This window comes from Dipodomys ordii, unplaced genomic scaffold (assembly GCF_000151885.1).
Source record: "Dipodomys ordii isolate 6190 unplaced genomic scaffold, Dord_2.0 Scaffold97, whole genome shotgun sequence".
NCBI classification, from domain to species: Eukaryota; Metazoa; Chordata; class Mammalia; order Rodentia; family Heteromyidae; genus Dipodomys; species Dipodomys ordii.
In genome coordinates, this window is record NW_012267313.1 from 7,810,089 (window position 1) to 7,875,668 (window position 65,580).

The 65,580-nt window shown below is 40.9% G+C and overlaps 1 protein-coding gene across 1 annotated transcript; it reads left to right on the top strand.

The window, feature by feature from the left end:
* The first annotated feature begins 4,130 nt into the window (after nucleotides 1-4,130).
* On the top strand, nucleotides 4,131-38,447 carry Myb (v-myb avian myeloblastosis viral oncogene homolog). Its single transcript, XM_013026911.1, has 15 exons — nucleotides 4,131-4,321; nucleotides 8,818-8,935; nucleotides 10,653-10,724; nucleotides 12,605-12,697; nucleotides 12,950-13,170; nucleotides 14,670-14,904; nucleotides 16,093-16,173; nucleotides 16,541-16,645; nucleotides 18,325-18,579; nucleotides 21,750-21,892; nucleotides 23,062-23,176; nucleotides 23,491-23,616; nucleotides 24,436-24,546; nucleotides 25,701-25,808; nucleotides 37,091-38,447. Exons 1-15 carry the CDS (start codon nucleotides 4,299-4,301, stop codon nucleotides 37,205-37,207), a joined length of 1,923 nt encoding a protein of 640 aa, XP_012882365.1. The 5' UTR covers nucleotides 4,131-4,298; the 3' UTR covers nucleotides 37,208-38,447.
* The last annotated feature ends 27,133 nt before the right edge of the window (nucleotides 38,448-65,580 follow it).

A 65,580-nucleotide genomic window follows, 5' to 3' on the forward strand; every position in this document is an offset into this window, starting at 1 on the left:
GCCCCTAAATGTTTGGCTGACTACCATTGACAATAGTCATCTTTAGGATGTGGATTTCTCAACCCTCAGAAACTAAGACGCTAGAATTCATATATTTTATACACCTTCCCCAATGTTTCGAGTATAAGAAATGCTTGCTTTGGGGAGGGGGAATGGTGTCATCATAATCAGCTAGTTATTTTTGTGCTTCAAGTTTCAGATCTAAGGCTGAAGGTTAACAGTAAAGGAAGAAGAGACTGGCACATTCTTCTGGTCCCTAGACCACCTTCCCATGGAGTTGAATAATTTTGAGTTTTACAGAACCCAAATCCTTAGTCCATGAGAGGTAAAAGAGAAAGAGGGAGAGAAAGGCCATGGAAGAAAGCTGGCAATGATAAAAGATATTCAAACAGCTTAGATAATCAAGTGGTCTAGAGTCTTCTTCCATGAAGGCCAATTGATTATATGTTAAGATACAGATTCTTGGGCTCCACTGTAGACCTACTGCATCACGGTCACTAGAGATCCACTTGGACTATGCTTTGTTCCCTGCTATAGCCAGTGACACTGATGCACACTAGAGATCCAGCAGGGGCTGATGGCTTACATGTGTAATTCAGCTATTTAGAAGGCTGAGATCTGAGGATCACAGTTTGAAGTCAACCCAGGCAAGAAAGTCTGTGAGGCTCTTATGTCTAATTAAACACTTGAGCTGTGATTCAAGTGGTTGAATGTCAGCCAGGAGCATAAAAATGACAGCATCTAGGCCTTGAGTTCAAGCCCAGTACCCACACCCCTGACACACACACACACACACATACACACACACAAAGAAAAAAGATCGAGGATCATAATGCTGGCCAACTACATCCTGAAGACTACTACTGCTTTTGAGTTAAAAATGATTTCAAAAGGAGGGCCGTAGCAGGGTGCTGGTGGCTCACATCTATAATCCTAGCTACTCAGGAGGCTGAGATCTGAGGATCATGGTTCAAAGCCACCAAGGGCAGGAAAGTCTATGAGACTCTTATCTCCAATAAACCGCCAGAAAACCAGAAGTGGCGCTGTGGCTCAAATGGTAGAGTGTTTGCCTTGAGCTGAAACACTGAGGGACAGTGCCCAGGCCCAGAGTTCAAGCCCCATGGCCAACCAACAAAAAAAAGAGGAGGGGGCAGTGGCATGATTCAGGTGCACTCAGCTAAGTAAGCAAGCTGAGCAAGTGTGATTCCTGAGTTCAACACCCAGTTCTGCATACACACACAAAAAGATATTTACAGCTGGGCACAGTGTGTCACACCTGTAATCATAGCTATTCAGGAAGTAGAGACTGGGAGAATTGAGATTCCAAGCCAGCCCAAGCCTTGTGAAAATGGAGGAGAACAGACAAGAAAAGAAACATGAAGAATATTCAGGACAGCCTAAAACACTGATTTAGCCCTTCTCAGAAAGCTTTCTGGCCTCCTGTCTAGTGCATCACAAATAAAATGCCACATCTGAATTTAGTCCTATCCCAGCTCTGCCACCACTAAATGAATGTAGCAGATCTTCAAAAAGAGAGAGAGAACCAATGCAATAGTGATATACACAGGCAATATGCTGGAAATGATCTGTACAGCTTGGGGGGAGGGGCTTGAGGGGGGAAGGAAAGTAGGAGGAAAATGAGGGAAGGGGTAACAAGTTGGACAAGAAATGTACGTATTAGCTTACTTATGTAACCCCTCTGTACTTCGCCTTGACAATAAAAAATATAAAAGCAAAAAAGAGAGAGTAATGAAATATATAAAATTGTCATCTAAAAATTCATTGTCAATAACTGTAAGTAGAGGAAGAAAATGTATAATTACAATGAGCATTTTGTAATATCTTTGAAAATATGTTCTCATCCATACAAGAATTTTTATCACTCCCTTTGATCGTTTTTCCTTCCATATTTTATCAGATGACAGCATAACCCAAATTAGCCTAATAAACTGATGGTATGTGTAGTTCTTATGGATTATATATGTCCCCACTATTTATTTTCACATGTATGAAGAAAAATGTAAAGCTGTACTACAAAATGTCTGACAAATAATAATATGAATTCTCAAAACAACTTACATGGGAAATTATGCACAGAGGGAATTTTGACTTGCTATCTTTCTACTTAAGAGTTTAAGAATTAACAAGAGTTTAAGTTTCATGTGCTTTATTTATACTTATTTTAAGAGAGAGACTCTGGACTCACTTTAGGAAGATCCAAGAAGCTCAGTAATTAGGAGTTGTGCCTATTAGCTATACCAAGTCAGATACAATTTTTTTAGGGATAATTCCTAGGTGCTTATAGATAAAATTTCAAATTCTGGTTTCCTTTTCATGTAAAGAAACTTTATTATACAACCTAGAAATAAGCATTGGCTTTAAAAATATATGATCTTACAAATGACCACTCTTACAGCATTGTGAACAGAAATATCTCACAATCTTTTTTTTCTCATGAAGAAAGGAATGTCAAAATCCTAGGAGTAACCAACTTGTTTTGATAAAAATTAAAACAAAGTAACAATTTTTAAGAAACAAAGTTTCAAACAGCAGATAAAGTCTTGAAACCTAGCATGCTTCACCATTTAATAAAATTATGACTCATTTTAGTAAGAACATGCTTTTTTTAGTGAGAAAATGCTTTCTGAGCTAAGTTTGAACTGCTGGGGGGGGGGGTGCTTGGGACACCCACAAACCCAGTCAGCAAACGTCTTAAACTCCTAAAAGATTAAAGGAAAAATAAATTGGTGTGTATAGAGAATGAAAAAAATCCCCAATAGTACAGCTCTGCAAACGGAAGTAAAACCAAAACTCCCCTAAAATCCCCCAATCACCAATCCTTATAAATTCAGCCCTTCTCTCTTACTTGTTCAGGAGTCCCTAGTTAAATGAACAAGATTTGCTTTTTTTCCCCTTTTTCTTTCTTTCTTTTCTTTTCTTTTCTTTTTTGCTAACTTGTAAGCTGGTAAGAACATTGCCTTCAAATGACACTAATAATCATAGTTAACCGGTCAAAGTGTTTTAACTTTTGAAACTGTGCATGCAAGCAAGTCTGGGATTTCCTGAGCTCTGCCATAGGGGTGGGTGTTTGGAACCCTGTGAATTCTTTCTCTTTCTTTCTTTCTTTCTTTCTTTCTTTCTTTCTTTCTTTCTTTCTTTCTTTCTTTCTTTCTTTCTTTCTTTCTTTCTTTCTTTCTTTCTTTCTCCTCCCCCGTCTGTCTGTCTGTCTGTCTCTCCCCCCTTTAGCAGGTGTGTTCCAGGGTACTCTCACTGAGCCCGGAGGAGGAAGGGGTGCGAGGGCGGCACCGCCTGGGCGGGGCAGGGTGGATGGGGCTGGGTGTGTGCCGGGGTGACCCATTCGAAGGTGGCGGGTGGGTTGCTGAGCTGGAAGGGGAGTGAGAACTTGGCGGGGGACCGTACAGCCGCAGGTGTCCTCGGTCACTTACAAGTACTTTAAAGATGTTCTTTTAAAAGAAAGTGAGCACCGTGCTATCCAAGCATCCTTGGAAAACAGTATGCCCCCCGTCCTCGATGCCATCACCCTCCCGCCCGGGCGCCCCAATCTCCCTATCCCCAGGGGGCTGTTTAAAATCCTACCTAAAATCCAGCCCGCAATGCGGACGCCCCCCCCGCCCCCCGCCCGTCACAGTGAGTCAAAGCGCGGCAAGCTGGGGTGCGGGCGCCCGCGGACGGGCAGCGTGGGGCGATGGGGCTGCCGCTGCCTGGGCGCAGAGGTGGCGGCAGCGGGGAGACTTGGCGCGGACCGGCGCCATCACGACCCGGGAGCGGGGTTTGCGCAGGAAAAGGCGCCGCCACTGCGGGCCCCCCTCGGCCACCCCCTCCCAGGTCCGGGCTCTCCGCCCGCGCGCCGTCCGGGCCTCGCGGCGCGCCAGACTCAACGCCGAGGCGCGGGAGACGAATGGGAGCCGCGGCCGCGCCGGCCGGGCCGCCCCGCGGGCTGCAGCCAGGGCGACCGCGGAGGCGGCGGGCAGAGCGCGTGCGCACTGCAGGGGCGCCAGATTTGGCGGGAGGGGGAGTGTCCAAAGCTCTTTGTTTGATGGCATCTCTGTTTACAGAGTTTACACTTTAATATCAACCTGTTTCCTCCTCCTCCTCCTTCTCCTCCTCCTCCGGGACCTCCTCCTCCTCCTCCTCCTCTTTCTCCTGAGAAACTTCGCCCCGGCGGTGCCGAGCGCCCGCTGCGCAGCCGGGAAGAGTCGCCCGCGAGGCGGTGGGCAGCGGGTGGCGGCGGCCGGTTTACCCCACCGCTCTCGGCGGAGCTTCGCGCCCGCCGCGCCATGGCCAGGAGACCCCGGCACAGGTAACGGGGAGCCGGGGCGGGCGGTCTAGGGAGGGGGCGCGCGCGGGGCGCTCAGGGCCTGGGAGCAGGTGGGAATTCATTCCCAGACCTTCTGCGGGGCTGTCAGCCTCTGCCTGGGGCGCTGGGGAGACGGATGAATGGGAAAGTGTGCGGGACGGTCCGGACCTGGCAGAGCGGGGCGGGGTGGGGGGGATACATTTCTGTTTAAGGCTTGGGGGGTAAGGGGAGGAACACGTTCCGGCGCGGGACAGAGCGGCGATGCCCGTAGCCCGGGGGAACTCACCAGGTGCCTGGCTTGATGCCCCGGGTGCCAGCGAGGGAGTCGCAGCCTAATTGCTAGATGCATTGAGATGTGTTTGGACTTGAGATTGCAGAGCATATGGCAGATAGAGGCAAAAGGCTAGGTTTGTTTCGTAGCTGCAGGTAGTTCATTTAAATTTCATTCATTCTTTATGGATGGCAGGAGGAGTGTCAGCTGACAGGCGGCTGCGGAGACGATTTTAGGGAGGGATGGAACAGGTCTGCAAGTTGTTCGCAGCCCTGGTTTGGAAGATTCGAGTCCTGATCGTGTGAAAGGCTTTAATTTAGGTCTATTGCAAATGTCGAGGGCACGCGCGCGCCTCCTCCCCCCGCGTTGCACATGTCACCGCACTTGCAAGGCCGGCCGCGACGGTGGGAGACAGTCCCTCTTGCACGTTGGCCTCACGGATGGGTTGAGGGGACAGAACGAGAGAAAGAGAGAGACAGACAGACTCGTCCGAACTGTCATTCGCTGGCCGTGCAGCTTCTATCGGCCTCAGGATTTCCGGGACTGGACACGCCGGGGCTCCCTGAGCGACCGGTGCGGAGGGGAGGGGAGGGGAGGCTGGCACGGTGGCAGTGCCCGCCGTGGCAAAGGACTAGAGCTCCACAGTCCCCAAGGTCGCTGCAGCGCACCCGGGGGGCAATGACCACAGACTGCCCCCGGGTGGGGGTGGGGAGCGAAAGACCCGGCGGGCGCCGTGCGCCGTGCGCACACGTGGACGCCCGGAGCTGGCCCTGGCTCTCGCTCCTTTTGGTCACCGGCCCCAGGCGGGGCCACTGGAAGGACCTCCGAGAATCCATCCGTGCGGGGGGTCGGGGGGGGGTAGGAATAAAAGTCCTGCAGGCAAAGCATACCTTCCGGCTTCCCATCGCGTGTTTAATTTGCGCCTAACTTAATTGCTTTTCTTTTCTTTTTTTTTCTCTTTTAAGCCGGCAGGCACCAGTCCCCGAGCGTCACCGGGAAGTTGCAAAGAGCCTGGGCGCGGGCCCTGCCTGCGCACCCCAGCCGGCCTGCGCGGGGAGCGGCACCTCGGCTTGGCTGGGTGTCAGGGAAAAAGAGGGGGGCAACTTAGGCGCAGTGGGGGGGACTTTGGCTCCCTAAGGCCTCGCCCAGGGCCCTCCGCGCGCAGGGCTGGGGCGCGGCGTTTCGAGAGGTTTCACCTTTCCCCTTTGGGAGCGCCGGGGTCACCTGTTCGGTTGAGAGCCAAACCTGCAGCTGGGAAGGCGGGGGCTGGCGGAGGGTGAGAGGAGAATGGGGGGGGGTGCTGGGAGGCGGTGCGGCCGAGGCTCTGCGCCCCAAGATCTGTTGCCCCTGCGGGGCGGGGCCGCTCAGGTTCCCCGCCGCTCTCAGGTAGCGGGGAGGGGAGGCTGCGGGGAGGGGCGGGAGCCTTGAACCTGGCCTGGGTGTGTGTTGGGCGGGGTGGGGGGGCGTGAGGGTGGGAGAAGAGAAACCCGGCTGCGGCGGGATCCGAGCCATTTCTTGCAAGGCAAGCGTCAGCTAGGCAAGGGATTATTAACCAGGTCAGCGAAATGCTTAGGAACCCCTTTTCTAGAATCACAGTAGCGGCCGCAAGGCACTTCCTCTCCCGCTCCCCTCCCTTTTCCCAACACCCCTCCCCACACCCCGCTCCCCACACCAGCGCCCCTTTTCTTTTTTCGTTTCTTTGCACGGTTTGGTTCCTTGACAGAATGCAACATTCATACTTGTACCCTGGTAACCACACCGGGTCTAGCAGGTGGAGGAGTCGTGTGCATCAAGCCTGAACGCAGCCTTTGAAAGTCTGTTGACTGTTAGGTCTGAGATCTTGTCAGAGCAGATAAAGGAAAAGTTATTTCAGGTCCTTAGTAGAAATTAATCATGCTACTGAGGTGATCGGGTCACTTTAGAGAGCAAGGAAGTCGCATGCAAAGCTCAAAGAGGAGCCCCCTGCCCAGCCAACTCGGCTGAGAGCAGCCCAGGGCTGGCTGGCTGTCCTCCGGGGCGCCTTCAGCACCTGCAGGAGTCAGTCACAGGCCACGTCCCCCGCCCCCCCGACACACACAGATCTTGGCTTTGCACGTCTCCGCCTCCGGGCTTGGTTTTAAAAGAGGAACGGAAGATACTGGGGCATCATGTACGCGCGCTGGAAAGTACCTTAGAAATAGAATCTAATCCCTCGGTGGAGGGGAGGGACTGGGGAGTTGGTGGGGGAAGAGGGTAGCGAGGGAAAGAGCCCGAGAGGGAAGAGGGGGAGGGAGGGAAGCCAGGAAAGAAAGCAACAAAGCGATTTGCACCAGAGCCCTCGTCCTGGTTGATCCCTGTACGTTTACCTTACCTTGGCTGCCCCCTGTGGACGACTGAATCTGGTGCTTATTCCTAGAACAGATTCTTCTGTTTACCCGGAGGGGCCCAACGACTAGCTTGGAGAATGTCCTCCACAGTTCTGAAAGGGTGATCTCCCAGATCTAGACAAATCCAAAGGCTTAATTTGAGTTAAATATATGGCTCCATTCAAAGGTCTACCTCATTTGAGGGTTTTCCAAAGAGCTCTTCAGTATGTGCCTTCAAAAAGCCACTGCCTTCAAAAAGCCACTGACAGCCCTAGACTTATAATAACTACCCCTCCCCAAATATATGGGAAAATGACTACAGTGTATGAATACAATTTAGTGGATTTTTTTTTGTAATTGTGGTAGTATTTTTTTTGTCAGTTGTGGGGTTTGAACTCAGGGACTGTATGTGGTCCCGACCTTTTGTGCTCAAGGCTAGTACTCTATCACTTTGGGCCACAGCTCTACTTTTGGTTTTCTGGTGGTTAGTTGGAGATGAGACTTTCCTGCCTGGGCTGACTTTGAACCAAGATCTTCAGATCTCAGCCTTTTGAGAATTACTAGTTGGGATTACAAGCTTGAGCCACCAGCACCTAGATAATGGAAGTATTTTGAAGTTAGAACACATCCAGTCACCTTGCAGCCTGAACCATCAGTTGTTGTCCAGAATAATAGTTTTAAATTACAAGAGTCCCAATTCATGATTTTAAACACTTTTGCTTGCTTTGTAGGGAGGTTGGTAACATATACTTGTGAGCTATTTGGGAAGAAAAAACCCATTCTAAATATAGATTTTCTCTTTACCAACTATTTGTATTATGATAGTGCTTTGTAATCATTTTTATTTGTCTGAGCTTAATGTAATTCCCAATATGACAAGGAAAAAATTCAGTATTTTAAGGATATAATTTTTCATCTCTTAAGTTCTAAAAGGAAAATTACAACTAGAAGTAAAATTACCTCCATTTATTCAATAAATGATTAATAAACATTAAGCATGTAATTACTTCAGATATCATCAAAATTCATAGTTTTACTCAAGTAGCAAAAGAAAAAAAACACTTGAAGATAATAATGCTTAGAAAAAAACCATAGATTTCCTTAGGGGGGAAATCCCTTGGTTTTTTAAAATGAGATATATTTTAGGATATTTTAAACACCATTTAGTCAGAGATAGTAGAACAAGAGTTAGTAGAATTCTGCCTAATTATTCACTTGTTACTCTGGAAACCAAGTTTTGTAAACATAGCCACAAGTTAGGTCATACAGACTCAGAGATACAAATAATTTGATATTTATGTTAGTTGCAAAAGAGTTTGATTACTTGATGGGTTTATCTTTTCTTGGGCTAAAACAATCTTTTCCTCTTAAATTCTCCTACTCTTCTAATCTTTAAAGGATGACTGTAATTATATTATTAGAGATTTTCTTTATGGAAGTTGTTAAATTTTAGTTGAACACCCCCTCCATTAGAACATAATTGATTTGTTTATCAAAGTTTTTGAGTATGCACTTATATAAAGGATGTAGACTCTTGTTCCTTTTCTTGTCCTTAACATTAAATTTTAAACTTAAGCCTTTATTGGTTGGATGGTTGCCAAACATGTAATTTGTCACTGGTCTAACAGTAACAGCAGGTTTAAACATGCAGAGCAATAGAAAGTGCCAGGCCCTTTGCTGTATCTGTGGATACCAATAACAGCAGAACCAGTTTATAATACTACAGCAACAGAATTCAGAACACAGTCTTATTGTGCAAGCTCGTGAAGTTTTATCTCCCTTATTTTAAAAAAGCTTATTGAGGAGTTTTTGTGCCGGTTTTATAATCCAGTAATTTAAATCCTCTTGTTTCAGCCCATGTCTGCCCATTCTTCTTTCTGCAGTATATACAGTAGTGATGAAGATGATGAAGACCTTGAGATGTGTGATCATGACTATGATGGGCTGCTTCCTAAGTCTGGAAAGCGTCACTTGGGGAAAACTAGGTGGACCAGGGAAGAGGTAACTAATCACTCTATCAAAACACGGGGAAATATAGCCTCTACAATTTATGAAAAACAACCTGGTAGCTAATGCCACGGGTGCTTGTGAATGGGCTCATCAAGAGCTTATCCCAGCCATCTTGTGTCATGCCCTCAGCTTTACCACTCCCAGACAAGCTCATTCTGCCATCCATTGCCAAACTATTTGTAGTTCTTTGAATCTCTCTCTTCTCCCTTTATGCTACATTCCTTTTTGTCTGTTGAGTTCTCATTCCTGGCTCCCACTACTTCTTGCTACTTTTTCATTACCTGTGAAATCATTGACTCTTCTATAAAACCATCCCTGGCTTCTTGCAATAAGATTGAATGCATCTGCCTATATTCCCATGTCACTAGATGCCTGTTCTGCCTAATTGTTGCAATTGCATAATGTTTCTCCTAGTAGATTACAAGTCTCTTGAAGGTAGAGCTAAATGTTTCTTCATCTTTGTGTACTTTGAACACAGAATTACTTGCTGCAAAGAAGGCCATTCATAAAGACTGAATAAATGAATGAATGGGATTGCTATTTCTAAAACAAAACACTCATAGACTTCATCTTGTTATATTGTCTTCCTTTAAGGTTCTTGACATAAGATATTTCAGAGCCTATGTTTGCTCTAAAAGCATCTAGTAATGGCTAGAGCTGTATCTGCTCCCTATCATTTCTTTTCTGCTAGTTTATCAAAAGCTTGTTTTTGTGGAAATGGAAAATCCTTCAGAAGAAAAATTATTAATGTGTGAAGGAAAGTTACTTTTATGTTAGAACAAATGAAGTTAATTCAAATGAAGTAAATTCCCTTTCATTTCCATTTCTGGTTAAACCAGAATCTCTATTGACAGGCAGATAGAATTCCCAGGGAGGCACATAAGAAATATGGTTCATCTAGAGAGATTATGAAGTAGATGGCCTTTGGGGATAAAGAAGTTCTTATGTCAACACTGGTTTCCTAAGTCCTGTATCTGTATTGTACCAGCAACTTGCATCATATATGAATTTATCTTTTGAAGAAAAAGGAACACATTTAGAAAGACATTTGTGGAACAAATAGGATAATGGGAAAAATATGGAATGATACAAGCAATTGCTGAAGAACATTGTTTTTCATGTTCCATAGTTTTACTTAAATAAGCATTGAATACATTGATACCAAAACTAAATTATTTTATTACATTATACATGCCTTAAAGTTAGGTACAAAATGATTATCTTCTATTTTTTATGAAGGTTGAACAAACTGTAAATATCCTTTCTTAATGTAGATCTTATCTTTGCCCTAATTTAATAGCTACTGAGCCTAACAATTGAAATTCACTTAAAACTCTTACTATACAGTTACTATACATCAGACACCCAATATATGCCAAGCATTCTTGTGAAGTTTTGTATAATTACTTTATGTAATTCCCATATAATTCTGATGATATACATATTAATTTCATTTATAGATGATAATACTAAAGTCTAGAAGGTAAAATGATATACCCTATCTTTATGCAACTAACAATACCATCTGATGCTAAATAAATCTCTTCTTTAAACCAATGGATTAAATTCATATCCTGTGTATTTGGATACTATTGAGGTTGTTTTCCTGAATTGGCTCATGGGCTTGGTTCCCTTGTTCATATAAGTTGAATAGAATTAGGTATTCAGTAAATTTCTGATATTCTAGGATTACCTTTAAATGTTCTAGGATGAAAAACTAAAGAAGCTCGTGGAACAAAATGGAACAGATGACTGGAAAGTTATTGCCAATTATCTCCCGGTAAGTTAATAATTTTCTTCCTTATAAGAAATTGTCCCACAGAATTAATTAAAATATTCTCATAGACATTCCTAGGATATTACATATTTGTGTCTTATTTTCCCTTTGTGCCAGTTCTGGGGCTTGAACTCGGGCCTGAGGATTTTTTTGCTCAAGGCTGACATTCTACCACTTGAGCCACAGCTTCACTTTCGTAGGACATTCCATATTTGTCTCTATATAAGAAGCAGGAGGACGGGGCTGGGAAGGTGGCTCAGTGGTAGAGTGCTTGCCTTGCATGCCTGAGGCCCTGGGTTCGATTCCTCAGCACCACATAAGCAAAAAGAAAAAAGCCGGAAGTGGTGCTGTGGCTCAAGTGGTAGAGCGCTAGCCTTGAGCTGAAGAGCTGAGGAACAGCGCCCAGGCCCAGAGTTCAGGCCCCACTACCGGACCCCCCCCCAAAAAAAAGAAGCAGGAGGAGAGTTCTTCCAACCCCACTTATATTTATATTATAACCCAGAAATGGGCTTCTGAGTCAATTACTAAGAGAATTTTGGCCATATTTCAACAACAATTTCTTCTTGTTTATTAGGACAATATAACTTAGCATTTGTTGATCTGTTACAACGTAGAAGATTAAATTTGCTTTTTTTTCTCCTAGTGAGCTTCTTCTATCTACATCCTCTGCTTTCATCGGTAACCCTATCTTTACTCCCTAGGTTTAAAATTTTGACATGGGTTCTCACTTATCCCACTAGCCCATCCTTACATCCATGTAGGTTACTAAGAAGCCTGGAATTCCTTTGTAGACTATCTTATCTTTTTCATTCCAATGTCAGGCTACAGGTTACACCTATCCTCTTACCTGGGCTGTTAGAGCAGCTTCCTAACTAGCTGCCCCAGTTGTAGCTTTTCATTCTTCCATCAGTCCCAAACACTATTGGTAGATGGAGCTTCCTAAAGTACAATTTGTATGTTATCTTTTCCAAACTAACAAGCCTGGGACTGTAGCTCAGTGGCACAGCTATTGCCTAGCACGTGAAAGGCCCAGGATTTAATCCTCAGCCCTAAAACAATAAAAATAAAAATAAACCACCCATGTGACTTAGAGTCTCACAAATTAAGTAAACAGTCTTGACCTGAAACAAAGGCCCTCCTACTTAGGGCCACCAGGCTTCTATCTACTTCCTCTCCACAGCAGCTTTGGATATTTCTACTTTCCCTCCTCTGGGCTTTGGTTTCTGCTGATTTCATTTCCTAGATTGCTCTCCTTTTGCTTCACCAGTTAGATGTCCTGACCATTGGACTGACCAAGTCCATATCAAGGACTATTTTGGATTCCTCCTAAGGGAATCCTTCTCATCCAGACTCTATTTTACTTTGATCTCTCTTGCATATGAATCAAACTCAGCCTTTTGTAGTAGTTAATTATACATTTGTCTTTTCCCTCTTATAGGATTACCAGTTCCTATAAAGTAGAGCCTATCTTTTATCATCTTTGTTCTTTGTGTAAAATAAATACCTGTGGTCCTAATTGATACACATCTCTTACCTTGGATGGAAAGAAACCTTGAGTATTTGTAGGTGGATTCCCATCATGGCCTGTCACTATAGGATCTCTAGTTGATTGTAGGCCACCCATATTGGTACATCTACATGCAATAGACTGAGGTTAAGGTTGATTTGATATTCCTTTTATTCATGTGGAACCTCTATTCCCTGCGGGACACAGAGATGCAACTTTGATATATTCTTTAGCTTATGAAGTAATGAGCAATAGCTATATTCTCCATACATACCATAAAAATATTCTCTTACTGCTGTATCATTTCTACATATGATTCCTGTGTCTTTACATGGTTATTACATCCTGTCTTTGTGTGGGTGCATACTTTATTTAGAATCGGACAGATGTGCAGTGCCAACATCGCTGGCAGAAAGTTCTAAACCCTGAGCTCATCAAGGGTCCATGGACCAAAGAAGAAGATCAAAGAGTAAGTTTTGTCTTTTATGGCTATGTTATTTATCATTAAGAATATTCCTACAATATCTTTTGTTCTATGTTTTCCAGCCTAAGGAAGAAGGTAAAGTATATAAATGGGAAATAAAGAACTCTGTTCTCATATTTCTGATATTAATGAAAGTTGGTGTTTTAGAAGTTCTAAACATCTTGTTACAGTGAAGCATGATTACACTGACTCATGAAGTAACATTAAAACACAGATTATTTTTGTGTTTATCTGAAGGTGATAGAGCTTGTACAGAAATACGGTCCAAAACGGTGGTCTGTTATTGCCAAGCACTTAAAGGGGAGAATTGGAAAACAATGTAGGGAAAGGTGGCATAACCATTTGAATCCAGAAGTTAAGAAAACCTCCTGGACAGAAGAGGAAGACAGAATTATTTACCAGGCACACAAGAGACTGGGGAACAGATGGGCGGAAATCGCAAAACTACTGCCTGGACGGTAATATTATGTCACAAACATATATTGGTTGGGAAAAACAAGGGAATGGGTATTGAGTATTCTGCTTTAAATGTGTGAATGAATTATATCGCATCCATCCTGCTTCATGAGAGAAAGTAGATTTTGGAACAAGAAGAGATCTTACTGTTTTTCTGTTTGGAACTTCATTTGTCTATCCAATGGTAAGCTGTGGGCCAAACCTTTTAATTTTCCTCAGCCTTTATTTCTCCATTTGTAAGATGACTAATTACCTATTTCATTGAGCTAGTACTAGGAAATGAATGTCTAAGTATTTTGTAAATTAAAAAACTCTAAATATGTGCAAGGAAAATGAGGACAGACAGGCAGTCAGGCTGATTTTTGGTTCTGAATTCATGCAGCCAATGCAATGACCAACTACTAATTTCCTAATATCTACAGCACACGTCATTCTACCATAATGTAATATATTTCTACAATCATTTTTCTGTTTAATGAACAAGGCAAGAAAATGACCTCATTATGAAGGATAACTATAGAAGCTCATTTTTGTCCCACTTGATTAAATAGTAAATCATTTCTTGATTTTGGAAAATACTACTCACTATAAATCTTAAGGTAGAAGCTATTGAAGGTACTTAAATTCTTGGGCTTCTTAATCTAAAAGTGGAGAAATGATCATGTAGTATTTCTTTGTGATGTTTCAGAGCATTTCCTCTCTTGTGGCTTAGTAAGAGGTTCAAAAAAATTCTAGTTTGGTTAATAGAGGCCTTTTCTCCCCTGTAGTCCAAGAATATATGTTCTTGATTCTTCTAAAAATCGAAAGGGCAATTGAACTTCCTCTTTCTTTCGCACATCTTGCCCCACCCCCATGGAACTAGGAAAAGGAGTCTTAAAACTTTTTTCTTTTTTTTTAAGAAACTGTTTTCACAAGAATGGAAAACTTTAGCTGCTTTGTAATTTGAAGATATCCTGGGTTCGTGTCTTTTCTTTTGGAATCCCATTTTCTGATCTCTAGCTGATAATAAGAATATTTGGAGTGGTTTTCAAGAGATGAGTTGTTTTCACTGAACTTTTCTCACTGGTGCTATGAGCGATAGAGTATACATTCTGCCTATCTCATTTCCATTCCTAAACTTTGTCAAGTCTCTGTAGTACTGGGTAGGCCGCCCTGCTCCCCCCCTTCCCCACCTAAGTCAAATCACATGGGGTAACTTGCAATGAAGAGGGTATTCTATTGAAAATATCCCTTACCAGGAGAACAAAATGGTGAAAAGCTATCACACTTTATAGAGAAATTCCTACCTTACAAATCATGTGAATAAGAAAAATCTATGGATTTAAAATAAGTCATCAGGGAACTCCTGGTGATAGGAAAAGACCAAAACAATTTAAAAGGGAAAACAACGATTAGTGGGCCCAAACAACAGATTTCTGTTAGAAACAGTTTTCTGTCCATTAACTGTAATCCGAAGTGCAATTTTTGTTTGTAAAACTTTCTACGGTATATTTCTGTGCAGAACTGATAATGCTATCAAGAACCACTGGAATTCTACAATGCGTCGGAAGGTGGAACAGGAAGGTTACCTGCAGGAGTCTTCAAAAGCCAGTCAACCACCAGCGGCTACCAGTTTCCAGAAGAACAGTCATTTGATGGGTTTTTCCCATGCCTCACCTTCATCTCAACTCCCTCTCGCCGGCCAGCCCTCAGTTAATAATGACTATTCCTATTACCACATTTCTGAAGCACAAAATGTAAGCTATTTTTGAGAATTTGGTTTAACGAGATGGGTATTTTAACTCCAGGTTATAATAAAGATACTTTGCAGTTGTGTACTTTTCATCGAGCTTGCATAAACAAGATCATGTTTTTCACCTGTACTCTTTGCAGTAGATAGGCATAGTTATGACTATCTCTGATTGATATACCCAGAAACAAGAATACTAAGTGATTTGTCCAGGATTTGATATCTCCTAGAAGTAGTGCTGCTTCAGCACTGTGCTGCTTCAGATCTGATTGGAATGTAAATATAAATCTGAAGATAAATTTACAAATGTGCTGTCAAAGAGAAATGGGAAAAAGAAGCTATTTTTCTGGGCTACTAGTTTTCCCTACTAAAAATGAGAAGCGAATGTAATACTACATGTAAAGATTTAAAAAGAAGGTAGCTTAGCACTAAAATACAATGGATGGTTGTAAGCTCAATTCTGACAGTAAGCTAGAAAAGTATCTTAATTCAGTCATTCCATAAATATTTGCCTTCGTCCTCAGAGCCAAGAATAGAGCTTTATGACATTGATTGTCTGAAGTTTCCTTTTATCTTCCTTTGGATTTGTGTCATTCTTTCCTTATTTCTAGATATTTATATCCGTGGAGAGAGGATTTATAGTGGGTAGAAAAGAAAAATAATGAAGAAAACATATCAGGAAAGATGAACAGAATTATCAATAATAAATAACATAAGAATACAGAGATCCTATGAAAATGTTACGCAAACATATTCATAAACGCTTTTTGCTCTTCATTATCTGTTCCATGGATGTGACTATAAACTTTCCAGAAAGGTCTTCAGGTGAATGAATTCTCAGAGGTTTTGTGCTTTTTAAAAATTCTTATTCGAAGAATATTCTGAGTTACAAGCAGCCTGTGCCACTGGTTTTCCATGAAGACTTCTTATATATTTCATGAAATATATTTTACCTTATATTTTCCATTGTGTTTTTCTCTAAAAATGCTCCTTACAAAGTGAACTCTTTAGTTTCTTTTACTATGTGGCTTTAGCTCTTGACTGAATATCACATTCGAGTTTTTAAAACTTGTTTGGTGAATTTTATCAGTAAAGTACTATTTCCTTTAGTGCCAGAACAAAACCTTAGAAAAGCCAATCCCCTGAAGCATAGTATCCAGGAATGACTGGGCCTTTGTTTTGCTTTTTGAACTAGGTCTCCAGCCATGTTCCATATCCTGTAGCGTTACATGTAAATATAGTCAATGTCCCTCAGCCAGCTGCTGCAGCCATTCAGGTAAGATCATCCTGGAAAAGAACTCACTAGCTGGGTAAGGCATTACATTGAAGAAATCCTTTCTTTCTTACAGTTAAATACATATTTTCACCCAGCCACTTAAATAAAGAGGGGAGGGGAGCATTCAGACCAGTAACCTACCCATCTTGATTTCTGGAGACACTTGTCATCATGTTACAAGTTGAAGTAACACATCAATCAATATCCATTCTGGGTCAGATCTCCTATGATTCAGGAGGATTTCGGGTGTTGGTTTTGCATTAAGGCTCTGATCTGGGTTTGGTGGCTCACATTCTAAGCTGCAGTGCAATCATTGTACAGCTTCCAGTCACACGTCTGTCTTTTCCCCTTTAACTTGTAATTCCAGAGACACTATAATGATGAAGACCCTGAGAAAGAGAAGAGAATAAAGGAATTAGAGTTGCTCCTAATGTCTACTGAGAATGAGCTGAAAGGACAACAGGCATTACCAGTAAGGAAGGCACTTGTGTGCTGGGCTAGGGTGGGAGGGGCCAGGCTGTCCCTAGACTTCTTAGTATCATTTTTTTCTTCTCTTCTAAATATTAAACTAGGCTCAAACTCTATATATCCACTCACAGAATGTAAGCACAAGACATTGTTTCTAATAAAAATACTGTGGTTTATCAGAATGTACATTCAGTTGGAAGCAATCCCCCCAATTTTGCTAAATTTTAATGTAAGCAAATATTATTTTTTGTGGGTTTTTTTTTTGCCATATAATGTAGGCTTCATCACAAGGACTTCTGTTACTGGGGCTTGAATTTAGGGCCTCTGGGAAGTATTCTGATTGTTATTGTAATAGAAATACAGTACCCCTTTGTGACTATACTTCTTTTTCCTATGAAAGACTAATGAATTCGAAGACTAACAAAGATAAACTGAATGTAAAGTTTGCATTGCTTTACAAAGCTCTGTATCCATCAGTGTCTATTTATCTGATTTTCTTTTCTTTTTCTGTTATTTTCTTACCCTGTATATTTTCATATTGTGAAATGTCAAACATGATTTGATGCATATTCAGTATATATGCTATATATATGAATATATGCATGTGTGCATAGATATGCACATATAAAATATAGAAATCTATAATACGTGAAATGTGAACTATATAAAATATAAAATACATAAACTATAGGTAAGCTTATATAGATGTATATGTCTCCTCAGAAGTAACTTTAACTGCATTCTTTCACTGGCACGCCTGTGTTTGGGCCTTTATTGAATTCTGACATCTTTTTTGTGATAGGGCAGCAACCTGGGAAAACAGCATGTACTTTGTAAAATATGTAGTTAACCAACACAGTACATGAAAAAGAAGTGATACACAGTAGGTATCCTTGGGGGTCCATTTCTTTTCCTTAAAAAATAAAATGATTATGTGCACATGCCAGTTCCACTACTTTTTCACTTTAGTTACCGTTTTGCAATTTCTCCTGTTGTGTGGTCATGCTGTAAGGAGACTTCTGTTAATTTGCTCTTCTGCTTTTCTAACCACGTTGATTTGGCAGGCCTTCCCTGCTCCAGTGCAATCTGTAGCCTTAGAAAAGGGTAGAGGCAACGGAATCTGCACAGTGTGTACAACTGTGTTTTCTCTCAGGTGTACTTCCTTATAGATCAACACTTTAGTGTCTTTTACTATGTAGCTTTAGCTAGTTAGCCATGTTTAAAGGCTTGGCTAACTTTCAAGTCAGAGTTTTAAAAATGCGGTGCATTTTATCAGTAAAGTATTACCTTTCCATAGATAAGCTTGCAAATAGCACAGGTACTAACCCTAGCAGTCATTGCCTTTTGCAAATCATACTTAAGTAGATTTTCTAAGAGATTCAATATGAGAATCTCATACTCTTTGACATAGTCCCATGAGTTGAAGCTTTAGCAAAAATGGCAGCAATTAGGGCAATTATATAGGTACAAACTAGTGCGCTACTAAAAAGCGAGGGGCTTCACCCTGACAAGAAGGAAACATCTTGACAACTGTCTCATAGGCTTAAGTTGTGGATGATGCAACTAGTTTTATCTTTCCTCCAACAGCATCTGATACCTTGTGCAATATCATTGCTAAGTTCCTTCTTCCTTTCTTCTCCCCGCTCTTTTCTTTATTTCTACACCCCTCCTCCCCTTCCTCAGACACAGAACCACACATGCAGCTACCCCGGGTGGCAGAGCACCTCCATTGCCGACCACAGCAGACCTCATGGAGACAGTGCACCTGTTTCCTGTTTGGGAGAACACCACTCCACTCCATCTCTGCCAGTGGATCCTGGTTCCCTGCCTGAAGAAAGTGCCTCACCTGCAAGGTGCATGATCGTCCACCAGGGCACCATTCTGGATAATGTTAAGAACCTCTTAGAATTTGCAGAAACACTCCAATTTATAGATTCTGTAAGTAGAATTGTCCAGGCAAGTACATGTTTCTGGAAGAGGAATTAGAAAACGCACTTTAAAGATAATTGCCATGATTTTATCGCACATATATAATTGGCCTAGAGTCATATAAAAGTAAAAGTATGATTTTAGTCTTAGTTCATATATTTTTTTGAGATCCAATTTCCTTAGCTACCCAGACAAAAAGTAGCTTTCTGCACATTTCCTTTAAATGCATGTATCTTTAAAAATAATGATTTCGACTTGTAAGGCAGAACAACTCACTGAGGTTATGGGATGATGTTTGAGTTACCTTTAACTGAGTTTTAGTTTTGCCTCTTGGTACTTCTCTAGAATTTGCCTTTGCCTTTGTATAGCTTATTAAAAATTATGGGGCTTAAAGCATTCCTTCAGTGTATGTGAAGCAATAATCAGTTTGTGGGTGGGTAGGACTTGCCAAAATGGTGCTCATTGATTCGGGGCCCGATGGTTCATTGAGATACATGAATCTTGGTGAGATCAATTTGAGCTCAGCACTCACTTTGTTTCCTTGATTTCCAATTGGTTAAAAAGCATTCATTGAATACTCATTAGATGGGGACTGGATATTGCCATAGCATGTGTGTTTTTGATTGCATATGAGTGAGAGTGTCACAGCTTCCCACAGAATAGGCACAAAATCCAGCCATGAGGCAGCATAGACCCCGCCAATGCAGGGCAACAGAATAACTTTTGCCTCTGGCTAGGAGAAATGCAGCAAAGGGACCCAGTGTTTTCTTGCACTTCTCATCTCTGGCTCAGGGTTCTGCTTCAGGTGACAATGGCATACATTGTGCACACACTGTCTCAAAGCTCTGTGCCTCCCACATTGTTTCAGGATTCTTCAGCATGGTGTGATCTCAGCAGTTTTGAGTTCTTTGAAGAAGCAGCTTTTTCACCTAGCCAACATCACACAGGCAGAGCACGCCAACTTCAGCAAAGAGAGGGCCCTGGGACTAGACCTGCAGGAGGGCCTAGCCCAAGAGTGAACAGACGCATGTTGAGCGAGGGTTCCTTTGGCTCACCCAAGTCCTTACCTCCAGCAAGGCACGGCACAATTCCACTGGTCATCCTTCGCAAAAAATGGGGCCAGGGCAGCCCCTTAGCTGCTGGAGAATCTAGCTCCTTCCTCTTTGCTGATGGTAGCAGCTCAACTCCCAAGCCTTCCCCTGTCAAAAGCCTGCCCTTCTCCCCCTCGCAGGTAGAGCCTGATTTCGGCACAGCTGTTACTAATTTTCAGCAGACACCTGAGCCTTAATAATCTAGAAACTAATCCTTTGGAACAAATGACTAATTACTGCTGTCCTTGCTCATCTCATCCCTTGCTTCTGAGTCTAGTTGGGGCTAACTAAGCCCTACTGCTTCTTGAAGATGAGGCTGGCTGCATGCTGACTGATGACGGTCACACCTTCTCTCTTACTTTTTTTTTTTTGTAATTTGGAAGGTAGTTGCATGAGATATACTTTTATTTTCACATTAGAGTTTAACATTTCTGTCTCTCTTTTCCCATGTGACTTCCTCCTTCTACAAAAAAAAAATTCTAACACTTCTTCCATTTCTGTTCATTTTTTTTATGGTGTGATTCATTGACCCCAAAGAAACTATGATTATATAACATTTGGGTTGCAATGAGAAGATTTATAAAAAAATTCATATCCATCTTTAAGTGGAAATGTTTAGAGAGAGGATGAGAAACAAATGTTTAAGGAAAATGATCTAAATGTGAGTTCAATGTGAGTTCTTTTGAATTTTGCCATGGTATTTATAACACTGGTCAGACTTGTGCTCTTTAATTATTAAAGATAATTTAAATTATTTGCTAATTTGGCACTTTCAAAATATTTTCACAATATATTCACTGAAGATTTTTTGGTTTTGATGGGGAAGTGCTAAGAATCAAACCCAGGATCTTATGCAAGCTAGGCCAGCATACTACCTCATGGCCAAATTTGTTTTTAAAAATAAGGGTTTTTTTGGTCTGCATTTTTCAAATTATGATCTACAGAATATTTGTTCTGTAAAACTTTGATATTCTTGCACAAAAATTCTAAATATACAGATATGAAATTTTGTGAAAACTTGTTTCTTTATTGGAGTGCCCTTCAAGTTTATTTGTTGCCATTGTTTTGTTTTCCTGGTCTTTTGTTTCATTTCGTACTTTATTTGAGATGGGAGTCTCACTCTGTTGTCTACACTGACCTGGAACTCCTAGGCTCAAGCAATCCTTCTGCTTCAGCCTCCTAAATAAATAGGTCTAGAGGTACATACCACCAGGACTGACTTTCCTGAAAGTTTGTTTTCATTTGTATATGTTGAATTCAGGGACTCCAGTTATTTCCTAAGCAAACACTTGAATCACTTGAACCACAACTACAGTCCTTTTACTTTTTTGGTTTATTTCTCATGCTTTTTGCCTAGAGCTGGCCTTGGACTTGGGTTCCTCCTACCTCAGCCTCCAGAGTAGGTGGTATTATAGGCATGGACCACTATGGCCATCCACCTCAGAGTTATTAAGATGCTTACATGTCTTGTGAATTTCTAGGAGAATATTATGATACATTATGTTTCCCGAGCTCACTTTACCTTGGAATCATTTTAGGAATACCTATTTTCCCCCAGGACTTTTTCTGTTCGGACAGCTATATAATATTATTCAATATTTTTTCACATAATTATGTGGAAATAAAATTAGTAAGCAAATCTTATATAACATGTTTATAGATTCTTAAAGAGAGAACAATGTGAAAGAAAATAAACCTTTAATCTTTTTTCCAGTACCACAGTTGTTTATTATCATTATCAAGTATTATGTACTATACATAATCTTTTTAATGCTAATAAAAAAACTGCCTCATTCTCATTAATGGCAAGTATCATTCATTGACACTATTTTCTTAGGATTTTTACCAACTTTTCAGCATTGACTCTAGATGTTATTTCTTAAACATGAAATTCCAAATTTTGCATGCTCAATTTAGGTAAAACAGTTCCCGCTCCACAATCATGTTCACATGACCGTGAACATGTTTATTATTTTGTGTAATGGGTCAGTAAAAAACATGCTAGTTGTCTAGGTGTGACTTTAACTTTTGCTGAATACAGAACCAGTGTTCAATCTAAGTAATTTTGTTCTTTCTTCTCATGTTTAGTTCTTAAACACTCCCAGCACCCATGAAAACTTAGACATGGAAATGCCTTCTTTAACCTCCACCCCTCTCAATGGTCACAAATTGACTGTTACAACACCATTTCATAGAGACCAGACTGTGAAAACTCACAAGGAAAATACCATGTAAGTCCTTAATTCATGAAGAAAAGTCTTTATCTTATTTACCTGTACTAATGAAAATATAGTCCTCAAATGTCTGACCTGCTTGTATGCTTACAATTTTACTGCTTCACCTGTATGTATAATCTACATTCCCACATTGAATATGTGTCTTGAGTACATTACAACGAAACTACAGGTAGGAGATGGATGGGGATAAACTAAATAATCATTTGTAGTCCACTCCAAAATTTTCCTGTACACAAACAGCATAGTTACATGTTTCTGTCCGGTTTGTTCATTGAATAAAGGCTGTTTTTTCTCACAGAAAAGATTTTTAACTTCCTTCTCCAATTCTAACCTTCAAAATGAGATCAAGTATAATTCTTTACTGGATTAATATTTTCAATCTTAGTTATTTTCTTTTAAAAATTCAAGTAGAAGCCAGGTGCTGGTGGCTCACCCCTGTAATCCTAGCTACTCAGAAGGCTGAGATCTGAGGATCACAGTTCAAAGCCAGCCTGGGCAGGAAAGACCATGAGACTCCTATCTCCAATAAACCACTAGAAAACCGGAAGTGGAGCTGTAGCTTAAGTGGTAGAGCGCTCGCCTTGAGCTGAAGAGCTGAGGGACAGTGCCCAGGCCCAGAGTTCAAGCCCACATCCAAAAAAAAAAAAAGTAGAAAAATGGACCTCTGTTGACACCCCATATGGTTAAAACCCAAGATTGATAAAGACTACAACTATTCAAGGAAATAGCAGAGAAAATAAAGGTGTAAATTATAAGAGACCTGAGAAGAGTACATTCATACTAAGTAAGGTTAACACAGGTTTTCTAGTATGGTCTCAGTTTTAGTGAGTAGAAAAAAATCAGATGCAAATGGCATCAGATATCACAATGTATGTCGTCATTATACAGACCTAGGAACATTACTTGTGTCTTCAGATCCGTATAGGAAAGATGAAACAATATTTCAGTGCTCTTAGTCTTTGGGGTATAATATTTTGAAATATTTGTAAATATATGGTATGCATGTTATCTTTTCCTTAATGTATACATATGGTTGATTAGCAATCCAATTTCATACTAGTAACAGACCTTAGTATACTTTTTGGAAAAATTGTTTGATCAGTAGAGCAATGTAATGGATACCTGTCTTTCCTATTCAACTATTGTTTGTTCTCTTTTTAAAGTTTCAGAACTCCAACTATCAAAAGGTCAATCCTAGAAAGCTCTCCAAGAACTCCTACACCATTTAAACATGCTCTCGCAGCTCAAGAAATTAAATATGGTCCCTTGAAGATGCTAGTAAGTTCTAGAAAAGTCATTGGGCTTAGTCAGTTTATTAGGACAGTCAAAAATTATCCTTTATGGGGCTGGGAAGGTGGCTCAGTGGTAGAGCGCTTGCCTTGCATGCCTGAGGTGGGTTCGATTCCTCAGCACCACATAAGCAAAAAGAAAAAAGCCGGAAGTGGCACTGTAGCTCAAGTGGTAGAGTGCTAGCCTTGAGCTGAAGAGCTGAGGGACAGTGCCCAGGCCCAGAGTTCAGGCCCCACGTCCAGACCCCCCCCCCAAAAAAAAGAATTATCCTTTAATAACAGAATATCCATTCTTGCCTTTAGCCTCAGACACCCTCTCATCTAGTGGAAGATCTACAGGATGTGATCAAACAGGAATCCGACGAATCTGGAATTGTTACTGAATTTCCAGAGAATGGACCACCCTTACTTAAGAAGATCAAACAAGAGGTAAGTTCAAGATCCTTGGAAAGGACAACCCCAAAGCCTGTTCGTTCTTTTGTGCAACTTGTCATACTATGTGAAAGCACTAGGATACACAATGTAAAAGCTTTTTGTCTAAGATCTATGCAAGATTCAATCGGAAACTCTTGTTCCACTGTAGTCACCACCGTTTCCAGATGGGAAGCCACATTGACATCATGGTTAGACAGAAAACAGAAAAGAGGGCAGCAGGATTTTTAAAAAATCATACTTCTGGGCTGGGAAGGTGGCTCAGTGGTAAAGTGCTTGCCTTGCTTGCATGAGGACCTGGGTCCAATTCTTTAGCATCACATAAGCAGAAAAAGCCAGGAGTGGTGCTGTGGCTCAAGTGGTAGAGCACTAGCGTTGAGCTGAAGAGCTGAGGGACAGCACCCAGACCCAGAGTTCAAGCTCCATGAAGGACAAAACAAACAAACAAACTTCTAAAAAATCCTAGGTTATAAAGAGATAAATATTTAATTTTCATGTTTTTACATATCAAAAAGAGTGACCATAGCCTGGGAACACAAATTCCATTGATGGTGAATATTGTATTCCTTCACTTTCTCATCCCATGGAAAACTGGAATTTACATTGAAAAATAATAGTGTCTTTAAGTCCATGGTTGAGAAAAGAAACTCCAAAATTGAATTGTTGGTCAGGAACCTTCCCAACATGTGGAGTTCAATGCCTCTTGGACTTATTTTCATGTAACGTGGCCTGTTTGAGACACAGGAAGGTACTCCTGAGAAGAAATGTTTGATAGAAGATGTAGCTTAGAAATGACAAAGTACTTCCTACTTTTAGGTGGAATCGCCAACTGATAAAGTGGGCAATTTCTTCTGCTCAAACCACTGGGAAGGGGACAGTCTACACACTCAGCTGTTTACCCAGGCGACACCTGTGGAAGATGCCCCAGTAAGTGTGTGCAAACGAGCCTCCAGCTGCTCTGTGAAGCCGGGCCCCACAAAACCCTGCATATGGGTGGCAAGGCTCAGATCGTTGCAGCAACAACTCTTTAATGCCTCTGGTTTCTATTTATTCTCTACTGCATGATTTTTAAATAGTGATTGTTCATGGAGATATAAAGTTGAGAGTTTTGCTTAGGTATTAGAAATAGATTCTATTCCATTGGTGATTTTTTTTGATTTTAAAAAATGTTTTCAAAGTTCTTGCCATTTCTGTGGATATTTCCTTGAAAATATAATGCCAAGTTTCCCATTTTTTTAATTTACTTGTTTTCTAAAGGCAGTATTTCCTTGTAGTTAGATTGTCTGTGATTGGTTTTACAAAGTGTCTAGCATGGAGCCAACCTTGATATAGAGTAGAGGCGTAGCCTTGTACAGCTGTCTCACCCCATCACAGAAGAATTCATGGCATTTAGGACCCACCTCAAGTACCAAACTCTGAAGATGCTCAAGTCCCTTACAGGAAGTGTCTTGATATTTCCATAGAACATACACACTTATAACTTATATACATGCTTATAACCCCTGAGACAAGGTAAAGGGCTGTTACACTGTGTTGGTTAGGGAATTATGGCGAGAAAAGTAGTCTGTACATCCTTGGCAGATGCCAAGTTTTCTTTCTGAATATTTTTGGTTGGCAAATCCATGGGTGCCAAGGACCAGCTGTATGGCATTACTTCGGTCACCACCACTTAATGATTGGGAAGTTGGAAATAGTTCCCTTTATATCTTTCAAGCATCAGAGCAAGTAATAATTGCTAATGTTTTATTCAGTGTGCACTAAGTGGTAAGAACTAATCTAAGGGCTTTAGATGGATTAATTCATGCAATCCTCACAATAACCCTGAAGAGTTGATAACATTTTTTTCTTCCACTATAATAACAGGGACACTGAGCAGATTGGCCATTTGTTTAAGATTATGCAGGGCTGGTACCAGACTAGAACTCTGACTAGAACTCTGATTCTAAATGCTATATTTTCACCACTGTGCTGTTGTTAATTTGTAGCTTTAAAATATTTCTGCTCTCTACAATGTTAGAATGAGGTTGACTCTCATTTTATCCAAGCTTAATTTAAATTTTAAATGATTCCTTTCCCTTTAGAATATTCTTACAAGCTCTGTTTTAATGACACCAGTATCAGAAGATGAAGACAATGTTCTCAAAGCATTCACAGTACCTAAAAACAGGTCTCTGTTGAGTCCTTTGCAGGTAATGACTGTTTTAACCTTGGTGACTTAAGCTTGATCCACTGAAAAACTGCTACCTATTATACATGACTATATGTGGTCTTTATTATTTCAGACATAAAGAAGTAGTCCCTTAAAATTCTTTTGTGTGTGTGCTCCTGGAGATCCAACCCAGAGTATAGGTGCATGCCAGGCAAGTGCTCTGCCACTGGGCTACATCTCCAGTGCTAAACAATTTCTTTGTATCTAAAAAACAACTTACAAGTTTTTGATGCTCCTTATGTGAAACATGCTGGAATGTTTTATAAGAGCAGGTCCTCCAAGCATGATGAAGTGACACATTTTTTTTTACAATGACTAATACAGTATGTAACACTTACATCATCATCTTGCTTTTGTGTATTGGTGGCACTAGGAATTAAATCCAGGCAGGTGGTTCTATGACTTGAGCTATGCCTTCAGCATTCTCCTTCTGCTTTTAATCCCTCGTTAGATGTGTCTGTATAGTTCACCTTTTTTTTTTTTTTGGTCCAGTGGGGCCTGAACTCTGGGCCTGGGCAATGTCCCTCAGCTCTTCAGTTCAATGCTAACACTCTACCACTTGAGCCACAGCACCACTTCTGGCTTTTTTTTCTCCTTCTTATGTGGTACTGAGGAATCGAACTCAGGGCCTCATGCATGCAAGGCAAGCGTTCTACCACTGAGCCACATTCCCAGTCAGTTCACTTTTTTTTTCTAGATATTTATTTGTTTTCTAGATATTTATTTATTTATTTTTATTTTTGTGCAGGCACTAAGGCTTGAAATCAGAGCCACATGCTATTGGTTGGCTTTTTTGCTCAAGTCTGGCACTCTACCACTTGAGACACACCTCCACTTCTAGCTTTTTGCTGGTTTATTAGAGATAAGCGTCTCACAGACTTTTATGCCCAAGCTATTTTCAAACCAGGATCCCCAGAGCTCAGCCTCCTAAGTAGCTGGTGGTACAACCAGCGCCCAGCCAGATTTGTATTCTTTATGTTCTATTACTAAACAATCAAAGCACAGAAACTGTTAAATCTTAAGTAAAATTGGAAATTAATAGACAGAAAACATTTTCAATGTATCTGAATAAAGAAGGTAGGTGTCAATGTTATGGCTGATCTTTAGTAGGCCATTTTTCGGTCAGGTTTTAATATCAAAAGAGATAACTATGAAGTATATAATGTGTTGATAAAATGCAACAAATTCCAACCCAAATTCCTGAGCCCAATGTATATTACCAAGGTGGCTTTGTACCTCCAGTCCAATGTATATTACCAAGGTGGCTTTGTACCTCCAGATTAACTATCCTAACATCCAGCAGGCTGCAGGCCCCTCTGTTCCACTCACAGGAAAGTTTCAGAAAAACATTCTGATCAGTAGCAGGAAGTCATTTTTGGCGCTATAAATTAAAGGGCTCTGTAACAGGTGGACTTGAGAGCTGACTCATTCTCCTTCTAGAGCTTTCCCACCATTGAGATATGTTTTCTCAGGCCAAGTTGTGAGAATCTTAAAAATTCCCATTTTAGTGTTTGTGATACTATTATTTATATTTTTAGATTGTGTGTGTGTGTGTGTGTGTGTGTGTGTGTGTGTGTGTGTGTGTGTGCCAACACTAGGGCTTAAACTCAGCTTCACAACCTCACTTGACTTTTTCACTGCAAGCCAAGCCTCTTCTTCTATTTTGTTTTGTTTTGCGGATTCATTGAAGATAAGGGTCTCAAGATTTGTCTGCTTGAGTCATCTTAGAACAGGGATCCTCAGTTCAGCCTCCTGAGTAGCTAGGATTACAGGTATAAACCACTGGCACCCAGCTTCAGTATCATTTTTAAAAATTACTAAGTACAAATCAGGAAGAGATGTACGCACATTGGCTTATTAATTAAATGAGATCATTTCCCGGTAGCTTTCCAATTGCTTTGGTAAAAGATGGCCGTGGGCTAGTGTGGGAGAGGGAGCATCTGTAGTTGTGGACAAGCAGAAGTCCCTGAGACAGTCAAGCTCAATTAAGACCCACCTGGAAAAGAATCTCAGCATCACTAAGACATAGGAGATGAGAAAGGATAATCTTTACTCAGGCCTTAGAGAGGCACAGAAAACAGATTAGCAAGATGTAAATGCAAGAGACAACCATTTCACAATTTTACTTATAACTGATCCTTGATCCAGAAAGGAAAACCATTTTATTTTATTTTATTTTTCAACCTGCAGTTCCTAGAGCATAGAATTTTTTTTTTTATCCAGAAGATGGGACTGCCAGACATCCTTCAAGCCAGAGCATAGAATTTGAATAATGCTAATAGCATATTAAGCTCAATTAAGTTCTATGGATACTTTGTAACTTTAGCCTAGTATTCAACCTATAGTTATAATAGTATAGAAGAAGTACAGTCTGAATTTCAAAGGGTGAAACATAAATATATTTAGGGAGGGAATCATTACTTGATTATTTTTCTAGACTTGAATCCTAATAATTTTTCTTTTTTTTTCTTTTTTCTGTTTTTTGATTGTTTGTCAGTTGTGGAGCGTGAACTTAGGGCCTGGGTACTGTCTCTGAGCTCTTTTGCTCAAGGCTAGTGCTCTACCACTTTGAGCCACAGTTCCACTTCAGGTTTTTGGGTAGTTAATTGGAGATAAGAGTCTCATGGAGACTTTACTGCCAAAGCTGGCTTTGAACCATGATCCTCAGATTTTAGCCTCCTGAGTAGCTAGGATTACAGGGATGAGCCACAAGTGCACAGTTTCCTAATAACTTTTAAATTAACCAAACAGTGTGTAGGTAAAACCACTCACTCAGAGATAAAATATGTAGTATATAAAAGTTGACAAACAAGCTGAGTGAGAATGGAAGGCCCTGAGTTCAAACCATTATGCTAGCACAATAAAAGAAAAAGTTGAGAGAGAGAGAGAACGAAAGAAAGAGAGAGAATATACTGGGGCTTAAACTCAAAGCTTGGGCGCTGTCATTTAGCTTTTTTATTCAAGGCTGGTACTCTGTCATTTGAACCACAAGTCCACATCTGGTTTTAGGAGGTTAACTTGAGTAAGAGTCTCATGGACTTTTCTGCTCTGTCTAGCCTCTAACATGGATGCTCAACCCCATGGGTAGCTAGGATTTCTAGCATGAACCACCCAGTGCTAGGATACCACATATTAGGTATGCTACTAAATTAAGAAAGAAATTAGTATAGAACTGTATTAACACATTTTTTATTTAGTAAGAATATTGCTTATCTTTGAAATTCAAAATTAAATAATAGCTTTATGTTAACTTGTGCTTTCTTTTGTATCAATGAGTTGTGGATGGTACGGATCCTTATGCATATGCTCTTTCATATATATATATATATGGGAGAAAGTTTAATTTCTAAATTAAGCACAGTAATAAATTAATAATAACTAACCATACCCTAGAATCATATTTAAAACTTTTGAATGGTTCATTTCCTGAATTTTCCATTTCATGTTTTCAGACCATGATTGGCCTTGGGTAACTGAAACTGCAGAAAGCAAAACAAGGATATGGGTCTGTGTTCCTACACAGTTTGATAATTTTGCTTGCTTAAAACAATGCTATTTCATGTATGTCCATTGGTAACTCAATCTGACCCAATTAGGCAGATTTCTCACAGGCAATATTATTGAACATCTTAGCATTTACTAAATGATTTGACTATAGGGCTTAAGAGTACCTAAAATGACTACAAAGAAGTAATGAGAATGCTCAGCCTAGAGAGGTTGCTGCTTGGATCAGGAAAGATGGATTCATTATGCACAGCTACTTGGACTCTACCATTCAGAAATTACCCTGAGAGACAGCAAAGCAGTCCATACACAGAGCGCTCTCCTGAGAGCATGGCGGGGGGGGGGGGAGAGAAGGGGAGGGTGGAGAATTACCTGTTTTCCTCAGTATACTTTTAATTTGCTTTCTGTGTTGAATTAAATACATTATGCTAATTAACATTTCTTCAGGTAGACATTTTGACTGATAGATCCCAAACATTACTTAAGTTATAAACCATCTCAACTTATGTATTTTTCTCTTAAGTTATAATTTCCTCTTATTCCTATTTAAAACTCAAGGGTAAAAGATGTGTTTATATGCTTCTTACCCACTCACTTTCCCCTTTTTTTTCCTAACCACAGAATGACAGCCTTAAATTTTAATTTCCTGACTTGGCTTGTCATAGTTTAACTTTTTAAAAAAAAACACAATGAGTCTAAGTAAATTTCTCAAGTCATTATTACTGAAACATATTCACAAAACATAAAATAAAATTTCAATATAAGTATTAACTTGCAGTTGATATTCTTCTTCTTAGCTTTTGACTCTGTAATTTAGATTGCTCCTATCTTTATGTCATTTGTTTATGAAGCTTTATATTTCCAAAACAATAAGGCAAACCTTTTTGTATAAGTATAGCTGACAAGGTAATGAACTCACTTGGTAACAGAAACAAGGTTCTGGTCTAGACTCAACTATTTTCTACTACTTGTATGACTTTAATTCAATAAGTGACAAAATTAATGAAATGGTTCTTGTCTGTTAACTGGGAACTGTGGGCTATTACATAAGGTTGCTGAGATGGTCAAATGGATATACTTGTGTTTTCAAGATGGCAGCACTGGGCATATGTGTGCCAGTGGTATTTGTTATTAGGCAAAGACTATTCAACTCTCTGTCCTTAAAATGACAGGACAAAGAGCCCTCAATAACACACTATGATGTGTTATTTCCTGTAGCATACTATATTCCCTGTTCTAGTTTTGCAGAACAATGTCAGTGGGTCACTAAAAGAGCTAGGTAATTCAACCAATTCAGAAAACATAGGTACTGTGAAGATGAAAGAACGGATTTCCTAGTTTTCTCTATTTTTCTACTGTTTGTGTGTGCATGGAAACAGTCTCCATGGGATAGAGATTGTTCTGAACATCTGTTGATACAGTGTGCTGTTGCTGACCTGGTCTCCTGGATGTCTGCACACTCACTTTTTTCCACTTACCCTGGCAAAACTTCATGTAGCTGTCAGTAATACTTCTATTGACCTGCTTTCAATCAATGTTATACATCAAGTAAGTTTTCTGTGTGCAGCTTTGGGGTTGAACAAGGAAAGCCTAAATGAGGCAGAGAGCTCTGTTCAGCTGAGGGTCAGGTATCCTGCCCCAGAGATTATAGGACATGGGTTTTTTTTTTCATTTGTTTTGTTTGCTTACACATAGAATACACACTGAGCTCGAATCTTTCTTGGAGAGATCAGCAAAAGCTAAATTGCTTTAGAACAATTCAGCATTTGTCTCAGTCTTCACGGTCGGGATCCAACCTGCTGGCAATCAGAGATATTCTTCCAAACTGTGGCCCGTTAGGCTATGTGATACAAACTATTGGGAAGTGTATAAATGTGCAAGATCAAAGACTGTGCAGACATTTGAAACAAACTGTATTTTTGGGATTGGTCCATTTGCATGGACAATTGTTCATTTAGGCTTGGGAAGTAAGGAATGAGTAGATGGGAGAACCTCCAGAATCCATCTATATCTTTTCTATCCTGACTTTTAAGGTTCTTTTATCTGAAAAAATATTAACAACCCTGATGTTGGAGACATTTAATTGATCTGGGGGAACATAGAACAGTGTTTACCAGCAAAGAAGCTTGGTGTCCATTAACCTAACAATAACATTTCTACTCTAGTTCATCTTTTACCTTTATGATACAACTTACATATAAGATTTGTTTTGTTTTGTTTTGTTTTGCCAATCCTGGGACTTCAACTCTGGGCTTGGACATGGTCCCTGAGCTTTTCTGCTCATGACTAGGTCTGTACTCCTTGAGATACAGCTCCACTTCTGGGTTTGGGTATTTTTTCTTTTTTGGTAGTTTTTAATGGCAACTAAGAGTCTCATAGACTTTCCTGCCTGGACTGGCTTTGAGCCACGATCCTCAGATCTTAGCCTCCTGAGTAGCTAGGATTACAGCTGTGAGCCACTGGTGCCCAGCCCACCTAAGATATATCCTTTCAAAAGATGTCCCTCTGAGAAGAAATTTTGCCTTTTAGAATTTTCATCCAATGCAATTATTTTCTTCAGACAAGTTAAAAAGGGATAATGAGATGATTCTTGTTTCTCGTTCTTTTCAACACAGTTCATTTCTGCTTTATTATTTTTAAAGAAAACAAAATAAAAACTTACACCATCTCACCATCTTTCCTTTGGTTTTACAACATATCTTTTAGATGTATGCACATTTCTTATTAAGTCTTTGCATTGCAGAACACAGATTTGCTCCTCCGCAGATACTATGCAAGTTGCTATTTGAATTTAATAAAAGCACTTGTTGTTCAGTATGATTTAAAAAAACCAATATCTATTTAGATTCAAAATGAAAATGTGAGGATAGTCTGATACTGACAGAAAACTACCTGAATACATAGACTTGTCTCATTTCTTCTATTTTCTACAAAAGAATCTGAGTATTTATTCAGAAGGTTTTAACCAGATATCTCAGTTAAAACTTTGACAGTTATACTTCACATGTGCGCAGGAGCAATGAAAAGTGTATTATAGGATAAATGCAGTGACTCTGGATAGCACCAGGAGGATGTGTGGACAGAATTATCAGCAGTGACATGAATTAGGCCAGAATCACATGTCAGCGACAGCACCGAGGCATTGTAATCTAACAAGAATGTATGCACAGAAATCCACAATGCTTATTAATTCCTCAGTGTACATGAAACTAAAATTTAAGGAGAGGGACCAAGGAGGATATACAAAATTTGGATGACAGTCGTTTTTAATTCAAAGGCATTCAATAGAGCTCTTCTGTCTGTTTGAAAAGTTGGCATAGGGCTCTTGGTTCCAAGAACAGAGGAGAAAAAAAGGAAACAGTTCTCTTTTGACCCAAGTACCTGAGCATTTGATCCTGCTTTGTGTTTATGTTCAGGCCATGGGTATGTTTGTTACATTGTTTGTACAGTGTTCTGGCTTTTGCTCTCCCATTGAAAGGGAGAGCTTTGGAGCACACTGTCTGGCCTTTTCATTCTGGCACACATTAGCTGCTTCATCCCAGCGTTTGTTATTCCTGGGAGAATTAGATGTTTCAAGCTGTCCTGCCTGGCCTAACCCTAGCTACTGACATTCCAGGTTTATATGCTGAGGCATTTGAACATGTAAGTCATTTTGAGTGATCGCTTTGTAAATTTTCCTGTGTCTTAAAAGATGCGGATTGCCTGAAAAGTTCTCCCAACATAATAATGAAAAATATATGGTCCCTGCGTCATAAATAACTGGTCTTGAAGAAAAGTCAAGTATGAATCAATGATGAATCAGGTGATGTATCAAAGTCGCAATCACATTGAAGCGGCAAGTAGGTGAAGTTGCTAATACTTAGTCTGACATTCTCCTGAACAGACTTGGGAAATTCTATGTCAACCTAAATGCTGTGTTCAAGAGATTAGAACTTGACTCTCATTAGGAGGCATATGAATCTAGTATTTTATTAAGATACTTAATTTACCTATTTAGGAAACTTATTAGTTGAATCCCAGCTAGGTAGTGTGTATACTTATTTACGTGTGTGTGTGTGTGTGTGTGTGTGTGTGTGTGTGTGTACTAGGAACTGAACCAAGGACCTTATGCATGCTACACAAGTGCTCTATCACTTGAACCATGCAATTTGGCCTTTAGCTTGTATTTGTTTTTCAAATAGCTCTCTCTGTCTTAGCTAGGACTAGCTATAATTCAAGATCCTCCAAGTAGCTGACACCTGGCTGAAAAATTCTTAATCAGAGTAAATAGAAGTAATCCCTTATTTCTTGTTGCTTACATCTATTTCTAGTCTCACTCTTATTCCCTTTTCCCCTTCTACTTCTTTTCAAGATATATGTTTTCTCTATGCATATTTTAAATCTGCATACAAGGTTTTTGTATATTAGGAGATTCAGATTTGACATATGCTCTTTAGGACCCATACCTTGGCCTATATTCATCTAATAATCATTTCTCAGCACTGTGTAGCATTTTGAGGTAGATGACACACCATACTGAATTCTTCCCTCTGAAATAGTAGTTAGCATGCATCATAGTTTTCTACAATGACTACAAAGACTAGCTCAGGAATTGAAAAGATAAAAATAAATATTGGCAAAGTAACTTTCTAAAAAAGGATTCACCCGTTTTATAACTGGACAAATATCATTTTAACTAGACCTCATGTCTGTTTTTGTGTCGGCTCTGTGGTATAATTTGAAGTCTGGTATTGTAGTACCCGTTCTATTTGCTCAGGATTTCTTTTGCTGTGTAGAGTCTTTTACACTTCATATGAACTTTTGGATTGATTGTTCTATTTCTGTGATGAAGGACATTGGGACATGGATAGGAATTGTATTGAACCTGTAGATCACAGAACCTGCAGAAAATGGCAGTATGACCATTTTCACAGTATTAGCTCCATGAATATGAGAGGTCTTCCTATGAAAAACAAAAAAGATCATACTAAATCTTAATATTTTTTGGTCGGTTGTGGGGCTTGAACTCTGGGCTTGGGCACTGTCCCTCAGCTCTTCAGCTCAAGGCTAGCACCCTACCACTTGAGCTACAGCACCATTTCCTGCCCAGGCTGACTTTGAACCTCAATCCTCAGATCTCAGCCTCCTGAGTAGTTAAGATTACAGGCATGAGCAACCAGCACCCAGCTAAATCTTAATTTTTTAACCACCAATTTAGTGTTTCAGTTTTGTGCCCAAAATTTAAGCAACAACATCAAAGCAATGAAGAAAGCTAAAATTGAATGTACAGAATCATGCCACAGACAGATGCATATTGAGTCCACATGTTTGAGTCTAGGGCAGTAGTTATTCAGAACTATTTCAAAGAATGCTATATTCACCATGGTGATTTTGTTTAAGAAAATATTAAATAGGACCTACTGTCAGTAGTCACCCAGAGTATCTAGCTGTCCTGTTTGTCTTGCCATTTCTCTGTTACAATGTTCCTAGGAAAAGAGTAGGCTAAGCCATTTGCCATGTGGTATATTGAGCTACACATTAAGCTCCTGAGCTTTTAGAGTAAACCATACTTGACTTTACCACTTACATTGGTGAGGAGTGGGGAGATAGCTCAAGCTAAGAAACTCGGTTTGCATCCTAGGAAAGTCAGAACATGGCACTAAAAGCTTATGTCACTGGAACTGTGTTCCAGCCATGAGGCAAGGAGACCTCACCACCTTGCAACTATAATGCTCTTAAAAATTATCAGACCTTTTTAAAAAATTACTTCATTGTTATTATAGAGGTGACATACAGAGGGATTACAATCACATAAGTCAGGTAATGAGTCCATTTCCGTTGGTACAGTGTCTTCTGTTCCCTCATTCTCTCCCAGTCCCTTCCTTCCATCTACAAGCCTATGATCCTTCTCTGAATCACAAGAATTTCCTGGTGAATTTCCCTTGAATTCCTATTGAGCTGCTTGTGTGGTTCTTGACAAAAAGTCTACTAAAGGCAACACTTTGCCCTCATTAGAATTGTTGACTCATGTATCGTACCTGAGTTCAGATTCTTGCTCCATCAGTTCTTACCCAGGTGACCATGAGTGCATTGCCCCAATTCTCTCCTCCTTTTAAATTGTCTTTTCCACAGGCTACACAGTGTACCAATACCTATGCTGGGGGGTGTCTTGTGTGAGAGTTAAATGGAATGAGGCCCGTGAAAACTCTTAGAGCATACACAGTGCTCAGGAGGGCCATGTTAAATGTTGCTATAGCATCACTGTGTCAGTGTTTCTCTCCTCCTCAGTCCTCCCCACTGGCAATATATAAATTGCTGCTTCTTGACTCTTTCCTGCTCTTCCTCTTCCTGTATGAGACTCTTGCTTTTCCACCTGTCTACCGTAATGATGCCCATTCCTGTTCTTTCCATGAAGCAATACCCCACAATGCACGTCTCTTCCCCTCTTCCTTTGCATGTGGCCCCACGAACCCCCAAACATTGCTATTTTTCCCCTGTTGTGAATCATGTGTGCATGTTGTCCCTTAAAGGGCACATGAGACATTGAAGAGCAAAGGCCTTGTCTATTCTTCATTCCTCTTAGATGTCAATACCTGAAGTAGCACTTGTCCTGAACAAGTGGTTTCATCTTGAATTAGGGGTACATGTTCTCATGTTGGCCTGTTGGTTTTCTTCTATATGTTGGCTGCTGGAGAGCCCTATCAAGATGGTGGTTAACACAGATTTGGGGCTTTCTCTCATGACATTTTGGGTATACATCTTGCCCCTTCTTTGTATTATTTATTTTCTGATATTCATTTCCCTGTGCTTTCTGCATTTTTGCAACCCTTTTGTAATTCTGTAATCTTATTAAATCCTTTGGAAACTCAGCGAGGCACCAATATCCCATATTTCATTTGGAGGCACGGCAGGAATTGTCTGTGCAGCAGACCAATCAATGTCCATAGCTACTCTACCACTTAGCTGTGGGAGAGACCTCAGCCAGTTACCTCCCATCTTCACCTCTGCAATTTTATTCTGACTGAATGGAGAATGAAACTATCTTTATGGGGTGGGTGCTTGTACTATTTAAATGAAATAATATGTGTGAGGGTCTACATACAGTCTTACCCTGGCATCTAGATACAGTTACTAGGATATTAGTTCTATCTTGTATCTTTTCATGGGCCTGTACAAATTAGACTATACAAGAAGCTGGTGTTGTCACTCAGTGGTAGAGCCCTTGCTCCTATTGTATGTGAGGCCCTGGTTCTGATCTCAGCACCAGAAAAAGACACAAACAACAAAAAAGACATACTGCCAAGCACATATTTCTAAGCCAATTGTTTGAAAATAGATACCATGCTTAGCAGGCTGATCAGTCCTTCACCTAAGTAAGTTATTGGCTCAAACATTCACTGGTTTGCCTAGTGAGTACTTTCTGAAACTCACTTTAGGTCTCTGGAGAACTATGTCCCTCCCTGTCTCCATCTAGGTAAAATCACTAAGAGGCAAGAGGCATTGTGGGTATGCAAAAGATGTGGTAGCTTCTGAAACCATTTGGGGAGGGTGTTCCCCTTTAACAATAAGCAGTTTCCGGTTATTATGTCACCTAAGAATGGTGAGTGGTTGTCAGGGAGTTAGTTGGGAGTCTTTCCCACAAAGGCTTACTGGTGTTGGCCAGTTTCCATCTGAAGGCCCAAATGGCCCAGTTAAGCCTCCTGGGATTGGAAACCCCCGTTGGACCTCAGTCTGTGCTTCCTAGTCTGACCCTGACATCGCTTTTCTTTCCTCCCTTAGCCTTGCAGTGGTTCCTGGGAACCTGCATCTTGTGGGAAGACAGAGGACCAAATGACTGCTTCCGGTCAGGCTCGCAAATATGTGAATGCGTTCTCAGCCCGGACTCTGGTCATGTGAGATGTTTCCAGAAAAAGCATTATGGTTTTCAGAACACTTCAAGTTGACTTTGCATTCCTCGACATGAAACTTTTCATGATTGGGAGAAGAACCTATTTTTGTTGTGGTACAACAGTTGCGAGCAGCACCAAGTGCGTCTAGTTGGATGGAATCCTACTGCATTTCACTCAACTAAAGGGATTTAAAAATAAATGAATAACAATCTTACCTAAATTATTAGGTAATGAATTGTAACCAGTTGTTAATATCTTAATGCAGATTTTTTAAAACATAAAATGATTTATCTGTATTTTAGAGAATTCAATAGATCAGTATTTTTACCTGTGATGAGTTTTTAAAATTTTAAACAGAAAGGTACTCCAGTATTTCACTTTTCTCAATCACTAACCATACTTGTAGAAGTTTTTTTAAAAAAAAATCAGTAAAAGCATTACTATAAATGTTGGCTAAATACCATGAGACAATTAATGGAGATGGTAAATGTTCATTTGTGGTTAATTACATTTGGAGGTACATTTATTGTACTAAACCATTTTATGAGGGTTTTTTATAGCTTGCTTTAAAATTATTACTGTATGAAATAGTTTTATACAAAAATATATTTTTATTCAGTAATTTAATTTTGTAAATGCCAAATGAAAAAAAAATGTGTTTTGCTGCTATGGTTCTTAGCCTGTAGACATGCTGCTAGTATCAAAGGGGTAGTAGAGCTTGATTGGAAAGAAAAGACACTTGGTGTTAGGTAATTGACTATGCACTAGTATTCAGACTTCAGACTTTTCTATTTATATATATACATATATACACATATATATGTATATATATATATATATGCTTTTTTCCTTTTGTAATACATTTGGAAAACTTGTTTGGGAGATTTTGAATTTTTGTTACTTGTTTTTTTTTATTTTTGTTATTGTTGGTTTATGAAAGCATGCATTGCACTTCTTTTTTTTTCCTTGGGAGATCTATGTTGTTAATGTCCTATGTGTTGTTTTGAGTTCAGCCTCATTGTTCAGGGGCTCTGAGTTCCATCAGCTTCCCCTACAGCTTCTACATGTACGGTCATAGAACTGCCTCACGGATTCTGTGTTCTCAGCTGTGGAGACAATGACAGAGGTCAATAGCCAGTTGCTGCCTTAAGAACATTTGTGGAAGATGACTGGCTCTGAACTTTTGATATGACAGTGTATTTACTACTTACTGCCTTGTCGCAAAATAAAGCTGTGCCCTTATTTTACTTAACTTGTGACTTCTCTCATGCTTGTGATTGTTGGTGACAGTTGGACTCTTAAGAAGATGGAACAAACTGAAACCACTCTTCTCTCTCAAAAATTTGCATAGACCAGCCTGGTCCGTAATCACAGCTACTCAGGGAGCTGGAGACCTGAGGTTCATGTGACTTTTTTTTTTTTGTCGGTTGTGGGGCTTGAACTCCGGGCCTGGGCTCTGTCCCTCAGCTCTTCAGCTCAAGGCAAGAGCTCAACTGCTTGAGCTACAGCGCCACTTCCGGTTTTCTAGTGATTTATTGGAGATAAGTGTCTCACAGACTTTCCTGCCTGGGCTGGCCTTCAATCATGATCCTCACATCTCAGGCTCCTGAGTAACTAGGATTACAGGCATGAGCCACCGGCTCCCAGCCTCTGTGTGACTCTTATCGCCAATAAACTACTCAGAAAAGACCAGAAGTGCCACTGTGGCTTAAGTGGTAGAGCACTAGCCTTGAGCAAAAGGAGCTCAAGGACAGTGCCCACACATACACACAATTTGCATACACACATACACACACACACACACAATTTGCCTATACCATCTGAATTTCATGTGAAAAAAACAATGAATCATTTCTATGGAGAAAGATGGACAAGCAAACCAAGATAAAACATTGATAAAATAAATCATAATGAGAACTGGGAAGAATCTTCCAGAATGTATCAGTCTGGAGTCCAGCAGCTTTTTTTTTTTTTTTGGCCAGTCCTAGGGCTTGAACTCAGGGCCTGAGCACTGTCACTGAGCTTCTTTTGCTCAAGGCTAGCACTCTACCACTTGAGCCACAGCACCACTTCTGGCTTTTTCTGTACATGTGGTACTGAAGGATCGAACCCAGGGCTTCATGCATGCTAGGCAAGCACTCTACTGCTAAGCCACATTCCCAGTCTTCCAGCAGCTTTTGAGTTGAGATACCCTGGATGTCACAGGGTGGTTCATGCATGTAGCTATTGAAGGATATTGCTGTCTAAAAGGGAAGAGATAGGGAAATCTGAGCCCTGGAGAGGTACAGTGACCTCTGGCAAAGTCCTGGCCACCTAAAGCACATCACAGGGAGTAAGTACATCCCTTGTTTTTTGCATCTCCACCCAGGTGTCCTCACCATGAGAATCTACCAGAAAACAGAGTGTAAAGGAGCATCTGGATGGATGTAAGACAGAAGATCAGGCTTCTAGGGTATCTCCTCTGTGGGCACAGCCCTGTGCCAGTCCTGGGTCTTAAACTCAGGGCATAGGTGTGGTGCCTGAGCTTTTGTATTCAAGACTAGCACACATATCCCTTAAGCCACAGATCTGCTTCTAGCCTTTTGGTAGCTTATTTGGGAAAAGAGTTTCATCGAACTTACTGTTTGGGCTGGCTTTAAACTGTGATCCTTAGATCTCAGCCTCCTGAATAGCTAGGCATGAGCCAGCACTGGACTGAAGTCCTCCTTTCTTACAGATGAATCACCACTGACTCCATCTCTCAACTTAGTGTTCTTTCCATTATGTTGCCCTATCCTTGAACATACATTCCTTTTCTTCTCCTTATGTCCCAATTCACACTTTGAATTTTCATATGCATGATACAGTTGGTGTTCATAAAGCTGAGGGTCTGTTACATTTAATTGTTAGTATGACTGTTTGGCATTTTGTGATTCCTAGCTCTTAGTATATTCATGCCCTCTCAGAGTCATTTTCCAGGTGCCAACTCTGCCATCTACTAGCAATTTAAGCTTGGGCAAGTTATTAAGCTCTTTGAGCCTTTTTCCCCCTTTGTCTAGGAAATGAGTTCATCCCTACTGTGGATCTTGCAATACGTAAAGCACTATACAAATGTGTGCATTGCCAATACTCTCCACACTTAAGTGATATGATCATCTAGTATGTTACATGATCATCTGGTTGTTATGTACATTGCCAATTACAGAGGTAAATGTAGAGGCCACATTATAATTACTAAAATAAGCCAATGGTAATATAAACCTCAGGTTCATGCAGGACTGAAATAAGGAGTAACTTTCCTGACAAATGGCTCTCTTTCACTACTGTCAGTAATGCTACTAGTAATATTACAATATTTGTTAGCTGCTTGGAAAGAAAGTGCTTAGGAATGAAAGGAATGGGAGAGAAGATTGTTGGCAGGGAAAAGAATAATGGTGGGGGTCTCAGAAACTGGGAAAGTGAAAGGGAAAGGTGGGGAAAAGGAAAAGATATGGAGCTGGAGAGCCATATACCCTATACTTGAACTTTGTTCTAAGAGATATTGGAAGTCATTGAGTGGTTTTAGGCAGGGAAATAAAACAATTAATTTATATCTGATTTATATAAATATAAAGAATCCTACTCAAATCCTTGATTCATAGATAGTAGAAAATTACTCCTTAGGTCAGTGGGAACAGATGAATTCAATCTATCAGATACAGGTCATTGTAGTATACTTTCTACTGCTGCTTTATTCTGACAGAATGTGCTTTAATTTGAGGAAAATCCTCTGCAATATATACATATATATATCTTTTGATCTGAAGTCTATAAAAGTTGCTTTCACTTTTACAGTTCATAAAGTAATTTATTTGGGAGGAATTCATTGCATAAGACACTTTTCTCCTAGAAGAATATTTCCAACAAATAATTTATCTGAAACTTTCCCTGTCATTTTTCAAAGTCCTCTGAGTTTTTTTAATGGGATATAATTCTTGATTATGTGTTGATGCATTTTGTTATTTCGTCCATTAAGAAATCATCTAACACCTGTCCTTGAAAATGTTTGCAGCTTAATTTTATATTTTATTTTACTCTTTAATCTAGAATTTTTATAGCCAGTGATTCTCAGACTTTATTGGACTCAGAAATACTTGTTTAAAGTAGAGATCCTTGACCGCACCCCTCAGGGATTCTGATGCAAGATTCAGGTGTAAGCTTAGGCATTTACAAGTTTCCAGATGGTTCCAACACAGGTGAGCTGAGGGCACCATACTTAAAAAAAAAAAAACAACTAACAAAATCCTGCCCTTAGGAACAAATGTCACTTCCTCAATGCTGTGTTTTCTAAGTATTTTTAATAGCTTTCAAATTCAGTATAATCCATGAATTTTATTAAAATATCCACTGGTCTATAGAATCCTAGAGAGAAAAAAAATTGTTTCTGGTCCTGGGGCTTGAACTCAGAACTTGGGCTCTGTCCCTGCCTGAGCCTCTCTGTGATCAAGGCTAGTGCTCTACCATTTACAGCTTTTTCTGAATAGTTTATTGGACATGAGTCTCATGGACTTTCCTGCCCAGACATGCTTCAAACCATTATCCTTAGATCTCAGCCTCCTGAGTAGCTAGGATTACACGAGTGAGCCACAATTGCCTGGCTAGATTTTTTTTTTGCCTTTCCTGGGACTTAAACTCAGTTTCTGGGCTCTGTCCCTGAGCCTCTCTGTGCAAGAAATATTAAGACTCTAAATTTTCTCAAACCTAGAGTCATTATGTTACCAGTATTGGTTGAAGCTAACGTTGGTCTCTAGATCCATGTTTTGTGTGATTCTTTTACAATATATGAAGAAACAAAATTCTGTTCACAGTACATGTGCACCTCTTTTATTACACAATTCTGTTGCATATTTTCTATCTCAAAGACTCTAACATGGAAGCCAAACAAAAACATTGTTGTACAGAAGTCTTTGGTTCTAAACCAGTCTCTAATCCAATTGCCAAAAAACCTTGTTCAAGTCACTCTATACCTCAGTGATTTGGGATTTATTTCTACTTAAATGAAGGAAGTATTTAACCTGGTATATAATTACAAAGCATACAAATGTCCTCAGATCAAAGACAAACAAAATTCAAAGAAAGCTTCAATAGCCCACAGACATTGGAAGACTCGAGGCAGAATTGTGTTTCCTACCAGCAAACATCCTCTGAAACAAATATATAAATCAACCTGGGTTTGAGGGAGAGATGTTAAGGATGGAGTTTGGATTTGTTTCTATTGGACCACTTTTCTATGAAAAAGAAAAGTAAATTTATTAACCTATTCTTCAGTAGTCCCAAATATCTAGCCATGGACAAAACTAATTCATTTATTCAGGGTAGAACCTAAATCATTCACTTCTTCAGCCAATATTAGTTAAGCATGTCCTGAACAAAACAGAATTTAAAAAAACAATGAAGTGGGCTGAGAAGGTGGCTCAGTGATAGAGCACTTGCCTTGTATTCATGAGGCCCTGGGTTCGATTCCTCAGCACCACATAAGCAGAAAAAAAAGCCAGAAGTGGCACTGTGGCTCAAGTGGTAGAGCGCTAGTATTGAGCTGAAGAGTTGAGGGGCAGCGCCCAGGCTCAGAGTTCAGGCCCACGACTGGACCCCCCCCAAAAAAAAACAAAAACAAAAAAACCCACAATGAAGTGTATTTATATTACATATACATTTTATACATAAGCAATATACATAATTACAAAGTAATATTTTCTTGGATAACCCCCAAAGGATTAAGAATAAAATATGTTTGCTTTTTATTAAAGTAACTTCTATTTCTTTAAGTCTAAAAATGTCCCTTCTCATGTTTTAGCAGTTGTGACATCAGGCTATGATTTTTAACACTTTCTTTGAGAATAGTTATAAAATCCACAAACAATTAATGATGCTATAAAGCAAGGGGAAATCCTGGAGCTCTGCAGCAGAGAATTCAGAAAGGATCTTCTACCATTCTATTAGGAATGACCCCAATAAGTGTTCCATGCACTTTGACCAGATGTCCCCAAGTCACCTGCTTGATGTGATTTACAAGTTAATGCATTTTAGAACCCAAAGCCCAAGAGGCAGGGACACAATAAGTATTCAGAAAATCCATGGCTAAAGGTAGATTAAGTAAATAAAGGTAGGTAAATCTGCATCAGTTCTCTCCTACCTGTGCCATGATGGTTGCCTACTTCATTCTCTGAGTGTGTTTACTTTACTATGAATGAGTTTGGACCAGCTCAGCCATGGATGTCTAGTTCTTACTATAAAATAAGTAAAATCAAATAGGAAACTACTGTGGTTTTAAAAGACTTGTTGAAGTATGCATTGTCCATGATGGGACATTTACATTCTTTCAATCTCCCACCATCTCTCCTTGGAGGCCAACAAACTTAGTACTTGATTGTGTCATGTGAAACCTACTCAGCATCTGTGAATTCTCTGTGTATCCTACAACTAACTCATTTCATAAGTGAATTAACCAGCTATTTAATCACACATAGATCTAAGACAACCTACATCTACTTTCTAACACTCTTCTGGGAAATTATAGACCCTAGCAAAATTTGGCCCACTGCCCTTTTTGGTAAATGCATTTCACTGGAACATAGCCCTACCCTTTCATGCCCTTGCTGTCTGTGGCTGGTTTCTTACCTACTACAATGGCAGAATTGAGTAGTTACAAAATACTAAAAATAAAAAAGATCATGTGGTCTGCAAAGTCTACAACATTTGGCTCTTTTAAATATCTGGCTCTAAAGGTATTTGCCTCTTTCTGGGAAAATTTTGTGACCCCATTCCTAGAAGAAGAAGAAGAAGAATTAAAAATCACATTAGCAACATGAATGGTAAAGATAATTCTGCTTCAGTTGAACAGACCAATGAGTCTGTGGTTGCTCCATTTCCTGGGCCTTTTATTTGGTTATACACCATGACTGCTCCTAATTGGAGGTTGAGAACATCTAGCAGGTTAAACTTATGAAATTACTAGTCTGTGATGGATTTGACCTACAAATACAGCAATATGGTGTGACTCAAGCTAATGTGTTGGTTTCCTTCAGTGGGTTCAGTTTGATTTCTCATCTACTTTGTACTCTTCCCTATTACCTCCAATGTTAGCAAGCTTAGCTACATATTCCAGTCACCTGAAGAGCTTTAACACATCCAGATCACACCCAGGAACAACTGCAACAACTTCTGGGAGGGGCAGGGAGGAACTAGCTGCCTAGAGTTTTTGGAAAGCACCCCAGTGATTCAAAATGTAGTCAGTGTGTTCAATCCTCAGCACCACAAGAAGTGGTAAGACCCACCAAGCTACTAGGAGATTTTGGCAAACCCCATAAATGAGGTGGTGTAGATTCCTCATTGGTGGATGAAAGAACATAAGTAATTGTATCCAGCAACTGGGGACATCGCGAGTATGGGGATTCTCACACTTCAGCAACCCCTGGAGGACTGTGATGGAGGACATGGACTTCTAAGTCCCACCCACAGAGTTTTTGATTCTGTAGGTCTGGGGCTGAGAAATGATAGTTTCCTCAGCTCTCTGGCCCAGGATCCACACTTTGAGAACCAGCATACTATTACTCTTGTCTGTGGGCACAGTGACTAGCCTCTAGTAAGTCCAGTCATGTGTATATGTTTGTGGAGAAGATAATGGGAGAAGTGGCAGAGGATAAAGCTAGTGGACGTTCTATATTAGATGCTATGAAAGTGAACAGAGCAAAGGTCTCTGTCCTTACGTAGCTTAACCTTGAGAGAAAAATACATAGCTTCAAAGGTGATTATGAACCTATGAAAGGGAAGCATGAAATACTGTAGCAGCACAGAGGAATCACTGGGCCCAGTGTGTCCTTGTCTTTTGACCCTCTCTAAATCCCATGATGCTGAAGTCTGTCATTCCTAAGGCAGCAGAAATCCAAGGAAAATAGAGGGCAAAGGTAGAGGAGATAGAAAAAAGAGAAAAAGGGAGAGAGGAAGAGTGAGTCTGACCAAGAGTGAGAGTTTCCTTTCAGCCTATTACTGCAGATAATAAACTTATAGATCTATTTGATCTATCTTAACATTAGCTTGTCTCTGTTATATATAATGAGACTCTCATCTTAATATACAAATTGGGCATGGTAGTATAGATCTGCAATCCTAGCTACTTGAGAGGTAGAGGTAAGAGGATCATGACTCAAGACCAGCCCTGGGGGGAAAAATAAATAAGACCCTATCTGAAAAATAATTAAAGCATAGAAGGGCAAGAATGTTGCTCATATGGTGGAGTACAAGAAAAAAGGCCCCGAGTTCAAACCTCAGTGCTACAAAAGGAAGAGGAAGAAAAGACAAGGAAGAAGAACATTTTTGGTCATTCATCTCCCTATGTGAACGACACAGCTGGAGTTCTCAGAAAGGCTTCAGGTCCCAGAGATCCTCAATTCCACCCTTCCTTTTGGTCAAAGCACCTACTATTTAACTTACATATAATTATTTTCATTCTTGAAAAAAATGGAAATATAATATTGTGCCTTTTAACTAAGTCCTTAAATTGCATACAACCTATTTTTCTGTATCAATCACAGAAATATAACTTGCATGTCACTGAAACAAATGGATTTATATGTGGCTTGCTAAGTTCCTGTGGGAAGCCTTTGTTTAGGGTTACTATTTAACACTGCTCCTGAAAACAGGGTGGAACTTGCCCTTGAACCTACATGGGAAGAGAAAAGGAGCTCTGAAAATCTAACAAAATATCCCCAAATTGAGCTGCTCATCATAGTAGCAGTTAGAGGTTTCTGCTGATTCAGTCAGGTTCCCTCAAGGATCTACACTTAACTCTGCTTCTAGATTTGGTTGAATGAGGATTCAACGGCTCAGCAGAGTTCCCAGGGGACAGGCAGACTGGTGGCTGCAGCTCAGAGCAAGCATTCACTTCTTTTGCCTTCTATTGGTCAAAGCAAACGACAAGATCAGCTGAGTGTCGGGAGAGCCCCGGGCTCCACCTCTTGATGGGAGAGCTAGGGAGACACACCACAGAGGGAAATAAATGATGGTTGCCATTTTTAAAAATGCAAACAATCCAACAAAGCTATCAGCATATCAACCATTCTTACTGGGAAAGATGCCACCAAAAGGATCAACACATCTTCTCTTTTAAGGCAGGTGTGCAATTCTGTCTCAGATGGTCCTCAGAAGTAACAGGCATGAAACAAAGAAATCTCAAAAGCTGATGATAAGATCTGACTGTCTTATACTATTACTTTGGATAGATAAGAACATAGTGATAGATTGTTAGCTGGTCTCAGCGTCTTTCAATGTCATTAAACTGTTTTCTTCATGTCATGACTATTTTAAAGGATCAGAATTAGATCTGACTCAGAAAACAAAGCTACTCCTGCATTAGAGTGAGTTTGCCAGTACGTGAATGTGTGGAGGTAGCTACAGAATGATTTTGATATCTGGCTCTTCTTCGGTTGAAGCTGTGGAAGGCCTGGAGTCCTCGCAGGCCTCACCTCATTGTGCTGCAGCTCAGTGAACCTTCTGGATTCCTTGTGGAAAATACCCTTTCTTCTCTCTGACCTCACAAACCTCACAACGAATTTTATAGGTATTTCTCTCTCTCTTTTGCATAAAGGTATGAGAGTTCTTTTTTTTTCTCTCTTTCCTTCCCACTCTTTCTTTTCTCCTTTGAAACAGATAAACAGTAGTTTACTCTCAAGAAAAGGAAATAGAGGATGGGAAAGTAGGAGAAGCCAAAGAAGGTGAGGTTTCCTGTCCCAACTTGATTCTGAGGTGTAATGGTGCTCTGAGTTTGCCTAGATACAAGGCAAGTTTGCTAGTATTTCATTTTATTTATTTTGCTATATTTTAATACTTATTTTGTTTTGTTCTCCTTAAGTAGTTGTACAAAGGGGTTTCAATTAGACATGTCAGTTTGTGAGTGCAACGCATTTGATAAGGGTTACCCCTTTCATCCTTCTCCTCCATCTCTCCCAACTTTTATCTGGGCTTTTACATTTTGGCATCATTAGTTAGTCAATTGCTAAAGGTCACCCTGAGAAGCACAAATTCCCAGCACTTTTGACTCTTAGCATGTGTTTGCAGGTAATGTGTTAAGGCATGAAGCCCAAAACAGGCTTCAGGAGTCACAGATGAGAGTTCTTAGATGCAAAGACTTCCAGAGCTAGAGGCACATGCCCTCAGACACAGCTACCTCAGGGGATTGGAGTACAGCGCCAAAAGAGTTGGAAACATACAACTTTTCCAAGATCAAGGGCTGTGATCTGCGATGTGGGATAGGGTGTATCTTTGGTTGAATCAGGAACACTCCTCTTAATTAATATCCTGTGGCCAAAGGGCATGGGATTATATAAATGATGGCCCCTATTGTTCAGATCACAGAGCAGAGCAAGGGGAAGGACTTTCTCCAAATGAATGTGACCATGACGGAGAAAATGTAATTGTGTACTTTAGCAATTCCCCAAAGACGAAGAGCAGTGGGCAAGTAGAAATGAAAATAAAACACAGAAGGATGAAAGGAAGAAAGAAAGGAAGGAAGGAAGAAAGGAAGAAAGAAAGAAAGAAAGAAAGGAAGAAAGAAAGGGAAAGAAAGGAAGGAAGGAAGAAAGAAAAAAGAAAGAGAGAGAGACAGAGAGAGAGAGAGAGAGAGAGAGAGAGAGAGGGCTGGGAAGGTGGCTCAGTGGTAGAGCACTTGCCTTGCATGCCTGAGGCCCTGGGTTCGATTCCTCAGCACCACATAAGCAAAAAGAAAAAAGCCAGAAGTGGCACTGTGGCTCAAGTGCTGGAGCTCTAGCCTTGAGCTGAAGAGCTGAGGGACAGGCCTAGGCCCAGAGTTCAGGCCCCATGACCGGACCCTCTCCCCAACAAAAGAAAGAAAGAAAGAAAGAAAGTTTTCCTGGTGAATAGCAACATGATGGAATTTTCCTATTGTTCTGCTGACATTTCTAAGCCCTACATCACTGTCAGCATGGCAGAAAGACACAGAGAGAGGTGGGGGAGGATGGGAGGAAGGATGGGAGGAAGGAAGGGAGGAAGGAAGGAAGGGAGGGAGGGAGGGAGGAAGGGAGGAGCAGGGAGACATGCAGAAAGAGAAAGTGAGAAAGTGGGCTTGAAACCCAACCTCAGAAGCAAGAAGGAAAGGAAGGAAATCTGTTCAACGTGAATGAAAAGACAACACAATGCAGTCATTTGAAATACTATGTAGCCTACAGAATCAGGAAAAATGCTCACTACAAAATGTTCAGTTAAAAAGAAAAATCAGAATAAAAACTTTCGTGTGTATTAAATGAGCTACATTTGGCTCAAGTGGGAGGGGGGAGTGCCTGCCCAGCAAACAGGCCATAAATGCAAACCCTAATATGCCAATAAAACCAAGTAAATAAATGGGCTCCCAAGCCAAACAACTAGTCATCATATGAAACAACATTAGGAAAGAGTTTTCAAAAGAAAAAAATAGCTGAAATTTATTCAATCATGTGTGTGTATGTGTGTGTGTGTGTGTGTGTGTGTGTGTGTGTGTGTGTGTATGTCTGTATGCTTGAACTGGGGCTTGAACTCAGAGACTAGGCACTGTTTCTGAGCTTTCTTTTGCCCAGCCCTTTGTGCCACAGCTCCAATTCTGGTTTTTTGGCTATTAAATAGAGAGAAGAGTCTCATGGACTTTCCTGCCCGGGCTGGCTTCGAACCACGATCCTCAGATCTCAGCCTCCTGAGTTGCTAGGATTACAAGTGTGAGCCACCAGAATCAACTCAATCCATCTTTCCAGTTCTTTACTGCTACGTCTTCTGTGGCTCATCATAGCCAAAGAACCAGGTGGTGCTGAAGAGGGAGCTCACAGACTCCAGACACCTCGTCTCTTCAGGTGGCAGACAGCCCCTGCTTCTTTGCTCATAGAGACACAAGCCGCTTTGGGTTGGCTCTAGGGATGACTGAAACAAGAGATTAGCCAATTAAAAGAAAATAGAAAAACAGAAGGAAATAAATTGCTTTGTGTATTTATTCAAGAGATGCCTGAAAGCCTTGACTTCCTGCATACACCTGGGAGTAATTGTTCAGAAAAATGAGTATGAGTGCTTATCTTTCTGTGTATGCTGTTTAAAAAGCACCAGATATAAGACCTTCTGAATAGGAATTGAAGAAGGATGCTGCACCGTACTAATTATAATCATCAATGTTTTGTTATTACGAGCTGTTGATCACTCCGTGATAAAACACAGTGAATTCCACCTCGTTATGAAGGCACTTTCTCTACCGGTACCAGGGGCCAATGGTGGTCTTTGGGAAGGTTTTCTTCTTCTTCCTCCCCACCCTCCACTTGTCTGATGGCTTGGTCAGAAGGGAGAGAGCGAAGGGTGGAAACTAGGTTTTTCACTACCATTGGGAACAAGGTTTCCTGTTTTCATGGTGAATAACAACGTGATGGAATTTTCCTATTGTTCTGCTGTCATTTCTAAGCCCTAGATCACTGTCAGCCTGGCAGTCAACCCCCCTACTCTAACAACCCCAGGAACCACTACTCTGGCTGGGGATCAATGGCTTGCAGTGTTCCTCAGCTGACAGCTTGCGAGGAAGAGATGTCAACCTTTCAGCTATACCTGCTCTTGTCTTAACTGTATAAAGCTACAAGTGCCCGTTTCCTTTCAGTATCTAAGTCCAAGTCTCCAACAGAAGAAAAGAGTTCTACTTCCTGCCTCCTTTTGCAAAACTGCCCTTTTGACAGGTTTATAAAAAACCTTTAAAGTTGAGATTGCAGTTTTGTTTTCTTTTTTTTTTTAAGTGTGTAACACAATGACCATTGTAATACATCTTGAAAGGTAAGTACAGCTTAATTTTCTGAGGACAGCGTTCAGTTATATGTCCCCCACCCTGTCTGGCAGATGTGCTGGGCCTTGTGGTGGAAAGGGAGCAAGTCACAATTGGTAGTTTGCAAAGACTCAGTACGATATGAATGCCATAGAAATAACTATGGACCTTAATACCACCTCTAGTGTAGTTCTGGGCCAGGATTATTCTACGATGTATAGTTAACATGATTTTGTCCTTAGTAAAGAGTTACTCCCTGCCCATTGCAGTGGTATACATCAGCAGTCCCTGCCACGTGGGAGGCTGAGGCAGGAAGATCACTTAGCCCAGCAGTTTGAAGATGGCTTGGGTAACATAGTGATGCCCTGCTTCGAGCAAACAATAGGAAAAAACTGGCATTTCCTCCCTTATAGCAAGTGATATGAACAATAAGCTGGGCTGAGACCACGAGTCATTGAAAATCAATGAAGCATGATGGGGTTCCAGACACACGATCCTAAACACCTTGGCATCAGAGAAAACAACAGAACAAGCACATCTCTCACCCTTCTTCCTTATGCCAGGGGACAACTTCCTTCCAGAGGTGCCATCTTTCACCCAGAGGAAGAGCTCATGCTTATCTTCAGAGAAGGCGGTGCACACACAGGCCTGGTTTGGTTTTCCCAGGTTATTACCATCAGGCTAAATGCCTTTATTTCCAATCACATTTCTGCATGACGGACACTTTATCAAACTTGGCTTAAAAGTACAGAAATACTCTGGGACCATCATTAGGACTCTCATTTCTGATACCCCTCATGTCACACAAAACTTATCACATGCATTTACACACTTTTTTTTTTGTCCATCTGTCTTCTGTGATAGGGCCAAAGTTTGAACATAAACTTGGAAGAAAAAATGTTGATTTTTTTCTCCCCTATAGTTTCTGGGGTCCAGAGTAAGATTACTAAGAAGACCCTCTTATGGTGGATACTGCAGAGGAGATCCTATGAGAATAAAACAGGAATTCTTGTCAAGGTCTGCTCCCCTGGGGTCCACTCTGTGCTCACTTTAGGGAAAAAGGTAGAAATTTCTTTTTGTATTTACATGTATACAATGCCATGAACTGATACATTATATGCAAGCAAATCTCCCCTCTTAGAGCACCTACCGTGCCTGGTCTGGCTCATCTGAAAGCTTGTTTACAGTCACTTAATGTTTTTCCTTCTGTATAAATGCTTACTCTCATGCCTTCACTGGCAAATTGTGCATGCTTTACAGAGCCTCTGAGATTTAAAGTATGTCATTCTCTGAGGATCATCTTGAGTTAAAGTAAATGAGTTTCCTAATGGATGGTTGCGTGTTTGACTTCCTTTGGATATTTTTACTTCAGAATGTAGTTGGCTCACTGTCATTATGTTATACTGTCCATTTGAAACCTAGTCATTTAAGCAATACCTAGCTAAGAGTACAAGTCCCATACTGCTGAGAAGTATTATTGGTAAATTATGCAGATAATAATAAAAACATTTTGATCTCCCTAAGCTAGTTCAAGGTAGTAAACAGGTTAAAGTAACCTTTAACTAAAAGTTTGTTTCCTCGTGTTTATTCAGAGCCTTGAGTAGGTGTTATTCTATTTTGATAGCTATGGGAAATAACCAGAAAATATAGAAAAAAATGACCCCAAGATACTGATTCATGTAAATTAAAGGAGGTGAGGACATTTAGGAACTTTTTTTTTTAACCAGGTCTAATTATGCCTATGACTGTCAATAAATAGTGTAGGCCAATGTTCTTACATCTGTGGGGGACAATTGTTATTATTCAGTAGAGATAGGGTAGCATAGCTATCCTGTTCTGGAGTAGAGGGAGAGGAGTAATTGTGTGTGTGTGTGTGTGTGTGTGTGTGTGTGTGTGTGAACACTTGACCATGTAACCATGTGTCTATATAACTTCCAGGGTTTGCAGTGAAGGAGCCTCATCTTATCCCACCTCTTTTACCTCTGGCCTCAAAATGACGTGTGTAGAATTATGTGGTGTAGGAGGTGAGGCAAGAGGATGTTGAATTGGAGGCCAGCCAGGGCTGTAGAGCAAGACCCTGTCTCAAAAAGCAAACAAAGGAGTGTGGGATCCTGCCTTGAATCAAGCCAGATGCCACCTGAGGCTAAGAATGAAGGGTGTGTGCCCACATGGGACAGTTGTTGGCTGGAAGAAAGGCTTCAGTCTTCTCTGGAGGTCCTGAGTGGGCCTAGTAGGTCTCTGGGCTGCAGAGCCAGCAGCCGCTTCTCTCTGGGGACCAGGCCTGAGGATGTGGGTGGGGAGAACACTCCCAGCGAACAAGTGAGGCCTTGGGTAATGCAATGTGACAGTGTACCCAAGGCTGAGGGGTCCAGAGAGACTGTAGTTAGGAAGAATTTGCATAATTACATTCACCTGAGGGACTCCATTTACCCAACAATGCAGCTCATTGTGGTAAAGCCAGCAGCTGGCCATACTGTTGGAACAATGTGAGCTTTGGCCTTGTTCTTTCAAAACAAATTCTGGGACTGTGAAAAAAAGAAAAAAAGACAATTAGAATTTGGAGTGGTGTAGAGTTATAAATAATAGACATGTGAGCATCATGAGTGATAATCCATATAGTGAAGCATGATTGATTTTATTTTCTCTTTTATCTTTCAATTCACCATGTCAGTTTATAAGTCCAATGCATGTTGATCAATGCCATCGCTTTTTCAAAATATAATTTTCCCATTTCTCTTTACTCTTCTGCCCCATTCTTTAGTTTTCCTAGTTCCTAGTTCTAAGCATGGATTTATATTAGTGCCTCTCCGACTTCACACTAGAGTAGGAATTTACTGTTTGTCTGTACACTGTGTATGCTGTACAGTTTGTATAATAACTGTCCATGGGAAAAGCCCATGAGCAATTGAGATGTCCCTGAAGTACAAGTTTTCTCTTGATTGCTTGGTAAAGAATTGCAAATTAAAGGTTTCTCTGTGTAAGGCTCTTGCTGTTTGAAGTGCCCATGCCGTGTCTTGCTTTCTGACTATAGAAGAGGACATTAAATTTGAATTTGAGAGATGCTAATCAGAAGGCAGAGGGGATTGGAGAGGTTGTGGTGCTCACACAGCACCATGCTCTGTGGCTGGGGCTTATTTACCCAAGACTCCAAATAGACAGAGTGGACATATGTAGACCTGGGGCAAATACCGTGCCTGGTTCATTTCCTGGTAGTGCCCACCTTTGTATCATAGCTGCAGGGTAGAGCAGAGGCTCCACAGGCTCACAGGCTCTTCCTTTCATTGTGCCCAGAAATCCTTACATTTCATTCCTCAAACTTAGAATGCGGGATTCATTTCTCTCCTTTTTAAAAATTTTATTGTAAGGGTGACGTACAGAGCGATTACAGTTATGTACGTAAGGTAATGAGTGAACACATTTCTTGTCATAGAGTGTTATCTCCTCTCTCTTTTTCTCCCACTTCCCGAACCCTCACTCCCTTGACCCCCAACTTGTAACGTTCATTTCCAACATAGAGTCTTGTATCGCTGATGCATTGGTTCACCCTTTGTCCTTTGTCTCACCATTTTGTTGTTCCCCTTCCCTTCAGATCAGACAAGCATATATACAAGACACAGGGTACCAGAATCAAAACCAGTGACAACAGGGGATAAACCAAAGGGGTGGGGGAATGAAAGAACAAAGAAATAACTTCACACAGTACATTAAAAACAAACCAAAAAAACCTCTTGTTTCCATATCTTGGTGTTCATTTCGATTAGCATCATTTTATATGGTCATATGTACCTAGCTATTGAGCTATTGTGATCCTCTGCTAGGACTATCCTAGGCATATACGAATGATTACAAATGAGGGAAACCATGGAGCCTATGTTTCTTTGTATCTGGCTTACTTCGCTTAATGTATTTTTAAATTTTATTTTATTGTGAAGATGCTGTACAGAGAGGTTACGGTTACATGAGTAATGTACATTTCTCGTTGAACATTGTTACCTACTCCATTGCATTTCTTTTATGGCCAGAGATGTTGAACATTTCTTCATGTGTCTATTGGCCATTCTTATTTCTTCTCCAGAGAAGTCTCCTTTTAATTCTTTAGCTCACTTAATTGGGTGGTTGTTTCTTTGAGGATTTCTAATTGGAGGGTTTAAATTTTTGAACTCTAGGTATATTTTTGATATGAGGCCCTTATCTTTTGTATAGCTAGTGAAGATGTTCTGTGGGCTTCTATTGATCTTGCTAGCTACGTCCTTTGCCACGCAGAAGCTCTGCAGTTTAATATGATCCCATTTGTCCAGCCTTTTTTTTTTATTTGTTGTGTTTCTGGATCTTTATTTAGGAAGTTTCCACATGTGCCAAGGAGCCCTAGTGTATCTGCTCTTGCCTCAAGGTCTTCAATCCATATGGAGTTGAGTCTGGTGCAGGGTGATATATAAGGATCTAACTTCAGTTTTCTACATGTGTATAGCCAGTTCTGCCAGCACCATTTGTTAAAGAGGTTGTCTTTCTTCCATCTGATAATTTTGGCTCCCTCATCCCAGATTAGGTGGCCATATGACAGTGGAATCGTGTCTATTCTATTCCATTGGTCCTCAGGGCTGTTCCTGTGACAGTACCGAGCTGTTTTTATAACTACAGCTTTATAATAGAGTTTGAAGTTTGGTATTGACATTCCTCCAGCACTGTTTTGTAGGACTCATTTCTAAGGGGAGGAAACCTCCTGAAGAGTTTTCCCCCTCAAGTCTCAGCATACGTTGAAATATTACTTTTGTAAGCATAGTGGCATAGGAAATCCCTTTTGTATTTTGCTGAGAAGTCGAGAAATGTAAGGACATTTCCACAGGGCAGGCGACTTCTCTCCTTCTCTGAAGAGGAGGACAGGGGACTGGCGTTAGCCATTTCCTGACTTTCTGATAAGATAGGAAAGCTGGAAGCAAGCAGGATTTCAGAGCTGGAAACCAAACAGCAGGTCCGCGTGCCCCTGACACTGCCCCTGGCTTCCAGAGATGATGCTGATTCCAGCCAAGCCAGTCCAAGTCATCTTCCTCCCAACAGACACCTCGTTTTCATGGAGATTGAGCAGCCACGGGAAGAGCAGACCAAGACTGAAGGGGCTGCAATATTCAGTTCATGCAAGAAGATCTGGGAGGGCCCAGATCTCAGACCCCCTCACATCTCAAGACCCAGCCTCTGCTCTATCAACCTACCACCATACAGACACAAAGGGAGCTTTTTCTCCCCAAATAACAATAACAACAACAATATCTTTCGTTGAAACTCTTAGAGCTCATGGTTTTTAGGGCAGTAGTCCCCACTGAGAGCCATCTGAACACCATCCTATCCAAACCTTCAGAATGATCAGGGACAGAGCAAATATGGAAAAGAAATCTGTGGGCGTCCACTAGCCCTTGTTTACTTTCAAGGTACATGTTCTACGACTCCCCCGTGGATACCTGCTGAGTTTAATAATAACTATATTTCTCTGCACATGTGATAAGGTTCAATGTGTTAACTAGGGACAACAAGTGGTGAACAACCATAACCAATAATAAAACAGTACAATCATCGCAATGTTCTGTCATAAAAGTCATTCAGTGTGGTCTGTCTCAAAATAACTTATATTGTAGATCTTGGCAATTTCAGTAACAGAGACAAATGTGAATTTTCTTTCCTTACTAAGATAAGATTGTTTACCTTTTCACCTAGATGAAGCACTTTACCCTGTTCTCTTTGGCATATCCCAATCAGTGGCATGACTATTATTGCACCTGGTGGCCATTATTGAGTAAAATAAGGCTTTCTTGAACAGAAATACCATGGTACCATGGTCGGCTGCATAGTGATGGGCAGCTGGGTGGGGTATCAAGCATGGAGACACTGAACAAAGATATGACACATCCAAGACATGACAAGGGCAGAAGATGGCATGAAATTGCACCATGATACTCAAAAAGGCATGCACTTTAAACATATGAATTATTTATTTCTGAAATTTTCCATTTCACATTTTGGACTACAGTTGATTGTGAGTAACTGGAACCACAGAAAGTAAAAAAGAAGATTTTGTGACTTATTCTTCAAGCCCTCGAGCATATGCTGCTAATAACATGAAGGATCATCATGTCTATATCTATATCTAAATATAGACATAGATATACACATACACACAATATACATATATAATTTTCTTGTAAGGGTGATATACAGAGAAGATACAGTCACATAAGGTAATGAGTACATTTCTTTTTGAAGAGTGTTACCCCCCTTCCTCATTTTCTCTTGAACCCTGCCCCTATTTCCCTCCCCTCTGCCTCTATTCCCCTCCCCCTCAAGTTGTAAAGTTCATTTCCAACATGGCATCCAGTGAGTATCACTGTTACATGAGTTCACTTTGTGTCCTATCGTTTCTGTGAACAGCATGAAGGATCTTTAAACTTCTCAATTGCATATTGCCAAAGGAACTCCATTTCTCTCCTAAATGCATTTGAGGATTCCTGGGTTAAAGGGAAGAAGGCATCCTTAAATTCTCCTCCATCTTCTCCCTTGATTCTATTACCCCAGTCAGAACTCTGTCCTGGACTTTGCCCTTCATCCATTTGGCAACCTCAACATTCCACCATGATATCACTTTACCCACTTTGCCCGCTCCTTCCCCTGGACATTGCTATCACCATCAGTAGTCAATAAGGTTCAACTCGTGACCTGGGGAAGGCTATAGATGGTAAAGAATAGGAAACAAGGTGATTTTCATGATCAGATACCACAGCTCCTTAAAAACAAAAAACAAAATACAGTAAAAACAAACATACTTGGGGGCTGGGACAGTGGCTCAGTGGTGGAGTGCATGCCTTACATGCATGAGGCCCTGGGTTCCATTCCTCAGCACCACATAAGCAGAAAAAAAAAAGCTGGAAGTGGTGCTGAGGCTCAAATGGTAGGCTCAAGCGCTAGCCTTGAGCTGAAGAGCTGAAGGATAGCACCCAGACCCCAGAGTTCAGGATCCCGGAAATGACAAAAAAAAAAAAAAGCAAACATACTTGGGCCTACCCATTAGCAGTAGCAGTTGATGGTTGCCATTCTTAAACCATGATCTTATTTGGTCCGGTCCTTGTCCCAGAAGCCTTTCTGGTCATCTACTCCCCAGACCATACCCAGTTTCAAGTTCCTTTTCCTGCTCTCCAACCCCGCTCCCTCCCCAAGTCATCTCCTCAAGGGCAGGGGCAGGGCAGAGGGCTTCTTCCAGTATCAGCCTAGAAGACCCTGACTGGAGGCATCTGTTCCAGCCTCTCCGAGGCAGCCCTACATCTGCACAGCAGCTTTGCCTTTTTTGCTTCAGTCAAGCCCTTTAGGCCTTGTATTTCAAAAGCAGCATTAGTGTTTGTTCCCAAAAGTAGGAGTAGCATTCTCCAAGGATAGATTCTGTCATTTTCTCTATACAGTCAGATATTTTTAAATGCTAATTATGGCCCTTGTCTGGAACCTTAGAAAGCATTCTTGGCAATTCAAATGTGATAAAACCTTGGTTGGGAAACTGTGACTTCTCTTAGGGAAGTCCCTTCGGGAGACCTTATCTCTGCTTATCCAATATCCTCTTTGCCTGGCCCTCAGAGAATCTTTCCTCTGTCACACCCCATACTCTGGAAGGATCCCCTAAGGAGACTTGTCATTTTCAGTCTCTCTAACCCGTCTGGTTTATGGTGGTGTCTTAGGCAGCTCCATGTTCTGGGCACAGAGTGGAATGTTTCCTAATGATTGCTGGGTAGACTAAGATGTGGGATGGTAACTATCTATTGGATGAGGAAACTAGGAGGTCATAGGTGACTCTGGTCATCCGAGAAGAAGCATTCACTAAGGACATGTGACTCTCAGAGCTGTGTCTATGGCCCTAAAGATGGGGCACACAAGTACTTCGGACAAAGTCATACCCACTCATCCACCCCAGGCTGCCTCCCTAGATGCTCATAATTGCAAGGAAGGGTACTATTTACTCATAATGGCAGAGAGTGGATGGTTTTCCTGTCATAGGCGATCTAGCAGGGGGAGTGGCTTTGAATTGTCTGCTGGAGAAGCCCCTTTGTGAGCTCATCCCAAGGCACAACCATGGCTCTGTGCAGCTCTCTCCTCCTGAGGTAGGAGTCCGTGATTGGGTCTTCTTGAGTCATTTCATTCCCTTCTACTCAGTTACATGAAGCCACCGAGGAGGGCCACCATCACCATGTATTTGTATGATGTCCCAAAAGCCTGATAGGTTCCACATGCATTTCAAGCTCCACATGTGCAAAACAGAACCGTCACTTCTCACGGGCCAGTCTTGCGTCCTCCAGTGGCTGCCTACGCCCAGAGACCACTTGTACCACCGGCCCTGCAATCTGCCCACAGTCTTTCTGGACAGAGCTCAGAATGGTCATCTCCACCACTCCCCCATTCCTCTATCACTGCTCGTCTCAGCCCCTCACCTGTCCTGATGATACCAATGGCCTATCCTTCCGATGTCTTCTAGATCTTTCTAGAAACAGATGTGGAGTCTCCTTCTTCAACATGTGCATGTCCCCCCGCCCCTTTACTCTCAGTCCACTGGATGAGTCCAGCTGCTCTTGCTTGTTGTACAAGTCCACACCCATCTGTGCCCACCTGCTACCCTGCCCTTTCCAGCAGCACCCAGGCAGGCACAGCGCTTACCCATGCTCTTTCAAACGTCCTTGGCTTTGCACCTTCCATTCCGTATGCCTGCACTTCCCTTCCCCCCCACCCCCCCGTCTGTTGGACCCAGCGCCACTTGAATGTGGATCTCCCCCTGCACGTTCTGCACCCCTTCTCTCCCACAAACCCTTCTCTGCACAGTTGTTCACACTTTATTGCCACATGCAATGTCCATATGCTATCATTCTTTCCATCAGAGGCAATACGTTGCTCATTTTTGTCTCTCTATCTTCTAACTGTTTAGTGCTTATTTTGTGCAATGTAAATCTTTTGAAAGTCTGTCACCCCTGTCTATGGAATGACATCCAACTATGAAGACAAATGTGATAGATCCATAATGCCTGATGGCAGTTTTACGTGATATATATGCTGCATGACACCCCCATTTCTATAAAAGACAAATCAGTAACTCTCCCTTTGTCTTGGCCTATCTGAATGCGGAGACATGTTGTGGCATCCTAAAATCATTTCTAATTCACCCAGCAAGCGAGCCTGGGGGAAGGAGGTGTGTGAGGTTTTCTGTGTAACTCTATTGTTTGACTTGTCACAAAGAGCTTACGTGTGTTTGCAAAATCAATTATGAAAAAAAGTAAATGGTGCTCAATGAGTAAATAGGCTTCAAGAAAGACATTTTTCAGAAAAGGAGGAACTGTGTGCACCTAGGAATATCTGAAGAAGAAAATCCAAATCCCCAGAATGCATAATTAGGGTATTATTACTCACTTAGTAAAGGACTTTCTCTCCTCTAAAGGAATCTTTCCAGCGTTTTTTTTTGTTTGTTTTTAATAAAAGGCAATTCTGTAGAAGCCCTTATGAGTTAGTTCACAGAGCGGAGGGCTGAGAGAACGTTCAAAGAGTTGGTGTCAAATGATATCGGATCTGACAGAAATGAACAACTCTTCTCAGCTTAGAGCAAACTCCTACTGAACAAATTCAAAGTTTACATGTCTTTTCATTTGGGATAATAACAGGTTCCATAACAGGTCTTTGCACTCACTAGGCAAATGCTCTACTTTTTGGTCCATTCCATCTCTAGTGCTTTTGCTTTGAGTTTATTTTTAAGATAGGGTCTTGAGTTTTTGCCTTGGGCCATGATTCTCCTATCTCTCTTTCTTGATTAGCTAGAATTGCAGACATAAACTGATGTTCTGGCTCCAGCACAGCTCCTATAGGGACAAAGGAATGAAATGGGATTACTGGGTGGTTCAGAGGGAAGAGGAGTTACTGGGCATTTCAGGAAGACGAGGAAGGAAACTGCCATACTTTGAGGATAGTGGCTAAACAGCATTTTACCAAGATGACAAATATTATATCCAAATCCTGAAAAGAAAATCATTTTCAGGCGTCTGCAGTTAGTCAGAGATGGGTAGTGGTGGGCAGAGAAGTAATTTTTTTAGTAAAAAAATGAGATAGAACAGAAAAATGAGATAGAACAGAATTTAGCAGTAACCTCAAATATTACAGAAACATTAAGAATTTTTTGTGTCATGAGAACAAATGTGTTCCTCCCTTATACTTTAATTACCTAAGCAGGAGACAATCAGAGCTACTTACTCATTTTCAGTACTTGATAAAAGAAGAGAAAATCAGACATGCATTATTTACTTACTAATGCTCTTCTTGCTAAGGGTTCTTTTTTAATAAGAATTTTCAATGAAAAGAAAGGAAACCAAACCATAGGCCCCTTAGATTCCCACCCACAATTTTCATATGGCGAAATTAAATTAGAAACAGTAGGTCTGAGGATAAGAGGTAGAAGGCACAGTGTGGCATGCCATCTGATACCTGGTGATGACCTAATTTAGGCTTTTTCTGTGAAAGGCCAGGTAGCAAATATTTCAGGTTGCAAGGTGCTGATGGCTCATGCCTATAATCCTAGCTACTCAGGAGGCTGAGATCTGAGGATGTTGGTTCAAAGCCAGCCCAGGCAGGAAAGTCTGCAAGACTCATCTCCAATTAACCACCAGAAAACCGGAAGTGGAACTGTGGCTCAAAGTGGTAGAGTGCTAACCTTGAGCGAAAAACTGCAGGAACAACACCCAGGCCCTGAGTTCAAGCCCGATGATTGACCAAACAACAACAACAACAAAATCCAAAAAACCAACAAGCAACAACAACAACAAAAAAAAAAACCTTAATGTTTTCTGAGCCTAGAGACAAAAATCTAGAATACTATTTAAATACATACATAACAACATAAGCAAAATGTTTTTCCACAATGCTGTTTAACTTTATGGGTATTGCAATTTAACTTCATATTACTTTCATGTGTCACAAAATACTGTCCTTTTAAAATGTTTTCTTCAATCATTTGAAAATGTGAGAAGCATACTTAGCCTAAAATCATACAAAAACAAGTTGTAGTCTGGATTTGTAGACCGCTGTCACAAAGCACTTCTATTTCTTGTAAGAGAATCAGTTAATGCCAGAAGCCAAGGAGATGCTGGTGCTCAGCCTCTAGAACCGTGTGAAAAAAATAAACTTCTTTCCTTTATAAGTTATCCAGTCTCAAGTATTATATTACAGTAATAGAAACAGACCAAACACCTTCTAAGCTGGACAGGCTGAGGCATGATTTCAGATCCGCCACAGAGCGCTGCTCTCAGGATCCACCTGTCAGATGCAGTGGTCATCTTGCTAATGATGACCCCGAGGACCATAGATTCACATGGCAGCTGAGTTGGTCCTGCTCATTCCGATCTAGGTGCCATCAGCTCTGTCCTCTCTAGCCCAATTGTCTCATTCCCTGATTTCTGTGCTCCTAAGGATCTTGGTGAGCTTGTTTCTGTCACATCAAGTTAGTATGTGAACTTGTTTGCCCTTGTGTAGATAGCTTTATTCAATTAGTTGAAGGCATCCAGACAAAAGACTGTTTTCCTCTCTCAAATAAAAAAGGAGGAAGCAATTCTGCCTCCAGACTGTCTCCAGGCTTAAAACTGTGTACAATTTTTTTTTTGGTCGGTTGTGGGTCTTGAACTCAGAGTGGGCCTGGGCGCTGTCCCTGAGCTCTTCAGCTCTACCACTTGAGCCAGAATGCCGGTTTTCTGAGTGGTTTATTGGAGATAAAAGTTTCTTGGACGTGCCTACCCGGGCTGTCTTTGAACCATGATCCTCAGATCTCAGCCTCCTGAGTAGCTAGGATTATAGGCATGAGCCACTGGCGCCCAGCTTGTGTGCACTTTTGATTTTTCTTTTTTTGTTTAGTATATATTTTTATTGTAAAGATATTGTACAGAAGGGTTACAGTTACATGAGTAATGTATACATTTCCAATGAAGCATTGTTACCTCCTCCTTTGTTTTTCCCCTACCATCCCTTCTCCCCACCTCCCCAACTATACTCCCCCACCCCAGGTTGTCAAGTTCATTTTCAACATAGTGTCTTGTACGTCTCATTGTTACAATGGGTCAACCAGTATCTTTATTTCAGCATTTTGTTATTTCCCTTTCCCTCCCCAAATTAGAAAAATGTGTAAATAAGACTCAGTGCACCAGAATCAAATACAGTGAAAACAGAGGTTATACCATGGGGGAAGAACATACAAAAGAAACTAAAAGAAAAAAAATCACATGGTATATTATAAATACGATAAAAGCAACAGCAAGAAAGATAAAACCTCTTGTGTCCCTAACTTGGGGTTCATTTTGCTCAGCATCATCTTATATGGTCATATGTACTTAGCTTTTGAATTTTCATGCTGCCAGCCTGTCCTGTGAATTGCCAGTTGCTATCCCTACAATCATGAGCAGCAATTGTCTCTATTTCCCTCATCACTATCTCCATTATCCCCCATCTGTCTCTGTCTATCTCTGTCTCTCTGTCTCTCCCTCTCTCTCCCTCTCTTTCCCTGTCTCTCCCTCTCTCTCTTTTTCTCTGTCTGTCTGTCTCTCTGTCTCTGTCTCTGTCTCTCTCTCTCTCTCTCTCTCTCTCTCTCGCCTACTTGATTGTCATTTCCTTGAGAACTCGAATACTTAAGAAACTGGAGGAAGCAGGAGAGATGAAGGACCAGTTCACTAAATCTACTATTAATGAGGTAGAAGAAATGATATTGGGATATAGTTTCTATGAGAGACAGGGAGAGAAAGAAGAAGGCAATGTGATGTCAGGGTCCCAGCATGGGTGACTTGCCCCAGGGCAAGGGTCAAGGTGTCATGCCCAGGGCCACAAGTTGGTTTGTGAACTTTCATGATATGGAAGACAGCACCTATACCAGACAGCTCTATGAGCAAACAGAGCATGTCCCTGTCATCGCTGGAGCACTCTGCTGACATTTCCCAAGCTCTGTCTCAAGTACCTGTGATCCACCCTGTATACTCCTACAGGTTGCCTGGAATAGGACATTTGGTCATAGCTTACTTAGTCACTGATTAAATAAATGCTTCGTAAGTGCTTACTGTGTCAGACACTGTTGTAGGCTTTCGAAATGATGATGATAAATGACAGTAGCAGAGGCTTGCAGGTAGGAAGGGTCAAGTGAATCTATTTTAGCTCTTGATTTCAGCACGTGTTGTTGCTTTAGAGACTGTGATTCCCTTTCAGTGCCCCCACCAAATATGGCCAAAAAGCCTTTCTTTAGGTTTGTCACTGATAGAGATAGTCTGGGATTTGCATAAATGGTAAAGAGAGCAGAAAGCACTCCAGAGGATACAAGCATAAAAGCTGTCAGATTTCTGTTATGTGGATGTTTAGTCCTGTAACCTGCTGGCTTTGGGACTCCATACAAGATTGTTTGCCTCCAAACCTGAGTTTTTCAGACAACATGACTCAGCTCTAGGACCATCTCCACTAAAATAGAACAAAACAGGCTTCCTTTCACCCTGAAGTTGGTATGAGCTATTCAGATGGCATGGCCACACTTAGCAAAAAAAATAAAGGGCAGCCAGGTGGATATATACAACACACAGAATCCTAGTCTAGGACAGATAATACATGTTCAAAATGTGGCATGGGACATACTGATACTCAAAATGACTTGTTTATCTGAAATTCAAATTTGACAGGGTTTTATTTGGCCACCCTACTTAAGAGCAAGAGAGTTTTAAACTCTTCCACTTACAGGGGAGCTTTTGCATTTGACACTCATCCAGGTTCCAGCCTAGGGTCTGAAGACCTCCTTTGGAGATATGGTAGAGCTTTTAAAGTGACTTCTTTCTTTATTGGAGACCATACTGTCTCCATTCCGCACACACAGATCTTTGCCTATCCGGGTGAATTACCCCACGTGAGTCATATTACCAGCATACCTTCCACAGAACAAGAGTCATGCACCATATTACTGGTCTATCTGAATGGCCTACAAAAGCTTTGCATTTTTCTTTGGGAAGGCGAAGCTCCGTTTCCCCAGTGACACAGTTGAAAAATCCCAAGGACAGTAAAGCTTCATGAACAGTTGGTAGATATTCACACCAGAGTCCTTCAATTTCTCCTGCAGATGAGAGGGTAAAACAGCCAACCACATGACATGCCTAGAAGCTATCTTCAGCTGTTTTAATCTATTGAGTCCCCAGAAGTAACGTCCACATTTTTATCTTACATTCCCTTTAAGACAGTCTGTACGGTAGTGAGGTTAAAAAGAAATAGCTAGCAACGTTCAAGAAGAAACAATCTAAAAGCACGTGTGGAATGATGACAAACACACACAGATTTTTCCCTTTGCTTCTATTGGCAATGTTAATGCCCACACTCATGTGATATGCAGTTAGCCACATAGTTCTTTTCCAGTTTAACCTTTTAGGTTAGATCTGCTAGATTTCCTCCCTCCCCTGCCACACAATTAACATAGTGTTTCTTGCTTTCTCATCTTGGTGTAGAATGATACATTAGCACTGAATTCACATATAGTATGTGCCATAATGAAATATGTCCTAAGATTAGCTAGAATTACATGTTCTGGCTCTGTTCTTGACACTCACTGTCTGGGCAATGTTAGAAAGTATCACTACTCAGCTCTTTTTCTCCCCTGCCTAGCTGGGCATATTTTGAATTTTCTAACAGATTGTATATCCTGTGAGGACAAGAGCCTTGTTTCATTGTTTCATTCGTCTAGTAGGGCTGCCAATCACATGACACGCTTCCTAAGTCCACTAGGATTGCCATACCTAACACCACTGCCCCACTGGTCTAAACAACAGACACTTGTTTTCTCATGGTTCTGGAGGCTAGACACCCAAGGTCAAGGTGATCAATAGGTCTGGTTTGTTCAGAGGCCTCTTCCTGACTTGTAGATAAACTGACTTCTCTGTGTGTGCTCAGGAGGATTTTCCTTTGTGCTCCAGCTTAAAGTGTCCTTTGTGCACTGCAGTGTTCAAGTTATCTTTTCTTAAAATGACACGAGTCAATTAGATTCAAGCCCACCCCTACAGCCTCATTTCAACTTCCTCGCCTCCTAAAGGCTGTCTCTAAATACAGTCACATTGTAAGCTACCAGGGTTTCACCCTGTGAATTTTAAGGGGACATAGTTCAGCTCATTGTGACTATGTCTATCTCATAACTACTTAGTCCCAGGTACAGGGTCCATAATAACTGTCTGTTGAAGTAATACAAGAACTTGGAAAGTGCCATTGGTGAGGTATGTTTCTTGGTAATCCAGTGCATTCGATTTAAACTTACTTTGCATATGTACATTTTGCTGATTGTATAATGGAAAGGAATCTGGACAGGTTTGTGACACTCCATCCTCCAGAGGTGCAGTGCTATACGAGTGCACACGTCCCACGCTCAGGCAGCAGCTGGAAGCATTCATGTCCTTCTCACCCTTGCACTGCCCGCCACATAGTTAGGATGGTGGCTGAGGCCCCCCACCTTCAAGTTTTCAACCCTACTTTCAGCAAACGCTTGACCTCTCTCTCTCTCTCTCTCTCTCTCTCTCTCTCTCTCTCTCTCTCTCTCT

Excerpts from the sequence above, each read along its gene's own strand:
- Myb (XM_013026911.1), top strand. The coding sequence starts at position 4,299 with ATGGCCAGGAGACCCCGGCACAG. Across the intron at positions 8,936-10,652 it reads CTAGGTGGACCAGGGAAGAG|GATGAAAAACTAAAGAAGCT; the intron begins GTAACTAATCAC and ends TAAATGTTCTAG. Across the intron at positions 23,617-24,435 it reads TTAAGAAGATCAAACAAGAG|GTGGAATCGCCAACTGATAA; the intron begins GTAAGTTCAAGA and ends TCCTACTTTTAG.